Source organism: Cucumis melo, chromosome 8 (assembly GCF_025177605.1).
Source record: "Cucumis melo cultivar AY chromosome 8, USDA_Cmelo_AY_1.0, whole genome shotgun sequence".
Lineage (NCBI taxonomy): Eukaryota > Viridiplantae > Streptophyta > Magnoliopsida > Cucurbitales > Cucurbitaceae > Cucumis > Cucumis melo.
In genome coordinates this window covers 8,207,593-8,279,124 of record NC_066864.1, presented here as the reverse complement: position 1 = coordinate 8,279,124, position 71,532 = coordinate 8,207,593, and the positions used below count along the sequence as shown (strand labels likewise).

The 71,532-nt window shown below is 31.1% G+C and overlaps 8 protein-coding genes, 1 long non-coding RNA gene and 1 pseudogene across 12 annotated transcripts; 6 read left to right on the top strand and 4 right to left on the bottom strand.

Annotated features, from left to right (window-relative positions):
* The first annotated feature begins 6,057 nt into the window (after positions 1-6,057).
* Positions 6,058-7,525, top strand: LOC103500891 (zinc finger A20 and AN1 domain-containing stress-associated protein 4). Of its 2 annotated transcripts, none has more exons than XM_008464338.3 (2): positions 6,058-6,282; positions 6,608-7,525. In XM_008464338.3, exon 2 carries the CDS (start codon positions 6,726-6,728, stop codon positions 7,245-7,247), a length of 522 nt encoding a protein of 173 aa, XP_008462560.1. In that variant the 5' UTR covers positions 6,058-6,282; positions 6,608-6,725; the 3' UTR covers positions 7,248-7,525. The 2 variants fall into 2 exon arrangements, with proteins under 2 accessions (XP_008462560.1, XP_050945053.1); XM_051089096.1 differs by having other exon boundaries at positions 6,072-6,282; positions 6,668-7,525.
* A 7,796-nt stretch (positions 7,526-15,321) lies between these two features.
* On the top strand, positions 15,322-20,965 carry LOC103500892 (probable purple acid phosphatase 20). Its single transcript, XM_008464339.3, has 5 exons — positions 15,322-15,593; positions 18,697-18,988; positions 19,560-20,134; positions 20,242-20,330; positions 20,448-20,965. The coding sequence occupies exons 1-5, from the start codon at positions 15,414-15,416 to the stop codon at positions 20,632-20,634; spliced, it is 1,323 nt and encodes a 440-aa protein (XP_008462561.1). The 5' UTR covers positions 15,322-15,413; the 3' UTR covers positions 20,635-20,965.
* Positions 20,966-26,774: 5,809 nt separating this feature from the next.
* LOC103500893 (CEN-like protein 2) lies at positions 26,775-27,975 on the bottom strand. Its single transcript, XM_008464342.3, has 4 exons — positions 27,682-27,975; positions 27,547-27,608; positions 27,211-27,251; positions 26,775-27,120 (listed from the first exon to the last, which is right to left on the bottom strand). Exons 1-4 carry the CDS (start codon positions 27,904-27,906, stop codon positions 26,903-26,905), a joined length of 546 nt encoding a protein of 181 aa, XP_008462564.1. The 5' UTR covers positions 27,907-27,975; the 3' UTR covers positions 26,775-26,902.
* Positions 27,976-31,792: 3,817 nt separating this feature from the next.
* Positions 31,793-32,661, bottom strand: LOC103500894 (germin-like protein subfamily 3 member 2). The gene has a single exon (XM_008464343.3). The coding sequence runs from the start codon at positions 32,586-32,588 to the stop codon at positions 31,962-31,964; it is 627 nt and encodes a 208-aa protein (XP_008462565.1). The 5' UTR covers positions 32,589-32,661; the 3' UTR covers positions 31,793-31,961.
* A 3,401-nt stretch (positions 32,662-36,062) lies between these two features.
* LOC103500896 (F-box/LRR-repeat protein At1g67190) lies at positions 36,063-38,553 on the bottom strand. 2 transcript variants are annotated; one of them, XM_008464344.2, is made up of 2 exons: positions 38,174-38,553; positions 36,063-37,814 (listed from the first exon to the last, which is right to left on the bottom strand). In XM_008464344.2, exon 2 carries the CDS (start codon positions 37,674-37,676, stop codon positions 36,429-36,431), a length of 1,248 nt encoding a protein of 415 aa, XP_008462566.1. In that variant the 5' UTR covers positions 37,677-37,814; positions 38,174-38,553; the 3' UTR covers positions 36,063-36,428. The 2 variants fall into 2 exon arrangements, with proteins under 2 accessions (XP_008462566.1, XP_008462567.1); XM_008464345.3 differs by having other exon boundaries at positions 37,952-38,552.
* Positions 38,554-39,760: 1,207 nt separating this feature from the next.
* Positions 39,761-42,672, top strand: LOC103500897 (transmembrane 9 superfamily member 5-like). Its single transcript, XM_008464347.2, has 7 exons — positions 39,761-39,971; positions 40,325-40,368; positions 40,472-41,063; positions 41,148-41,258; positions 41,372-41,525; positions 41,621-42,111; positions 42,256-42,672. Exons 1-7 carry the CDS (start codon positions 39,763-39,765, stop codon positions 42,479-42,481), a joined length of 1,827 nt encoding a protein of 608 aa, XP_008462569.1. The 5' UTR covers positions 39,761-39,762; the 3' UTR covers positions 42,482-42,672.
* A 1,241-nt stretch (positions 42,673-43,913) lies between these two features.
* LOC103500899 (cell division protein FtsZ homolog 2-2, chloroplastic-like) lies at positions 43,914-49,823 on the top strand. Of its 2 annotated transcripts, none has more exons than XM_017047416.2 (8): positions 43,914-44,120; positions 44,498-45,167; positions 46,159-46,458; positions 46,758-46,848; positions 47,802-47,926; positions 48,927-49,019; positions 49,203-49,268; positions 49,366-49,823. In XM_017047416.2, exons 2-8 carry the CDS (start codon positions 44,535-44,537, stop codon positions 49,495-49,497), a joined length of 1,440 nt encoding a protein of 479 aa, XP_016902905.1. In that variant the 5' UTR covers positions 43,914-44,120; positions 44,498-44,534; the 3' UTR covers positions 49,498-49,823. The 2 variants fall into 2 exon arrangements, with proteins under 2 accessions (XP_016902905.1, XP_008462572.1); XM_008464350.3 differs by having other exon boundaries at positions 43,916-44,080.
* On the bottom strand, positions 47,072-47,803 carry LOC127150638 (uncharacterized). Its single transcript, XR_007823210.1, has 2 exons — positions 47,537-47,803; positions 47,072-47,311 (listed from the first exon to the last, which is right to left on the bottom strand). It is a non-coding gene; the product is annotated as an uncharacterized LOC127150638 (long non-coding RNA).
* A 1,866-nt stretch (positions 49,824-51,689) lies between the features above and the next one.
* LOC127150637 (protein BIC1-like) lies at positions 51,690-52,632 on the top strand. Its single transcript, XM_051089095.1, has one exon. It carries the CDS (start codon positions 52,033-52,035, stop codon positions 52,420-52,422), a length of 390 nt encoding a protein of 129 aa, XP_050945052.1. The 5' UTR covers positions 51,690-52,032; the 3' UTR covers positions 52,423-52,632.
* Positions 52,633-60,310: 7,678 nt separating this feature from the next.
* Positions 60,311-62,551, top strand: LOC103500898 (cytochrome b-c1 complex subunit 9, mitochondrial-like; annotated as a pseudogene).
* Positions 62,552-71,532: the final 8,981 nt, after the last annotated feature.

Below are 71,532 nucleotides of genomic sequence, written 5' to 3'. Positions count from 1 at the left end.
TTCAACCCTTCCTCAACTTTTTCTTAATCAATTTTTTTCTCTTTATAGTTTATATACTTATAGTTTTGTTAATTTTAATTTTTTTTATTTTAAAAACACAATTTTTTTATGAATTTTGTATAATTACATTATTAAAATTTTAATTTTTTCTTTTACTCTTGAATTAGATAATTTATTGTGATTACATAATTAAATTTGATTATCTTCGATCAACTCTACGTTCGAATTCATATCAATATATTTGTGAAATTAAAATTTTGATATGAATCTCATAAGTTGATTGAAGGTAATTAAATTTTGATATCAGTCTCAACCTCATTGTTTCCAGTACTTCGTATTTTTAATTGTTATTTTCATTAATTTATATGTTTACAGGTTACGTGTCACATTCATAAAAATTAATTTATTGAAACGTAACGTATACTTAAAAAATGTTAAAAATGAACGTCGTAGTTAAATAAATTAAGACAAATTGTTTTACAAAAACTATAACGATTTGGTAAATTAAATATACAAAATTTGTGTATTGAATTTAGAATATGAATTTTAAAAAATTTAGCTACTTAAAAAAGATTGAAAATGAACCTCGTAGCTAAAGAACTTAAGATTTACAAAAACTATGATAATTCGGTAAATTAAACCTACAAAATTTGTGTATTTGATTTAAAGTATGAATTTAAAAAAAAAAATTATTAACATGTAATTACTTAAAAAATGTTGAAAATGAACGTCGTATTTAAAGAAATTAAGGTAAATTGTTTTACGAAACTATGACGATTTAGTAATTAAATATACGAAATTTGTGTATCGAATTCATAGTATAAATTAAAAATATATGTATAAAAAAATTATAACCCTACCTAGATAACTCTTTTCCCAAATATATCTTATCATAACCCTATCCAAATAACCCTTCCTTCAAACACATTTATTGTAACTCTAATCCTCATAATCCAATCCTTCTCCAAATGGTCCTTTAAAACAGCTTCTGAGGATTAGTTTGGAATAACGTTTGTGGTCTTTGGAGAAAATTTTTACTGCATATTCTATTTGATATGATAACTTATTTAATAATTTTTCAAAATGTTAGTTTTATGGTGGTTTTTAAGTGATTTTGAGATTGTCAAAATCACGTTTTTAGTCAGGACTAAAATTAATGTTGTTTGGCAAACTAAAATTGAATTTATAAAAATATGTAATCATTTCAATTTCATTTAGAAGAATTCGGTGTCTTGGCGATGGTTTTTGTTAAATGATTTTAGATCCATATAGCAAACAACCAACATATTTACGGGACTTGTAACAAATTGAAAAAATCCATGAAAATAGTTGTTTTTTTATATTTTAGGTTTGACATTCTTTTCATTGTCTTTCTTTTATGCTTTTTTTTTTTTTTTTTGTTCTTTCTATCCTCCTTATTCTCTTACCAAATATATATAAGATCTATTTTTATATCGTCAACTTTGCATATAGGTCTTGGATAGTCAAATATAAACAATGATTCTAAAAAATAATATGTATACAAAGAATTATTTAACTATTTAAGTTAAAGTCACTTTCAAAACTTTAAATTTTTATATTTTATAATTTGTGTCGTTCATGTATTTTATAATCTATTAAATAATCTAAGTGAAAATATACATTTTCCATTATTCACACAAACTTTCGTCATATGTTTTTCCAAAAAAGAAACGTAAAAACTGCAAAATTTATTCTAATTTAGATTAATAGAAACTGTACTAAAAAAATAAATATATTACAATACTTAGCTTATGTTAATATACACAAAGTATTTTTCCTACTTATGAATATAATCACTAATCATCCGGGTGTTCATTTGTACAAAAAATTATCCAGTTGCCCATTCTTAAAACAAGATATCTACGCATGTGTATATGTATATTCCGTAAAGATATATTTTAGGATTATTTTTATATCTATATCAATATGACTAATTTATTTACGAATATAACAAAGTGAAAGAGAAACATTTAATTTACCATTATATCAAAATTGAATAAAAAATGTCAAACTATTTAAGAAATTGAGAAAAATAATGATTAGTATTATTGATAGATTATTAATGATAATATCGATGATTTAAAAAATCATAATTAAAAAATTTGAAAATATTTTTAGAGTTGTACGATTTAAAATAATTTCCATCCTTATGTGTTTATATTTAAATTTAAGCTTTTTTTTATTCTTAAAAAAGTTACAAGCTTTTTAATGATTTACACAGCTAAGCAAAAAGATATTTTATTTTTGGAGATTTAAAATCGAAGATATGGAAGTAATAACCAAAAAGGCATATCCTATTTTAGAGAGAAAAAGAAAAGGCAGTGCACAACTTCACATATCTTTTCTTATATAAAACCTAAGCCATTTTAGAAACCATCAAACTCCCAAGATATTTAAATGAAACCAAACATTCTTAATCCCTCATATCCCCATCCCACACCATACCCTCCTCTTAACCCCAACGACACCAACTCACATGTGCCATGGGTTCCACAACTTTAAATTTATATCCTTGTCCGTACGCCATCTAAAATAAATTAACATATTATTTGATGACGTATCAAAATACAACTTAAAATAAAACATATTAAGATTTTGTTAGAAATTTTCTTCCATGTTCTTCTAATCTCTCAAATTTATGGTTTGAATAATAAAAATAGACATATGAATTTCGTGAAAATATGATGGAAGATATTTATTGAAAAATGAAGAATAAAAAACCAAAGGGAAAGAAAGTTGGAATGTTGTCTTTCTATTTTGTTGGGTGTTTGGTTCAAAAAAAAAAAAAAGTGGAGGAAGAAAATGTAGTAAAGAAATGGATGGCACACACACGTAGGGTTGAGGTACGCCCAATCCATAAAGGCATAAACATCTATCTATCTATACATGCAATTACCATCTCATCCGCCTACTTGCCTACGCAGCAAACCAAATATCGGTTTTTCCTCGAACTTATCTACTCTTCTCCGCCCCCATTCATTTCATGCTTTTTCTTTTTCTTTTCCTTTGTTTTAGAAAATTAATTAAAAAGAACACGTGTGTTTGAGTTTGACACCTAATTCACATCTTCATTTTTTTTAATAAGATTTTTTCTTAAATCAATTAGGAAGAAAATTTGAGAATGAAAAAAAAAATAAATAAATTAAAACATATGTTTTGTTTGAAAACATAAAACAAACTTAATTACCAAACCTATATGATTCTAATAAACAAAATTGTAATAACTCAATTTAAAAATCAGAAGAAGAAAAACACAAAAAATTGTCAACAAAGAAGATCTATTTTTTAATTTTGGAAAAACTTTTTTTTTCAAAAGTAAAAAATCATACAAATCATCTACGGAAAAATTGTGGATATAGTAAATTTATTATAGAAAAAAAGAAAAATAGCAAACTATTAAATTATTTTGATTGCAAAACTAATTGCCATAATAATTTTTTCATTTTTTTGCCCGAATTTATCCCTCCACGGATGACAATTGTCCATATATAAATACAGTTTTTTTTGTTGAGATCAAAAAATCAAACAACTTATCACATATCAACGAATATTATATTTGTAAATACATTCACTTATGATAATTTTTAACTAAATCAAAAAAATATTATATTGTTCCAACAATCCCTAAGATATGACATTAGTTTCAACATATTATATTGTTCCAACAATCTCTAAAGATATATCATTAGTTTTAACATCCCCTAGTTATTAGGATACAAAATCAAGTAATTAACGAAAAATATCTTCAAAGATTCAATTTTTTATTTTTTAAATTATTGATGAAAAAATATACATGAAAATCCATAATACATATTTGATATTCTAACATTATTTTCTACTATTAGTTTTAATTCGAAATTATAACATTATTTTAAAATCTAAATTATGCACTTACAACATTAATTTAAAGAAAATATATATAATAATTTATCATACACGCAATAATTAATTTTTTGACATGAAAAGCTTATGTATAAAACATTCAAAATTGACATTTTATTTACGAAAGCTAATGAAATACATTTTTCGATAAAAATTTCAAATTTCAGTAAATAAAATGCAAATATTTGTGTATTTAATTTGCAATGCGAATTTAAAAAAAAAATACAAAGAGAAAGCGCAGCACGTAGACGTTCCACGTTCAAAATTGTCATCGTTTTCTAAATAGGTAATGGAACATGATTTACGATAGAAATGTCACATTTTGATAAATAAAAAACAATACTATTTTTACAAAAAAAAAAAAACAAAAATCCATTTGTATAATTTTTTTTTTTTAAAGGAAAAAATTTCATTCTTACCGAATTAAAAAAACATAAAAGAAATTATTGGTTCATCATCTTTCCACACAATCATTCTCCCAAACAAAAATTATAATCTGAATAATACTCCCACTTATTTATTCTCCAAACAAGAATTATAAATAATCACTTATAATCTGCTACTTATTCATTCCATAAACAAACATTGTTATAAATGTTTCATTTTCATAATCTCCATTTTTCTTATTCCTTTTCCACTTGTTGTTTTCCTTCCTCCAAATATCCTTACAACATTAGATATCATATGGATAAATATTTTTTAAATATTAGAGAATATTAAATATTTAATTTAAAATATCTACTAATGGAGGTTTAAAAGAGCCTTCATAAAACATTACAACCTAATCTCTATACTCATTCTTCATCTTTAGGTGCGGTTTCCTATATACAAGCTAGAATCATACGATTTGAGGAGTTATATTTACTCTAGTTGGACAAAGATAACATGCTTAATCTTTTCTTTAATTTTTGTATTCTTAATTATTTCAAGAAATTAAAAAGCACGATAGCACATTTAACTTGGGATTATATTCAAATCCCTTTTGTAGAAGCATTATTTGGCAGAAAAAATAAAGAGCGAATTACAACTATTATCAAAATTTTAAAAGACATATTACAATTATACCTTCAAATTTTTAATGGTTAGATTGAGTCATCCAACTCTTAACTTTTACAAATATTAATAGTCACTTAATCTTACAACAGCTCTAAAAATTTGGCATTCAAACTAACAAATCAAACTTTTACAATTATTACAAATTTCTAAAATTATATAAGTTGAATGTCTAATTTTAAATTTAAGAATTGTATAAATTTGAAGGTAGTCGTTGTAAGTTTTCAACAAGAGCTCAACTCAATTGATGTCTATGTGTACACGTGAAATAAGTCATAGATTCAAGTCCTCCGCCCCAAATTGTATTAAATTCTACAATTTTTCAAAAACTTTATATAAGTATTCCAAATCATATGGCAAATCAATATTTTTTATAATTTTTAAAAATATTTATCTTAATTTAAAAGTTATTTAAATTTCAAAGTCCAAATTACTAATTTTCACAAAACCAAAACTCGGTGACACCACTATTGCAAATGACATCTAAATCACCCACGATCTCTCTTTTGAAAAAATTATGTGAATTTCGGTGTTAATCTCGGACAAAACAACTGTATACTTGAACTTTCTCAATGAATCTCAAACATATTTAAACCAAAATCCGTTTTTTGATATGTTTAAGTTTTTTTTTAGTGCAAGAGGGGCAAGATTATCATGTTAACCATTTTTTTCCTGCAAAATTTGAAAAATTTCGAAATTTAAAAACTTAGAATCAATTTGAAAAATCTAGAAAGCATAAAGATTTAAAAAACTAATTTATAATTTGTCATAAACATAACCTAATTTGGAGAAATTTTGAAAGAAAAAAAAAGTTAGGAAACGTCGTCGTAAAATGTAACCTCAGAGTTATTTCTAACCATTACCCCCCCCCCCCCCAAGGGATGATAATGAGGGGATATTTTGTTGGGGGGGGTTAAAGTGGTAAATTACTAAAAGTAGTAAAGATATTCCACGGTCTTTATTACGTCATCATCGCCCTATATTGGGCTGTCTACTCTTCCATTTTGGCTGCTTCCAGCCTGGCTTCCCCCCTCTTTTTTATTTCTTACTATTTCTATTATTTTTCCCTTTTCTTTTTTCTTCTTAAATAATTTTAACGGAAAAAAAAAGGTCTCTAATTATTTTAATTTTGTCCCGTTTCCTTGTTTCTTCCCCCCACCCCCTCCCCTTCTCTCTCCTAATTTCATTTTCTTCCTCTTTATTATATCTCTGACCCCTTCCCTAGATTCTTCATTCTTAAGATTCTTCTTCCCTTTTCTTTCTCCATTCCCTTCCCCAAACACAAAAAACGAAACCCCCCCCCCCTCAATCCCCTTCGTTCTTCAGGTATAATTTCTTCGGACTCTCTTCTAGTTTTTTATCTATCGTTTTCCCTTATGATGTTCTCTCTTCGATTTTAAAAGTTTAGGTAATTTTTTCTAGTTTGTTCAATTCATTAAGTATCTGTTCATCTCTAGGGGGTGTAGAGAGATGAAATTAAATTTCTATGGTTTTATTGATGTCTAGTTCTTATTATGCTTTCATGATTCTCAGAATCTTCATCATCTGATTCCTTTCTCGCTCTTTGTTTTCTGCCGATTCTGTTTATCCGATCGTAGTCTCCGTTCCTGCAAACGAATGTTTGATTTAGATTTTCGATTGTTAATTTTAGGGTTTTAGATCTGTACAAACAAACAACATCATCGCAATACTGTGCGATCCCTTCTCGCAGAGCTAGAGATAACTCTTCGTTGTGAATCTAAAAACGCGAGGTTGTGAAGAAGAAAGACATGGCGGAAGAGCACAGATGCCAAGCACCTGAAGGTCACCGTCTCTGCGCCAATAACTGTGGATTCTTTGGTAGCCCAGCTACCATGGATCTCTGCTCCAAATGTTATAGAGATTTCCGTCTTAAAGAACAAGAACAAGCCTCCACAAAGTCCACCATCCAAGCCGCTCTCTCGGCCTCATCATCTCCTTCTCCTTCCTCTTCCCCAATCGATCCTCCCCCTGTTCCTCCTGTTGTCGCCTTGTCCCTGCCGGACACCACCACAGATCTGACCATCCCTCCCCTTGCGGCGGTCGGATCTGATGTCACAAACCCCAGCCCGAGCCCGAGCCCGAACCGTTGTTCATCGTGCCGTAAGAAGGTGGGTTTGACCGGGTTCAAATGCAGATGTGGAACCACGTTCTGTGGGGCTCATAGGTACCCGGAGAAACACGGCTGCACCTTCGACTTCAAGTCAATCGGAAGAGAGGAGATTGCTCGAGCAAACCCCGTCGTCAAAGCCGACAAACTAGAGAGGATTTGAACGATTTCTTAGGCCCTTATGACTACCATGGTGACGATTAAGAGCAAACTTCACGGTGGCCAATCATCCGATCACCTTCGCCGCCGTGCAATCTCTCTTTCAGCCGTCCGGTCCCCGTTCAACGTCGCACTCGCTGCCGCTACTGGTCTTTCTCTCTATCTCGCTACAATATAAAATTAAGTGTGGAAGATGGGTTTTGTTGTAAAAAAATGAATTTCGATTTTTTTCCCTTTTGGTTTCAGAATTGAAAGTATCAATCAATCTTTACTTCCATTGAATGGATGGTGTTCATCTTTCTTCTCTACTTAAACCCATTGAACTTCTATAATCTTCATACATATATTCGTCATTAAGATGATAAAACCTACGCTAAATTAGAAATATTCTGTGTTTGATCATTGTTATATTTAATTTTCTCGACGTTTATCATTAAGTTTTGGATGTTGCAAATGGTTTGGGGCTGCTTGTGCAATGTATTTACAATATGTGCGTTGGTTGATCGGTAGCCACACTTCTTTCCATGTCAATTTGCCATGGATTATTCTTTTTCTAATTGGTCCACCACATCATTTGTGAATGTGTCGGCCAAAAAACGAAGAGGATAATTGGGTTTGTGGGATGTCACCAATTTGCTACGTGTAGCTTTATTTGTTGTTTGAGTTGCCACATCATATGCTTGCATCGTCATCACAATGTATAGTATAGTGGAACGCTATTTGATAAATACTTCATTTTTTATGGATTGGATTACAACTACTTTTATTGATATTTTACTTGTATATGACAATATGCAAATCAACTTATTTTATTCCTCCCTATAATTATAAAGCAGAGACAAATCACAATTTTTTATGATGTTATTATATCCAAGTATATATGTATATTTTCCTTTTTCTAGAATGTTTTACAACAGTCATGATTTCAAAGTTATTTTCTTCCTTTGGACTCTCTAGTTTGTTAAATGGATGAACTAAATCTGGGAATGAGCTTTGTCTCACTTTTTAAATTAATTTCTTTTTGATTCGTTGGTGATGTCAAAATTAACAAAGAGATTTTACGTTTCCTTTGTCTCATGGTCTCACTCTCCTACTGTGGCTCTTTGATCTTCACTCTTATTCTCGTTCTTTGAAGCTCAATTTTGCTCTTTGTAATGCAAAGTAGAAGAGGGAGAGAAAGAAGATGATCGTAGCTGTTTGTGAAGACTTGCCGCTGAAGCAAATCAATTTAGACCTTGAAAATGGTTTTTAATTAAAATTTTCCACATAAAATTGACTTAATATGATGATAAGTTTCACATAGATTCTTACATGGATGATTATCATCCATGATTCGGTTGTTACATACATGCAATCTCTAAATATGACAAAAACGAAATGATATCAAGCACGAGAGTATCACTTCGCTACCCTACATGATTTTTTGAGATCAAAATATTAAAAGCCATCAAGTTTTTGAAACAAAATATAACGATTTCTACAATATTAATTTCTCATTAAAATTACTTGATCGATTTAAGCTTTATTCAAAATATGTTAGAGTAATTAATGTAACCATCTTTCTGCATAATGCAATGTTTGTTGAATACTGCTACCAATTATAATATATAGATACTAGGGTGAAATTTCACAAAAAAAAAATTCCTTTCTCACAAATTTGTTTATCGAGTTATATCATTCCAATTTTGTTTCAAGATATTGACGGTTTTCTTAAGATTTTCAAAATAATTCAAATGTGTGAACGAACTGTTTGGTTTTTGTGTTTGACAGCAACCCTTCCAGTTATTGGACTTAGCTTTCAGATTACAATGTATTTTTAAAGCTTAATTTTCAAATCCATCCGGTTAATGTTGGATGGATTCAATAATTGAAAGAATATATTTGTATTTTTAATATTTGAAGCATCAGGGTATCTTCTTAACAAAAAGTTAAAAATGGTTGGAAAAAGTGGATAGTTTATAAAGCTTAAAGTGTAAGCAAAGTTTAAAGAACATTAAACAAACAAAATGGTCAATTTAATTTCAACAGAATTAGTTTTGGTTGGAGAAAAGGCAAAGCAAAGGCCATGTTTGATGAAATCAGTGGCAAAACTTGTGGGCGGGCGGTCGAGTAACGTTTCAACTCTCTCATTGACCAATTTCGCTACACAAACTCACCCGTTCCCCCCTCCACCAAATTAAATAAATACTTCATTCTAATTAATCCATAATTCTTTTACTACATAAATGTAGCAAAACTTCCTAGGTAAATATTACTCAATATTCGAGATTTAAATGGTTTAAATTCTTCAAATGTGTCTATCTAAACTGTTATGATTATGATGTTGGTTCCATTCCCTGATTTATTAATTATATATTTAAATACGGTGGTTGAGACTTTTTGACTTGCTTTTATGATATCCCACTTTTATGGGAGATCTTTATTTTTTTCAGATTATTTGAAAGTTGGTTTTGCCATTATGGGTTGTTAGAATATATATTGTGACAAGAGGTAAGCACACTTTTGAGAATTAACGACATAAGGATGCTTGAAGCTAGGATTGCACGTGGATATTCATTAAGAGGGAGTTGTCCTTATTAATGTTATGCAATTGTCATTGTACAATACAATTCTAATTGTTGAAGTCAATCTCATTGATCTATGTTTAGAGTGTTGTATGCTCAGTCATAACATTGTAACGATCAATTACTACACGAGCAAAATAATCTCTTATCATGGATCTAAGACCCCCACATATAGATGTTGTGTCATTGAGTTGGGTTACCAAAGTTTGATGTGTTCTCTAAGTATGTTTTTTTCATAAACCTACTTTAATGAATAAATATATAAATGATAATTAGACGATTGAGTCTCTACAAGTTCTTTTACTGTGGAACTCTTATAAACCTAACTATGTAATTCAACTAGTTTTAATATATGTCATCAAACTAATCACGTATCTCTTAAGAATTTTAAAAAATGTATGTTAAAGGACAAAATAAGTAAAAAAAAGAATTATATTGATTTATGTCGATGATCTTCATTCTTAAAAGCATTCAAACAAACAAAAATGGCAAATAAAAATGACGTAGTAAAGTGATAAGGCATGTAAGAAAAGTTGGATTGCAAATGGTGTAGGTAGAGTGTTGAAAATCATAAGGTAAGAGGTTTAAATATATATCCTATTGCTAAATAGCAAGTTCCTTCCATTTCTGTTTTCTCATGGAATCTTTTTTAATGTGAACTTTTGAAAATAGCTTTTCGTGAACTCAACCGATTATGAAAGTGGCAAAAACTTTGGGACCCAATTTATTATATATTTTTGCAACCTATCTGATAAGTGTTTTGTCACGCAAACACGAAGATTTCTCTTAGCAACATTCTCATTTTTCATACATGTAATTTTCTGGTATATTTCTGGAAGAATATTACAATATACATGTACATTTATACACAAAAATAGTACCAAACAAGAAGGAAAAGATATTGGTGTTAAATACAAAGTAATTTTCTCCATAATAATAGGATCTAGATCTAATTTCGTTAATACCCTCCTTCAAATTCAAGATGGGAGAGTTGAGACCACCTTGAGTTTGTGAATTAGTTGGGTGAAACGAGGAGAATGCAGAGCTTTGGTGAAGATATCTGCAGGTTGATCGGTGGTAGAGATGGATTTGAGATGAAGAGTGTTGCTATGAAGGTGATGGCAAACAAAGTGACAACCATTCTCAATGTGCTTTGTTTGTTCATGGAATACATCATTGCATGCAATCTGAATAGCAGTTCGATTATCACAATGAAGAATAGTGGGTGATGTCTGGGGGCCCCCCATATCAGTAAGAAGCCAACGAAGCCATAGTAATTCTGAAGTGGCATCAGTTAGAGCACGATATTCAGACTCGGTGCTAGAACGGGAAACAACAGATTGTTTCTTGCTTCTCCAGGAGATAAGAGTGTCACCTAGATATAAGCAATAACCAGTTGTAGATCGTTGATCAGTTGGATCACCTGCCTAATCAGCATCAGAGAATCCAGAGAGAACCAGGGACGATTGGGAGGAGAACTGTAGACCATGACCCAGAGTGCCTTTAATGTAGCGAAGAATACGAAGGACGGCAGTGAAGTGAATTGTACGAGGAGCAGTCATGAACTGACTAGCAATGTGAACTGCATATGAAATATCTGGACGAGTCACAGTTAAGTAAATTAGGCTGCCAACAAGTTGCCGATATAAGGTGGGGTCCTCAAGAGGAACACCATCAAAAGGAGTGAGACGCACATTGGGATCCAAAGGTGTTGAGGATGTAGCAGAGTCACTAATACCAGATCGATTGATGAGGTCAGAAGCATATTTTGCTTGAGATAAATAGTAGCCACTGGGTAACGATGAGATCTCAAGACTAAGAAAGTAGCTGAGATTTCCTAAGCCTTTCATCTCAAAATGTTGACCGAGGTAATTTTTGCAAATCAGATATGGCTTGAGGGTCATCTCCTGTAATGATCATGTCATCAACATACAAAAGAAGGAGAATAATACCAGTAGACGTCTGATGAGTAAATAAGGCGGAATCATGAGTACTGGAGGTGAACCCAAGTTGGGTAATAGTAGAGCTAAATGTTGCAAACCAAGCTCGAGGAGCTTGTTTGAGACCATAGAGAGCACAGCGAAGGAGACATACTTTCTGCGGTGGTGGAGTAATGCCAGATGGTGGCTTCATATAAACTTCTTCAGATAGGGTTCCATTTAGGAACACATTTTTAACATCCATTTGAAGAAGGGACCATTGTTTAGCAGCGGCAATGGCTAACAGACTACGGACAGATGTCATTCGAGCTACTGGGGCAAACGTTTCTTCATAATCAATGCCATATTCCTGAAAATAACCTTTAGCAACAAGTCGTGCTTTGTATCGTTTAATAGAGCCATCATAGCTAAAGGTTTATCGTTCAATAAAACAAAATATCGATAGCCATTGACCGTGGAACATGGAGCAGGTCCCCAAATATCAGAGTGAATTAGGCCAAAATGTTTATCACATAAAGAAGCAGAATTAGGAAAGGACAAAGCATGTTGTTTGGCTAGTTTGCAATTTAAACAGTCAAGAGTACTAAACTTAGAAACATTATTCAAAAGACCATTAGAAGCTAAACTACGGAGTTTATCAGAGGATGTATGACCTAGACGAAGATGCCACTGACATATAGTGTCATCAGTGGCTGGAGCAGAAATGGCAGGGAACATAGGAGAGTGCTGAAGAGATGTGAGCTCAAATAATCGACCCACCTTCCGTTCCGTACCAATCACTTGTCCCGTCTGAGAGTCCTGAACCTGACAACCATGAGAAGAAAAGACAATAGTAAGTCCAACGTCACATAATTGGCCAACAGAGGCTAGTTTGAATGTAAGATTGGGGACATGGTAGGTGTTGGAAAGTTTTATGGTGGGTGTATTAACAGTGCCAATGTGAGAAATAGACATGTGATTACCATCAATAGAGTGAATTGGAGGAAGTGAGTGAATAGGAATATGAGAGAATAACAATGAAATGTTAGAAGTCATGTGATTACAACAAGCCGAGTCAAGGAGCCAAGAGGTACCTGGGGTGACAGCAAGAGCAGTAGAGTTGGAAGAGATCACCTGTTTTAGTAGATCATGAAGATCAGTTAACTGAAGGCTCGAAGGTGGAGTGATATCAGATGGTGTAGCAGCAACAACAACAGATGGAGAACCAGTTTTAGAGGAGAACTTGGGTTTCTGCGAGTGACCAGAGGGGCGAGGTGGACGAGTTGGACAATAATCCAAAATGTGACCTCGTTTGTGACAATATCTGCACTCAGTGGTAGGACAGTTAGCAAACTTATGGTCATGAAGTTTGCAATTCTTGCATAAACTGGTCCCATTAGGCCGTCGAAGATGAGTAATGGCAAGAGCGACGTCAGATGGCAGAGCGGAGACAATGCCAAGTCTTTTCTCCTCTAATAAGATTTCCTGAACAGCAGCGTCAAGAGAAGGCAGAGGGTCGATGTAACAAAGCAGCACGAACGAATTCATATTCTGGTCTGAGACCCATTAAGACTTTGATGAGACGAATATGATCAGGGCTAATTTTTGCCTGGTCTAACTAAGTCTAAATGGGCTGAAGAGTAGCTAGATATTCATTCACAGATTGACCCACTTCCTGATTTAGACTAATAAGTGTAGAATGCAACTGATAATAATGAGCAATACCTATAGACTGAAAATGTGTAGACAAAAAATCCCAAAGTTCTTTCGCAGTATCGAAAGCATCAAACTGAGTATGGATGGTTGGAATAGAAGTGTTACCTAACCAGGTGATCATTTGATGGTTTTTGATATCCCAGTCCTCAAATCTTTTAATGTATTTAATATCCTCTGTAGTCGTTTCATGGATCAATACATCAGAAGTGTTTACAGTATTACCAGTGTTTTTCATTGGAGGAGTGGGTTTGATAGGTTTGGTGATATCTCCCGTAACAATACGCCATAACTTCCGACCTATCAAAAAACTTCTCATTTGGTGTGCCCATGTAATATAATTTGTACCATCAAGAATGGTGTTAATGGGGCGAGTTACGTCGTTTTTCTCCATGGTAACTAAGATGCAGATCTATAATCACATAATGAAACACAACGGGAATGGTTCTGTAGACGGCGGACTTGGGAGCTTCACGCGGCAGTGAATCTGCAACAGACGGAGTTTGAATGGACTAAATAGATCTGAACGTGGTGGCAGATCTGAATGCGGCAGCCGATTTGAACGGATCTGAATGGACTGAGTTTGAACGGGGGCAGATTGGTGCAGACGACGCGTTGTGGTTGCGGCGAAGATCTGTAAAAGATTTGGGTGTTTTTCTGAAATTGAAGCTGGACGGGAATGGGCTTACAACGAACAGCGGCGAGGAAAATCGGGCTGTGCAAAAAACTGAAGTTGGATTGGAATGTGCTCACGACGAGCAGCGACGGCGAAAATCGAGCTGTGGCGAAAATCGGGCGGCGATGGATGGGCGCAGATGGATGAACAAATCGAGCAGGGGACTGATGCGCAGAGAGCTGTTTCGCCGATGGCCGCAGAAAACTGATGCAGGATACTGAAAAACGAGATGGAGGCGGCGGCGGCTAGGTTAGAAAAGGAGGCTATGATACCATGTAACTTTTTGGTATATTTCTTGAAGAATATTACAATATACATGTACATTTATACACAAAAATAGTACTAAACAAGGAAAAGATATTGGTGTTAAATACAAAGTAATTTTCTCCATAATTATAGCATCTAGATCTAATTTTGTTAATAATACATATAAACAAATTAAGTCAAGCTCTTTCATTTTTTTTAATCTTTATTTTATTGTATACATAGGACACTTAAGTATATTTTAGTTGGGAGAGAACATCAAGGTTGGGCTTTTGGTTAAAAAATCGTCATACATCATATATCAAATGTTGGAAATAACATTGAACTATTTAGACAAATGATTGCTTTCTTTGATATTACATTAAATCAAAAGTTGACGAAAAAAACTTAAGTTGATGAGTAAAGATAAATTTAAAATTACATCGAACACTTTCACATATTTCCATCTATTGTACTCAAAATAGGAATGACAATAACAACATCACATCCCTCTTTTCTATCTTTAATCATTTGTTACAAAATCAATTTCTATAGTTTTAGTTCAACAAAAGAATATTATTTTGGAATAAGAGAAAAAAAAAATTCAAAGTATTGATATTAAAAATTAAACTTTTCTTATTTTAGATGTAGAGGGTCAATCCCCTATTAAAAGAAGTTGTTAATTGAAACCAAATTAGTGAGGTACCTAAGTTATGATATACTCCTAATAATCAAACATTAAAATAGATTAATAACTAAAAGGAATACTTTGATCAAAATGAGCATAAAAATAAGTATAGAAACAATTTTCCAAAAATGACACGTGTACGAAAGTAGGGCCCCGTGGGTCACGTGCACTTTAGCAGATTTGTCCGTACACGTAATAGGTGATGGTCAGTTCAGGACTATGGCTAAAATCGATAATCTCAAAACCTTCCCCACCTTTTCATATAAAATCCGTTTTAGGGGCAAAGCTTAGACGTTACATACACAAATATTCCAATTTTTCCAAATACTCCAATTCCCAATTTCTCTGTTTCCATTTACTCTAACTAATGGCGGATTCCCATAGAAAAACTCCCTCCTTTCCACCGGCCTTAACTATCGCCCTCGCCCTCGCCATCGTCGCCTTTGCTTCTCTGTTCTCTGCTGTTTCATCTTATCACCGCCCGCCACCTCGCCGGAATCTCTTCGTTCCTCGCCGTCGAGATCTCGATTCCGATTCTCCAGAACAGGTATTTTTTTCTCTATCTCAGTTCATTCAATTCAAACCTCATTTCTCCGTTTCCTATCGGAAGAACCGGACAATATGCTTAACTTTAGATGATTCTGAAACAACTAAACCGTCAAAGTAGGGAAATTATCGCGGCCACTAAGAAGAAACTTTCATTTTCATTTTAACTTTTTTTTTTTTTTTTTTTGTATGAATTAAATTAAAAGTATTCCTTAGTTATCATTTTGGATGTGGTTTATTTACTTAAATAAATTTTAGACCAACTCTGTTTCTATTTATAAAAATTAAGAATTTTTGGTAAACACCAGTTTAGTCGTGGGTAATAAGACTATATATATATATATATATATATAAAGATGCATATGCATGAAAATGGGGGAGTATTAATGAATGATAAATGGTGTTACCTTATAAAACATTTCTAACAAAAAAAATGGTGACCTTATTAGCCGTTAATTTATTAAGAATGGTGTGGAATTCACTAAATAAATATTTAATAAAATAAAATAAAAAAACAAATTATTGAGGATTCAAATAATATATATGAATGAGTAGAATTTGTTTGTGTTACGTTAAAGTGAGTTGGAGAAATAGTATTTACTATTTAAGAGCATGGGGCCATCGGTTGATGGAAAAAGAGTTGAAGGATTTCCATTTCACACCATTTTTTCTTTCTTACCCATATCTTAGAATTAGTGTACCAACCAAACAGCCCCCCAACCCCCAAGTATCCAAATTAATAGATGCGAATTTTTAAGGTATCTCTAAATTCTTATATAGGTTCAATTCAATCTTAAATTGATTTCAAATTATCCAAAATTATATTATGGTTAAAAAATTGACATTAGTCTAGTATAAACATAAATTAGATAGGGATGAAACTATAATATAATGTTATCCAAAATTCATGTTTGGATTTGCACGTTTTGAACCCAACTTGTAATCCTCGACTCATTTTATTCTATCATTTTTTAATTTTAGCGAATTTCCACGCAATCCAAAATCCATAAAATTTCTAGTAATTTGATTATATCCCAACTCTCCAAACAAGTCTCTAATAGTATATTTCCATTCAAATTTCTGGTGACGAACAAATTGGATTCCAGGACATGTTAACGGATTTATATATTGATAAAATAACACCCTAACTATTTGGTTTTCCATTTGTATGAAATTATTTAATTTTAAAAATTGAAAACATTGGGTCTCAATTATTTGTTAGCTACATAATAGATTAAAGAAGGGTAGAGGTGAGGCAAATTGTGTTACATAATAAATTCTTTTGTTTGTCGTTGTGTGGGTTTGGATTATGCGATTGAAATGTGAAACCGTTGTCACATGAAACTATTTGTACTTACTTCCCTCTATTTTTATTCAATAGGAACAATGAAGAATTTGTCGTGTGTGCTAGCTACTTATAAAATTTGATGCATTTTTTTTTAGGAATTATGTTTTTATTACTTTATTTTATTTATGTATTTTTTTTTGAAAGAGAATCAAATTTTTGAGTTGGAAGTTAATAATATGATTATCACCTTTTAAAATTGCTCTTAAATAGTCTCTACCCAACACATTTAGTTCCCTTCAGCTCTAATATTTCAATTTTATTAAACAATATTTAATGAAATTATGACTCTAACAACTAAAATAATTGATCCTCTTCTTCCTTTTATTGTTTTTTTTTTTTTTTTTTAAATTTTTTTATGTTTATGGTTTATGATTTATTTTTAATCATATATGATTACAAATGTGGGGTGTGGAAATTCAAATTTTTATTAATATCTTAAAATTTTTCATTGAAATTTAAGGCTTTGTTTAATAACTATTTTGATTCTTTAATTTTTTTTTTTTGAAATTAAGTCTATTAACACTATTTCAACCTTTGATTTTTTTTTTGCTACATACCTTTTATCCACAAGCTAAAATTTGAAAATAAAGAAAAAACTTTTAGAAACATCTTAATTTGTATTTTTTTTTTTTTGGAATTTAGGTAAGAAGTCATAGTTGGAAACCTCTAAGTCAAAGAAAAAACAAACCCATAGATGGAAACCTCTAATTGAAAGAAAAAACAAGCCCATAGATGGAAAGCAGGCTAATTAAAAGAATATACTCCAACCAAATTACCATATTCTACGAAGGAATTAAAATATTACCGTACTCGACTTTTAAAAGGAAACAAAAAAGTCAACCAAGTGAGAATACTAACAAAAATGAGAATACTGTGGAAAAATTAAAAATAATCAATCCATATATCAAATTAATCGAATATTGTTTTCATAAGTAAGGTGGTGAGTGTGTGTAAGAATAACCCGAATAATCCACAACTCAGACTACCTAACCTATCTTATATAGGTTGGGATAGGTTAGTTTAAAATGTGGGTTGAGTTGAGTTGTGAATTTTGATTTTTTTGGGTTTTGTTTATTCTCAAGTTGGAGGGTTGAAGTTCGAATCAATCGAATTAATATATATATATGTATTTTTGAAACTTTGAATGTAACATTTTTTTTAAAACAATTTCAAACTTTGCAAACATTAGAATTTAGAATAAACAAAAATACATAAAGCTAAACTCAACTCAACACTTGGGTTGGATTGGAAGAGTTATTTGGGTTGCCAACTCAACCAATCCAAAAATATGGATTGAGTTGAGAATGTCTCCCAACCCAGTCCAACCCGTTTAGCTAGTGGTGAGATTCTCGACACATTGCTCGAGATAACGTCATTTTAAGTTTACCATTATTTTCTTTGATTATTTTTATATTAAATACCTGTTTAGGCTTCTCGAGTTTCGTAACGTTATCATTTGGATTTCAACATGAACAAAGAAAATGAAAGTACAAAAAGTGTACAGCAGCATACAAATTCAAAGCCCGAGCCCAGTTGTTTTCTATAACGACCATGGCTAGATATTGAAGAACTAAAAAAATAGGCAAGTACGTCAACTGAAATCCAAATAACACGACAGTCTTACATACCTTTAGTAGATGTCCATGAGTGATACATGTTTGAGAATTAAACATTACTATTGTGATTGCAAAATCTTGCCAAAATAATACGAAAACCAGAACCTTACATAACAAAGTAATCTTAAAAAACATTTCAGGTTCATATATCTCTTGTTGGTGTTGATAAAATGAGGATAACATGGATAACAGAGGACTCTGCAGCGGCTGTGGTGGAATATGGCACATCTCCTGGAGTTTACACCAATCTTGTAAATGGAACTACCTCCTCGTACAAATATGCATTTTATGAATCTGGTAATATTCATGATGTAACCATTGGTCCTCTCGATCCCAACACCACTTATTACTATAGGTGCAGCTCGAACTCGGCCCGGAATTTCAGTTTAAAAACCCCACCTGCTCAGCTCCCCATCAAATTTGTGGTCATTGGTATGTAAAGAAAGAAACTTCTGCTACACAAGGGAAACTTCTTAATGGCTTTGGATATTATACAAGTTTTTGTTAGTTCGGCTGTTTCTGTTATGCTGATAAGTTCCTTTACGTTTGCAAATTATGTTATTTGATAGGTTTAGAAATTAGAAGTTTGTGTACAAATGACCCAATTCTGGAGGCGTTTATGCAGAATGACTCATTCTAAAAAACGTATGAAAATTGACCTTTTGTTGACATTATAGAGCGCTAATGTTATGTATGACCCATCCATCGCGAAATAATTGAAAGTCTAATGCAATATCATTTCGATTGAGATTTTTTAAAGTCAACATTTGGCCGACCGGTGATTAAAAATGAATATCGCGTTAGAGCTTCGATCATCTTGCAATGGGTGAGACATCTCTAGCACGATAATGAATGCATTTATGAAGTAAGCAGACGTTTGGTTTTTCATTCATTTTCTAGGGTTGGGTCATTCTGCATTAACGTCGCTAGGATTGAGTCATTTGTAAGAAAATCTCTAGAAATTAAGCCTTGTGTTAATCGTATGATTAATGTTTTGTTATAGGTGATCTTGGGCAGACAGAATGGACCAAAACAACTCTCGAAAATGTAGCGAAATCAGACTATGATGTGCTCATACTTCCCGGTGACTTGTCGTATGCTGATTTCATTCAGTCTCTATGGGACTCGTTTGGCAGGCTTGTCGAGCCACTGGCCAGCCAAAGGCCATGGATGGTCACTAATGGCAACCATGAAGTAGAGCGCATACCAGTGATTCATTCCCACCCTTTCACAGCATACAATGCAAGATGGCACATGCCTTTCGAAGAGAGCTCATCAAATTCCAACCTATACTATTCATTCAACACGGCTGGTGTGCACGTTATCATGTTGGGATCCTATACCGATTTCGACAAGAGTTCAGCTCAGTATGAATGGCTCGTAGCGGACTTAAAGAAGGTTGATCGCGCAACGACCCCATGGATTGTGGTGCTTCTTCATGCTCCATGGTATAACTCCAACACTGCTCACCAGGGAGAGAAAGAGTCTGTTGACATGAAGGCAGCCATGGAAGATCTGCTCTATCAAGCTCGTGTAGACGTGGTGTTTTCTGGGCATGTTCATGCTTATGAGCGCTTCGTATGTTTCTCTAACAATCAGATCATTTTTATTTACGTTTAAAGCAAAGTTGATATATCTTTCCTTAATAACCTGAATAATCCTTTTCAATCATTTTATTATTGCAGACTCGTGTTTATAATGGGGAAGCAAACAATTGTGCACCAATATATATCACAATCGGCGACGGGGGCAACCGTGAAGGCCTTGCAAGCAAGTAATACTTCAAACTTGATTTTCAATATAAAACATTACGAGAGTTCAAACATACAACACTTTATTTAGATACTGTGTGTTAAACTACTACTAGACTCAAAAGTTTAATCTTATGCAGGTATATCGACCCGAAGCCAACGATTTCATTATTCAGGCAGGCAAGTTTTGGACATGGACGGTTTGAGGTGTTGAATGAGACACATGCACTCTGGACATGGCACAGGAACGATGACGGCAATGTAACTGTCGTTGGCGATTCATTCTGGTTTAAGAGCCTCTCTTCTGATCCAGCTTGTAGAATATGAGTATTCTTCTATAAATTCTATTATTAAGCAACTAATTAATATTGAAAAGGAAACAAAAGCAATCGTTTTTTCAGTTAAGGTTTACACATTCAAGGGAGATGTAAGAAATCATCTCTGTTGAATGAGTTTGTTTAGATTCTCATAGAGATGACCACATTTCATCCGCACTTTTGGCTTCGTCCTCGCCCACTATTGAAGTGAAGATCAGATACTGAAAAAGGCAAATTATAGAATAAATCTGCTTAGGCTGCTGAGGCACTATACTGCAGTCTTCTTTTCTTACACACGTCATTTGAAATAATATTTGGGGTACAGTTTATATTGATTTGAACTTGCCTTTGTAATATGATTTTTAGCATATAGTATCTTTTCAATACGTGTAACTCTTGAAACAAAAGCAACACTAACAATTCTAGAAATGTTTTATTTATTTATTTTTAAAGTATCTTTATAATTAAGTTAGTGTAAATATCATATATCTCTATATTTATCTTCAAGGATGTAAATATGTATCTCACGCACGAAATGCTCCAAAAATGTAGGCATCAAGGAATTCTCTAAGTTCCTTAATAATCTTGTAGAAATATCTAGAATAGTTTAGATGCTAAGAAGCATAGAAAATCACATTACACGAGCTCCATGAATCTCACACCAACCATACAAGAGTTATGTTTCCATTTGTAAGTTAAGTAAAAAGAAAGCAAAAGACGGAAAAAACGCATAGAGTTAAAGAATTAGACAAGCTTGTACGAAAAAAAAGTGAATGAGCGAGTTTTAAAAGAGTGAAAAAATATCTTCTCAAACGTCCATCGTCCTATAACCTTTATAAAAATTTCCAATAAAGGTTTAATATATAATTAAATAATAAAAATTATTATATATGATAAACATATTAAATATATTTATAAAATAAAACAAAATTTTAGATTAGGATAGGAATACTATTAATAGATATTTATATATTAAAGAATATCATGTTGAAATTTTAGTTAAAAAGAAAACATTAAAGAGAAGATGGAGCCAAATTGAGTAAAAGTGTATCTTTTTTTGTTACAAAAAGTGAAAAAGATATAAGCCTACGATCATAGGGGTAAGACTATTTTCCTTTTTTTATTCCTTTTGATGGGATAACATTTAACTCAAACCACTTTTCTTTTCTCCTTTTTCTATTTAAATTCTAAACCAATAGGTGATCTTATTTAAATTTTTTAACTTCCATAAATTCAAAATATGTATAGATCATCGGTGTGTCCAAGTAAAATATAATGAATAATTTAAAACGATACATGTATATAAATTAAGAGTCTAAATTGATACAATTATTAGTTTAGGGTTTAGAATGATGCAACCCACGAAGTTATGGTACAAATCTCAAAATTTGTGATAAAATTTTAACTTTTTTTTTTTAATAATTGAAACAAAGATGAAAAAATGGGCTAAAATTTTAGTAGAAAACAGGAAGAGGTATCTTTTTTCTTAAAGGGTATTGAAACTATAAAAAATAGCTTAGGCAACTTTATGCTACCATAGAGTAATTAATATTGTACTTTGAATCATGAATTTCTATTGTCAATTGCATCTCACATAAATTAGTTGGAGAGATTTTCATTTTCCATCTATAAAATTAGGAAAAGAAGAAAAGAAAATAGAGTCTACATATAGGTATTAAATGAAACAATAATTGGAAGGACAATTTTAGTATTTTAACAAAGAATCAAATATTCAAATAAATAGTATTCTCTAACCCCTCCCTTTTGTTTGTTTTTTTTAAGCTTGAATTTTGAGATGCAAATGTTAAATTATTAAACGTATAAAAATCGCGTGTGTGGATATATTGTATGTATGCATGTGACGATAACGAACGAACTAAACTTCTATTTGTATTATTGAAATCAAACTCAAAACTAAAATCATAACATTTTGAAATTTAGTATCTAATAAAATCTAAACCTAAAATCTAGAGACCCAAAAAAGTAATGTACCATTTCTAAAAATTCTTGATGATACAAGATTTGAACCATTATATTTTCACAAGGTTTTGATAGTATATATTTTATGTTAGTTGAATTATGTTATTCACCTATAACATTTGACTAGTGTGTTCTCTATTCAATAAAATTAAGATCAAATAAATGTTGATCCAAATGATTGTATTAACAATCTTTAAGGTGAAAGGTCACGGTCGTATGGTCATGGAGTTTTAATTTAACTTATTATCATTCACTCAATTATATACATCGAAAAACTTGATAGGATATAAAATCTTTAGAGAGACAAGTAATTACTGCATGGTAAGTTGTAATTTTTTTTATGGTAAGTTTTGTTTTTTAATTTCTTGAGGGGCAAATAATTTGTTTAGTTCTTAAAATCTACCTAACACATGTTTTAACCTTTGTCGTTAACGTTTATATCATATAATATAACAAGAAATTTAAATTAATTGTTTTTAACCAATAAATTACTTGACCTAGTTGACAACATGAACATAAATATAGTTGACACAAACAAACTATATCAATAATAATGAGGTAAGATGTTTGAATTTTTCATACTTCGTTTGTTTTTTTTTTTTTTAATATATCAAATCACTTACATACCACAAATTACTTGTAAAAAAAATTGTCCACGAAAGATATGAACTAATGACGAAAAATATATTTCTAATGGTTTATTCATTCAAAATCCAATGACCATTATATACGAGGGACGTTGACATTATAAAAACTAATCGAAAAATTTAACAAGAACTGGAAGATGGACAAATGAGAGGTAGTAAAGTGTAAAGGGAAGAACAATAAAGGGAAGGCGGCAAAAGAGGATTGAAAGAAAGAGTCATAGAAGTGGTTGATAGAGAAAGTTGAAAAAGAGTATCAAATTGACAAAGCATACAGTGAAAAGGGACAAGAGATAATATTGAGGGGATGGAAGAGGGGAGAGATGGATGGGATAGGAATTGACATATATATCATTATTATGCCTTTTTACTCTTATAAATATGTGGAAATTATAAAATAAAACACAAAACATGTAAGTGTGGTTAATAATATGACACGTTCAAAAGTACTTATTCTTGTTGGTTGCAAATAATGATCTAAGAATGTATATCAATTAGTTTTTGCCCTCTAATATTAACTTATCGCTTATGTACTCTTTTTAACATCCCCTAATCCTTCCATTATTATGGGCAGCTCTTTCCCACACACATATTTAACTAAGGATCCAATGGAAATGGAAATGGAAATCTAAATGAGTAGATCAAAACAAAAACAAATAGAAATAGAGTACTGCATAAACATGCAACTACAATACCTATATTAAAGCCCTAGATCACGGCCTAATAAAACAAAACCTAAAAGTTAGAAAAGATAAAAGAATTGTGGCTAAAATCCTTAGCTAGCTTTAAATCTCACGGATCTGTCGTGGTTGTGCTAGTCAAGGTTATGGTGAGCAAATACCATATCGAGTATGTATCTTGTACCCCTAGTTTAGGAAATCCCCTTGGTTTGAAATCATGGACTAATTAACCTTTGTATATATATATATATATATATATACACGGTCAATAATTCCAACAAATGTAATTTCTCTTTCTCATTCGAAAAATCTAACCTAAAGTTTTACTACCCTCTTTTCTCCATCTCTCACTTAAAAATTCAAGCTCTCGTGTAGTGTATACTAGATTGTGTGCAAGCTAGTGTAAATTGTCTTTGTGCAATAATTTGTGTATCAACAATCATATGAGATGAATAAAAATTAGATAGGGTAACCAATACCTAACCTATTGTAACACTTAGAGAATTGGGAATCTAGATTTTGTATACCTAAGGATCTTGGCATGCCTTCTCATTCCTGCCTATCTAGTCATGTCACCATACCTAATTTTGAAGTTTTTATATACATGTGCCAACCAAAACAAGAAATTGTACATTATTCATATTATTGGTAACTCCTATTATTATTATTATTATTATTATTTGAAACGTCTCAAAAAAGAAACCATTCCTCTCATTTCAAACAGGTCCATTCATTTATGTACTTTTTGGTTGTCATCCTACGAACTAAAAAAATTTATTTCCTAAAGGAAGTTTGCATGATATTTATACATGTTGCATTATTAATATATTATGATCAAATATTATCATATAGTTGCTTGCTTAAAAAATGATTATAACATATAGTTACTCATCGGAATCAATGCTGCAAATTAGTAAAGACATAAGAAGAAATGATATAGAAAAAATCAAAACAAGTATATAGCGCTTGTACTACTACCGATGTTATGCTAAATACAAATCAATTTTATAGTTTGATAATTTACAAATTACATGTTAGTTAAGTTATCTTCCTTTTAACGATTTTTAGTTATTCCTTATGCATACATGTAAATGAGAAAATTTTGATAGAAAAATATAGCATCTTGAAATTTATTAAGATTAATAAGTGGATTGTTTTTATTCCAAAAGTAAGTTATGAATATTGTAGTTACTAGTCATTTATGTTGGACTAAATACATCAATAGATATATCAACATATCTACAAATATATTTATTATTCGATAATAAGATACAATCTTATCTCAACGCATAGATATAATTACACCGTTTAGTTTGTAAGTGACTTCTAATAACATGAATAATTTAGGAGATTCTTTTCATCAAATTTTTAGAATTAAATTGGTAATTGAACGTAACATACTCCAAATCTTTTTTTTTTTTAATTTTAATACGTATGTCATGTTAGAGAATAGTGTATGTGTGTGTATATAATGAGTTGTATTATTTTATATATATATATAAAGAAAAAAGGGGGTGAAATTGAATAGTAAAAATAGGAAGTATAATAATGGTATGGGGGAGAGGGAGTGTGTGTTTGAGTTAAGTGTTATATCAAAGAGTACAAAGAGATTCTCTTAATTGCACGATTCAAACCAAACCGCACCTTTTTCTTCTCATGTCTTATCCTTTTTTGCCTGATAAAGTTTCCCTCCTTCAACCATTTCTAAACTATTTTTATTATTTATTATTCTTAAAAAAGAAATATATAAATCTATAAAAACAGCTTTTTCTTCTCTTCCTTTCATGTATATATATATAGATATACATATATATATTAAACAAAATATCTGTTATAAAATACTTCTTCTTTTGGATCTTAAAACCTTTCTTCCTTGGAGGAAGAAAAAACACGTGTCCAAATTTTGTCTACATATTATTACCTTTTTCAATTCCTTTACTTCATATTTTTTGCAAGGAGAAGATAATTGTAAAGCTAAAGTTATTATTCTTAATCCGACCGTTAAAAGAAAGTAGGCTCAAGAGTTACATTAAAACATCTTAGTTAGATTGATACATTTGTAGCTTCTTTGCATATAATCATCAAAATTCATCATACTTTTAAGGTACAACATCGTGACATCTCGAAAAAAAAAATCACATATGAAAAATTCAAGAAATTAAATAGGAGTTAATTACATTGGTTTAAAGTTTTCTATTGCTTTTATATTTTTAAATTAATTTAATATTTTATCTAACACATTAGAAATGTGATTTACATACATAAAACTAAAATTAACTTTAGCATATTTTTAGAGCAATGATTAGGTGTATTCTAAAATGTATTTATCTACGTATTCTCCATCTCTCTATCATACCAAAACAAGATTAAAACTTATTTTTCAAAATAGTATTATTTTTTAATTTTTATATGGTGAAGAGATAATGAATCACTTAGGTGCATTCTTTATGAAAATTTGATCTTCATCTCAATCATGGTTGTCGAATTAAAAATGAAAATTAATCTTATAACGTTGGTTATTATAGAAAATTCCAAACTTCACATAATTTAAATAAATAAATAAATGGCAAACCTAACCTAAATAAGATAACATATTATATTAGAAAATTTGTTGTAGCTTTAACTAATTGTACTACACATAATAAAAAACTAAACTCTATATAATAACGTATATAACTGGTTAATATAAAGAGTATAATCATTGTCTTGAATTAATAAGAGTTAGAATTACGTAAATTAGTGATAACTATATCAAATAAATTGTATTAAATGTATCCATAGAACATTAAAAAAAAAAAAAAAAAAAAAAAAAAAAAAAAAAAAAAAAAAAAAAAAAAACAGCCAATAACAAATATTTTATCCTTTGTAAACATAATCCATAAAATTAGAATGATACATATAAATGCATGTGGCATTAATTAATTAAGTGATTAAAAGATGATGATGAGGAGGAGGAGGAGGAGGATTTTGATATTTATCGCCTCCTTGCAGCAGTTTCTCTTTGAGCATTGAAATAGACAGCAGCAACAGGAAGACCCAAATCATTCTCACAAGAAAATCTTCGAGTGTTGAAACGATCCCTTGATGAAGGAGGATTCACAGAACGACGACGCTTTTGTTTGAACAGAATAAACACAAACCTGTGAATTCCTATTGTTGGCTTTGGAATTTCATAGCTCATTTCTTCTTTTCCTGTCTCATATATACATCCCAAGCATTTTTAATTAAATTAATTTAAAAACAAACACATTTATTTATTTTTTAAAAGATAGTAACCTATACCAAAAGTAGCATCAGTAGTTCCTGGAATGTCAGTCACCAACCTGAAAAGCAAAAAAAAAAAAAAAAAAAAAAGAAGATCCAAATAAAGCCCAAAAATTAGGTAATTACCATTTCCAATTTGTTGATCAAAATTGGGTTCAGTGGTATGGGTTTTCAATTTTGCATCTTTAAAATAAAAAATAAATATATATTTCAAAAATACCATTGAGAAAATGATACAAGACAGGCTCTTAAATAGAAAGAAATTACTATTTTGGAAATGGGTTTTCTCAAAGTTCACATTTTTTCAACAATAGAGAGCTCAACATTTAGAAATGAATGGAAGTTTTTATATACCAGTGAAGGTGTTCCCTCAAGTAAGGATCACTAGGGCCAGGAACATCAGGGTCAACCATAACCTAACCAAAAAGATTAAAAAATTATCAATCTTTCTTAAGAAAAAAAAAAGGTAAAAAAAAGTTAATGATTTACCAGAGTGAACAATGATCTCATATCTTCTCCCTGAATATGAACCCTAGGTTTGAGGGAAAGAGAAGAAGGGAAGAATTCATGGCCATTGAGGACTTGTTTGTTATTGGTGAAAGTGACAGACATTTTAATGGTTGGACTGAAGGGATCAACAACATCTCCAATTACTCTTCCAAGAACAAGAGGATTCTGCAGCTCACCTGATCCTATTTTTGATCTAATTGCCATAATTAATTTCAATCTTTTTTCTTCTTCTTTCAGATTAGAAGTAAAGCACACACACCCACACACTTTCTTTCTTTCTTACAGGACCCCTTTATTTATAACTTCCTCAAGCCTTAACTAAACTACAAATATAAAGTTATAAAGTTACTTTTTTCGTACAACTTTGGCGGTCCCAATTATATAATATTACACAATATTATGAATATATTTTCTTAAGGAGGTACTAGAAGATAGAGGGGATCAGCAAGGGAGATGACTAATAAGTAAATATCCATATTACTAACATAATCTAAAATTAATCTAAACACATATTACACACTTTTTAAAGTTCAACTATGTGATATTAAAATGAAAATTGCAATGACATCAAATAATCGTTTTTAAAATTAAATACACTCAAAAAATAAAAGGCTTCCTAGTACTTACGTAGTACGAATAGAAACAAAGTCTTAAAAGAATTGATGCATGTGTGGAATAGGATTATACTATCACCACTTACTCAATTTGTAGTCCCCTTTCAAGACTTGAGATTATGTCCTCTTTCCACTTCAAAATTTATTAATGTGGGACAATATTTGTTACTTGCTATTTAGATCAAGCCAAATAAGTTATTTCCAACAGAAACCTTTATTTTTTTTAATTACAATAAAAATAGAAGAATTCAACTCACCAACATTTTTATCTTAAATACTTTCCAACCACATTTCTGTGAAAATAGAAAAAAAATAGTCACTTCTAATAATATTGATTTTAGAAGGTGTGCCTTGGACACATAAAATCTGATAAAATAATTTGTGAATAAAAGATAACAAGTTCAATTATTGTGTATGAGAAAGTTATTGTTAATTTTAAAATGTCTCTTTCTTAATCAAGTTTCAATCGGTACTCGATCTATTTATTTAAAACAAATATGGAAGGAAAATTAAACTTTTAAAGATAAAAAATATTTGTCACTTTTTTTTTTTCTTTTTTGTTAGTATGTTCTTAAGGAAAGGGGAAATTTACGGAACCAAATTTTAAGTTTGAATTTTTATATTTACATAGATGTTGTCCATGGATGCATGCCTTTTTAAAAGAAATATATATCTTTATATACATAAATCTTTTTTTACTATTTTGTTATAAATGATATTCATATATGTCTTCTTTCATTTTTTACATAAAACCTATTTGTCCATTTCAACCTTATTTTATGAAAAACTTTTTAAATATATATTTTCGATAAATGCCTTACGATGATGGACATTGTAACTGACCCCTCCCACCATAATGTAACGCCCCAAAATTTAGGAATTTAATATTATTATCTTAAGTACGATTTTGAGATTTTTGGGTGTTATTTAAATGTTGAAGATTTTATCGTATGGAGATTTAGTTCTATTGGAAAGTTTAAAATATCAAAATTTGTTAAGTTGGAATTTATGTTTGTGTTGGCTAGGTATGTTTGGGGGTATTTTGGACTTAAGGACTTAACAATTGAATTGTGAGAATAATGTATTGATTTATGGAAAAGAAAAAGTTTAGTTTGTTAAATTCAAGATGCTTGGTTGGTTGAGGGGAGAGACTATGTGTTTTATTTGTGAAAAGATAAAAAGAAGAGAAAAAGGGAAATTTGGTGAGATTTAGATGAGGAGAGAGGTGGTTGGGTTGTTTTGGAAATACAATTGGGTTTTTTTTGTATAAATGAGCCTTGGAACTCGTGCACAAGAAAAACAAAAAAAGGGAAAAAGGAAGAGGAAGAAACACTAGCCGCCGCGTTTCGCCGCTCTCCGTCGCCTCCGTCGTGCAGTCGATCTGCTGTCCGCCCAAGTTCTTCCGTCAGCCGCGTCGCCCAGCCGCTCGCTCAGCCGCGTCTCCAGCCGCTCACGTGGAGCCCCGCCGTCCGTCTTTCTTTCACTTGGTCTGGACTCCTCCGCCTGGGAGCCATCGCGGCCGTCTATTCTTCGTCAAAGTTCGTCGCTCCTCGTCACAGGTCAAGCGGTTGGTAGCGTCGGTCGCCGTCGAGGCCAGCCCCGTCATGACGTCGCTCCTATCCAAACCAGAAGACCCGAGCCACATTGCCCAGCCGTTCCGCGCCTCCAGCCGTCCGCGTGCCGCGTGAAGCCGAGCCGCCAGCTGCCAGCCGTACGCGCATCTCCGTTAGCCGCGCACGAAGAAACCGAGCCGCCCTCCAACCGAGCACGCGTGCGAGCCGTGCGCCATCCCTGAGTCGAATTCTCTACTCCAACCGAGCCGCTACCTTTTTGAGCCGCCAAGACTATTTTGGTTCGTTCCCCACCTAGTTTTGGTAAGTTGAATGGGTTTTTGGCATACCCAGCCAAGACTTAAAATTTTTAAACCTAAATAATTTAATTTGGATTAAATTAAATTATTTCTCTTAAAAGAACAGCTTAGACCAACTAATTCTTGGAGCGTGGGACTTCTCCAGTTAGGAGCTCAAGTCGCAACTTCGACCTAAGGTAAGTTACTTCATTAGAATGTCTGGAGTTTTGATCGATTGGTGATCAAGTTATGAGAAGTTTGTGTTCTAACCAGTAGGACGTCGTTACTGGGAAAGCGTGACCTTGCTGTTAGGACTCGTTGAGCAAATCTCCAGGTAAGAGATTCTCCTTCTAGCTCTACGACTAGAATTAAGAGATCGCCTACATTCTTAGTTATGCACATTGAGGACTAGACTGCATAACATATGTCAATTAAGGAGGATATGATGTGACTGATGATGTGATTTGATATGATGATACGGTATGACATGATGTTGTGGCTTGTTATGATAATATGTTTTGACATGATGATGTTATGTGATATGATGATAGGATGCTATGTTATGTGTATGTTGTGGTTAGGGTGCATGTTAGCTTATCCTATTAGAGTCGTACCTGCATGAGTGTCCTCCGAGATCACCACCTATTTAGGACTGCGTAATCCGATGGGACCGCCAGTCTGACATTGATATAGACATGATTCGAGTGATTCGACGGGATCCTCGCAGCCCGATTGTCTTAGTGTTTCCTCCGGGTACGCTACAGACTAGTTTGTCCTAGGTGTTCTTTTGGGTCACCGAAGATTAGATTTTGTTCCTACGAGATCACATATTTCACGTGTTCGAGAACGTGCCAGTTCTTGGGTACCATTTTCAGGACTCTAATAGAAAGTTAATAGGCACATAGTGGGATTAGTAGTGGGTCCTTTACTGAGTATTTTATACTCACTCTTTGCATTTCATATTTTCCAGGTAGGGGCAGAGGTAAGGACAAGGACAAACTGGCGAGCGACCAGAAGTGACCATGGTGAGTCATAGGGATCTCTGCTTCCGCTTTATATCCGAGTTTAAACCTTGAATGTTTGCCTTTTAATTATTCTTTATTTGTTATTTCATTTCTTTAAAATTAGATAGGGTCCGAGTTAGGATTTTAATATTTGTTTATGTATCGCAAATTACTTTTGATTAGGTTTTTAAATAATTAAATTTTTGAGGTTTTGTTTCGTTTTATCCAAACTTTACAAACTTTATTTGTATTTTGAAATTTTAACGGTTTCAACTTAGTATAAGGAGTTGGGTCGTTACACATAATCATTTTTTTTCTTTTATATTTTCGTTTAAGTTTGTATAGTGTTGATTTAGGCTAGTCTTTTAGAGGATATGCGTTATTAGACGTCGTTATAAATAAACTTGAGTTTAAAAAGTATACTTTTGTTCAAGTACAATCAAAATCCACGTTAATTAGATAAGACTCTTGTGATATTATTCTCGAATTGAAACTAAAGTATTACATTACCAACGTAACCTTACAATTCGTCTTAAAAAGTTCGAGTACCTTAGCAGCGTTAATTAAAATTTAAATCACTAAATATACGAAAGTTCAATTTTAAAATAATAGTTGGTGGCTTATATATACTCAACTAACTAATACCTTTCATTGATCAGTATCCAATTCGCTCGCACAACATGCAACAACACCTAATCCATCAACAAAAACAAAAAATCGAAATCAAAACTCATCACAACATAAAATGTAAGAATAAATTATATATATATATATATATATATATAAAAATGTCTAAGAATCAAACATTCTCTTCATCCTCCTAATTTCCTTAGAACTCAACCCAAAAGCCTTCTCCAAAAGCTCTTCTTTAATCCCAGACCCAAAAATGGCCGCAGCCATTTTCTGAGTTCCCGGATTCTGACTATTGAAACACCCAAAAACCGTCGCTCTTCTCTTCCCAACGTTCATCTGAAAATGAACCACCCCTCTCGGTATCACCATCACTTCCCCTTCTTCAATTACCTTCGCGTAAACCCTGTTCCCCGAGTCAACAAAACCCGCATAAACCTTCCCCTGAACCACGTACACCATTTCTGCCGCCCGTGGGTGCACGTGCGGCGGATTTATTGCTCCTTCTTTTAGATCGACGCGAACCAACGACATTCCCAGCGTGTTCAATCCTGGGAAATTGATTGGGTTTGCCGCTACGGTTGCAAATCCAGTTTCCGAGAAGGGTCCGGCAGATTTTGCGCCGGAGAAGACGAAGTCGTCGGCTGTGACGGCGGTTGAGTTCTTGCATAATTGATTAGGAAAAGATTTGGGATTTGGGATGCAGAAATCTTGAAGTGGGTCGGGATCGGAGGCCATGGCGATTGTGAGAATTAATAAAATGGGTATGAGGACGATTTTGAGACACATTTTGATTTGAACTTCTGTGAGTGATCAATTTTTTTTTTTGTGAAGTTTGATGAGTCCAATAATCTTGGGGTGTTTGAAGGGTTTATATGGAAGGATGGAAGAGAGCTTTCCCTTTCTATTCTCTTCTATTATATCACTAAAATAAATTCATGAAATATTAAAAAGTAATAATAAGTAAACATAATAGGAAGAATTAATATGTTAATTTGTTTTATTTTTTTTTATTTATACTTTGAGCTATTCAAATATTATATTGAAATTTTCTACATTTTTTTGCCATCTAAAGATAAAATCTAATACATGTTTATTATTACTAATACCATCAATTATATATGTTTATAATGATAAAAGTTGATAGATGTTCTATAAGTTCTTTTTTCGTTGGTTTGATTTTTTTTTTATATATGTCAAAACTTTTCTATTATTTATTATTTATTATTTTTATCTATAATTTTTATTCTTGTTCATGCAATTACATTGTGGTTGATTTTTCTTTTCAATATAGTTATTAACTTTTTAAATAACTTTGAAGATATATTCATATGTTAATCTTCTTTTAACATTATTATTTAACAATTTCAATAAAAGTCAACTTCATTAAATGACTGAATTTAAGATTTAATAGAATAAGTATCGAGTATATACATCCTTAATTATTATTACTCTTGCATCATGATGATATTTTTATCACCCATGCACCTAATTAAGAACTTTTTTAAAATCTCAACCAACACCCACCTTCAATTCATTACTTTCTTGTTCTCCACCACCACCCCCTTTCTCATTTTTTCCAATAAATAAATAAATAAGCACACAAACACACCTGAAATCTCAATTTTAAGTAAAAGATGATAAATATTATACAATAGGGAAGCAAATTAAAACTTTGAGAAAATGATATATCAAGTGTTCATGCATAGGGTATGATATATTTATTTATGATCAATCGTTTGATTATTTCATATAGTAAAGTTTTAATGTAGGCATAATATTACTTGTGAAAATGGGCAATATATATGAATGCCATGATTGTATATCATGGAATGGTGGTGCATGCTTGTTTGCTCACAAATAACATTAGCTGCCAACCACTATATATATTTTTACTTGAGGCTTAAGGAAGAAGGATGGTGCATGAATGATTAATTATGTGCCCATTTGTAATGTGGGGGTTATTATTACTTAGCATTATTCTTTTGATTTCCCTTTTATAATTACTTCTCATATAATTTATATATTACACAGTGATCAAAATTATTTGGACATGTTACATATACACACAAATTAACTACACACATGATGAAGAAAGATTAAAAAGTAACATTTGATTTAATGAAGTCCAAATCATACTGATTATATTATTCTAACAAACAAAAGTAATTAAATAAATAAAACAAGATTGATTGAAAAGTAACTATAACTACACTAATACGGTGAGTCAAAATGAGAGTTAGCTCAATAGTTCAATTAGTGTAAAGAAATTTGAATAAAAAATATGATTTATTTTTTCATTTGCTTCAAGAATAGACTATGTGTGTCTATCATGACACAAATAGTTGTCTATTATAGATAGATTGTCGTTTTGCTATATTTTATAAATATTTTGATTAAATTTTGCTATATTTGAAAATATATGAATGTAACTTTTTTTTTTCTATTAAAAATAGGAAGGTGGAAAATATAATTAGAAATCTTAAGTGAGATGAACTGGAGCATTTGTTAACTTTTTCTTCACTACGCCTCATTTTTTCCTTTCATCGAAAATTGTCTATAAGCTCATAAATTAATAGAATTGCACCAAAGACTTTATTTCGTAGTAGTCCTAATCTCCTTACAATAAAGGGTCTTTTTTCCCTCCTTTTTGAGTTCTAACATTAGGTGGAAATTTTCCAATTCAATCCCCTAGCTATTTTAGTCAAGAGTATACATTATATCTCAAATGAGATATGCTCACATCCATATAAAATGACAAAATTCACACTACAACACACCCGAAAGATTGCTAGTTTACTTTAAACCAATTAATTTCAAAGTCATAATTTTGCCTTAAAAAAGAGAAGCTTTTTCACTCATATAGAGGAAAATATAAATTTAAACTTTGAACAAATTCTCTAAATTGCGATTATGAACTAACAATTATATCAATTTAAATCTTCCATTGTGTTTTATTCAAACATACTTATGAAAATTGAAAGTTTAAATTGATATATTTATGTAAATTTAGAGTTTAATTTGATACAATTATTAGTTTAAAGTTTAAAAATAAACAAAAAAAAATACAAGAAAGTGTCAATTGAACTTTGCACAATGAGGGATTAACTTTCTTATTACTTTACAAACATTTTTTTTCACCTAGAAGATGCTTTTGCAAACAAACAAGAAATAATCTGAATGGATCCTAAATCTCTATCTCAACGTGATGTAATAAATCATTGAAAAATATTAACCCCAAAAGCAACCTAAAATGAAAGAGACCGCCACCTCAAAATTCTGACTCTATCCTCTAGGACAGATTGATGCACGTTGGGAGCACATCAAAATATAGTTGGCAATTGGCATACACCAAAACTTGCAAATTAATTATCAACTATAAAGTAACAAAGTAATGAAAAGCGAACCTGATTTAATAACCAAATAACAAATAGCAACCTCAATACTACAATTTCAATTATAGATCGATAACATGAAATAAAATTTCAGAGCTTTCTATATCTCCTAATTCTCATAGAGAATACTAGAAACAGATAATGTCAAAGCACCCAGCCCTTACAAATTCGCTTGCTCCCGTTACCTTCCTCACACTTTTACGATACTCGTGTGTAATCGGGGTATATCACAAAAGAATACAAATGGCTTAAATGAGCTAAACACCAAGAAACAGAATGAGAGAATATTGGGTGGATGCATCTTTTTTAACATTACCGACCTGCAAAACAACTAACAGCTGTGGCTTGTAATCAATTTTGAAAACAAACAAAATTGGCTGCCCTTGTGGCCCTTAAATACAATCAGTCAAAAGAATATGTATGTAAATTAAAAAAAAAGCTGGCCATGGAGCTATCTTACAGGCAAATAATACAAGCTGGCTTTACTAGATGTGGCCTATGGTAAATAAGAGGTTTTGATTCAATACTTCCAAGTTATACATACAATGCAAGAGCTATGCCTATCTGTAAAACTCAACAGATGGCCATTCGTTCATAAACTATACGAAATCTATAATCTGAAGAAACAAATATTTTGATGGCATTGTCATTTAAGCAAAAAAAACAAAAAACAAAAAACAAAACTGTGCAAAGCTTCCATGCCAATGCTCCTAACATATCAGAGGATAGATTTATCAAAGTGTTAACCTTGCAGCTTGGAAGATTAGAGTCCCTCGACAGTGCTCCTGCCTCAGATTTGATTGAAAATACCATTACAGATTATGCTCGTGCTCAAATAAAACAGCCGAAAAAGGGTTATAAAAACAAGTAATTAAAACATATTTCCTGATTTGGAATTTGTATAAATGAAAAGCACGTGGAATGCTATTTGCTTAAAGTATATATGGAAAAGAAAAAAGAGTTCAGGGGACTTGGAAAAATATACAAGCAGAGAAGATAGATACAGAATCCTAGCAAGTCTCTAGAAATGAACCTGTGGAAAAAGAAAAGAGAAGTTCGTCATTTGTCAACAAGGACTGCAATTGACAATTGCTCAAAGTAATGAATGCTTGTAAAGAAAGGGAAATGTTTTCAGAATTATGAACGGTGGAACAAGTAGAATCGTCAGAATCCTTATGGGGCAGATATAATCTCATACAATTCTCAAATAGACTTGGAGACCTCCACAAACTTTCTATTCATATTCAAACTGAACCTCCACGTGCATATACTTTCTCATCAACTGGACGACGGAAAAGGTAAAGTTCGCTAACGTTTGGCATTCCTCATGGCTTTTGACCTCAGAAACAACCCCACATATGATCAACTTTTTCAAATTGGGGCACCTTCCTAGAAGTTTTCCCATCCACTCAGAGAAAAATTCACTAACTATACTCCATCCAAGTTCAAGCACTACCACATTCAACAAATGAGATGACCCCTGCAAGCTATGCTGAAGGATTCCATCTTTCAAATCATAACAAAGTGATAGATGGCTTAACCTAGGAAAACACATACAAATAGTCTCTAAATCCACTACCTCGTCGTCATCATCAAATACAACACCCCAAAGCCGAAGCTTCCTTAACTTTGATGATTTTGAGATCATGTGGTAGAATTTTGGCCACATAATTGTAAAGTTGCAGACGTCTACAACCTCAAGATTTTCCATATTCTCGCCAATATCAAGATGGATAACACTTACATCATCAATTCTTAGAACTCTCAAAGCTCCCTTGCTAACCACTTCAAACAGCTCAAGAGTGCAATCTTTTAAATGCATTACTTCAAGGGTGTCAGCCTCCAATATAAACTTGTCCAAACTGATTGCTTCGACATATATATCTTTCAATGAAGAACTGCTAACTTCCATATCAGACATTGCAATATCAGGACTGATCAGAGCCAATTTCTCAAGTTTAGGACAAGTAGTCAAAAGAAGGGTCAAATCCAATGTAGAGACACTGACATGACTCAGTGAAAGTGACTTTAAGCAAGGGAACTTCTGATAACTGGGTTCTACACCTGTTATAGAATTATGAGCCAATGCTAGCACTTCAAGCTTCTGTCGACCACACTTCTCGATAATATTGAAGATTGGGGTTGTCTTCACTTTATAGTGCAGTTGGCGCAAAGTATCCCTAGTATACATGAGCCAAGCCATCACAGGTGCCGCAGAGAATTCATCAACTTCTTCCATTGAAATTGCCAAATGTTGCAGCGCAGTCGTCTGAAATATTGTTTGAGTTATAAGAATTTCTAATCTGCTGGTTGAGAGTTCATGATAGACAGGCCAATCCTGAGAATCGAACGAGAGGGTGTGGAGGTGATTGCGCCAAGCCTCTCTCCATTTCTTGCAAGTTACCGAAGCGATCACTGCATCTCGGGCACCTCTGAGCTGGGAAAGTATGTTACCGATCACTTCAACAGGAAGATGCTCCATCCCCAAAATAGGAAGCACAAGATGAAGCAACTACTTCCAGAAATTTACACAGAACATCAAATTCCAGCACCCAAAACCATGAGTATACACACCGAATAACAGGATTTAAAGCCGCCTAGTGTCCATCATCTGTACTATCTGCAGCAGTTATTAAGAAGCAAAAAACAAATAAAAAAAGGGTTTTCAATCAAAACGCAAAAGTAACTCAATACAAATTCCCAACAGAAAACCTGGATCTGAAACACACACAAAAAAAAAAAAAAAAAAAAACTCACATCTAAAGTAGTAACGAAATCTAGAATCTGGGGTTTTACTGAAACGACATTGCTCACTCGAAATCCCCAGAATATCCAAATTTGTATTGGAAATCGATCGTCAACAAACAGAACAGACTAATTAATCAACCGTTTGAACCAATCTAATTCTCTATACAAGTAATCGAAACGTTAATCTATCAATCTGAAAACGTAATAATCACAATAGACGACTTGGCTTACTCGATACTGAGAGGAAAATGATCCAGATCGAACTTGAACACCGGCGGCCATAGCAACTCGCTGCCCAAATGAAAACCTAGATGAAAAACAGGGGAAAAGAATTGAGGAATTTTGGAAGTTAGAGAAATTGAAAAATGGAAGAAAGATAAGATCGGAATCGGAGCTATGAATTCCACGGCTTGAGAAAAAGGAAGAGATAGAAAAAATGAAAATTAAAAACAAAGAAAAAGAATTATTAGATTAGACTATAATAATGAAAATAACGAAAGTGGAGACTGAGAAGGGTTTTGCGTTTGCGTGAGTAAGGGTGTTTTCAACATTGACCCCAATGCTCCACACCCTACGCCCCCTTCCTCTTTCTTCCAAACCCTATAATGAAATACATAAATGACTTCTTGTGTTCATGAATATATTCAGTATAAGCAAGGCCGTAATTTACGAGTTTGTTCATAATTACCCTTGAATTCAAATATTTGTTTCACCCTTGTAGTTCCATATTTTCATTATTTACTATCAATTATTTTAACCAACAATTTGTTTATGATTCAACCATAAACAAACTCCTTCAAGACAAGAGTCAACTCCTTATTCAAGACCTAAAATCGATACTTAAAAAAGCACAAAATTTGCTTATCCATAAAGAAAATTGTGAATTTTGTTATGTAAAATTATGTTCCCAACTCATGTTTAGTCAACTTCCTAAAGGAGTAACCTATTGAGTCGATGACTTGAGGTGTTCTCACCCGTGCAAACAAAAAAATTGATCACGAGTTCATAAATCACTTTGGATTAAGATCAAGTCATACATGGTTATCCTATAAAATATTGGTCTCATTAATTAATTGATTTTCAAACATATATGAATTTTTTGTAGTCTGATATAATATAAACTCCTTGTATAGGATACCATCTTACTCACATTAAACAATTTGAACCAAATCATTAGAAAATATTATAAAGTGGGTCGTGTTGCTAGTAAAATAAAACATTCAATCAACTTATTCATATACTAGAGCTATTGAATATGATTCATGTCATATGTTAACTATGTAGTGTTCAAAACTTCATACGATAAGTTTGGATTTTTACATGAATTAATATTTCACCATTAATAATTAAATTAATCAAGTAATTAGAAAGTTATAAGGCACAAATCCCAAAAGAAACATCTATTATAGAGGTCACAAAGTCAAATATTTCACCCAATATGCGATTTAATGAAAACATAATGTGGAAGCTAAGAGATTTATCAACGAGACTTTAGAGATTTTGTTATGTTTGTAATTTTTTTAAAATGTTTTATATTTAATTATTATTTCTAAAATTACTAACTATTATAATTAACTATATTATTATTAGCTCAGAATTTAAATTAATTCAACCTCGAAGCTTAACATTTTTTTTACACATATTTTAATACAACAAATACGAGTGATAATATTTGAACTCTAAAACATATTATAAGAAAATTTAGGGAAAAAAGTTTAAAATTGTGGAAATTGATAAATTAGGGGGGGAAAAAACAGAGTTCTTCTCTATATAATGGTGCATGAGTACAATTAAATTTTCCCTCCATTTTTGAATATTGCATGCTTGCTACTTCATTAATGGCGCCAAGTCGTAAACTGACGTTCTTGATTCTTGTTTTGATCTTTTTTCTGCCACTCCCATTCTCGGCCAGGATTTTCAAACCTTCTGACCGGAAAAAACAAGATTCTTCTTCAAAGGGTCGAGGATATGCGAAGGGAGACCGGATTCCTCTGTTCGCCAACAAAGTTTATGGTGCTGATCAACGATGGTAATCGCTATTAATTTCCAATTACTTCGATCCTCTTTTTTCATTTCTTGCACTTATCAAGTTACTTTTGGAAATTTTTCAATCTCCGTATCTGTTTTCTTCTCTCTAATCGGCCTAATCTTGCGATCACTAACCATATTTGGTTTCTGAGACTGAGAAATTAGTTCTTGATAAAATCTAATATGTGTGATTCGTAATCCAAAGTGACAGTTCAAATTCGAGTATGGATTTACAATTTCAACTATGAACAAAAATTACATTTGCAAAATTGGTGAAGATTGAGAGATTAAAGAATGTGAGGAGTTATAGGTCTTTAATTTGTTGTTAATTATTTCCCCTTTTTCGATTTGCAGCGACGCCTTTCCATATTTTTCACTTCCATTTTGCCCTCCTGGAGGTGAAGATTATTATATTGTTCTCTTCATTTGAACTCTTTGATATTATACATTATGTTACATAATTTATGTTTGATTTGTTGTGTGGATTTCAATTGACTACAGAAAAAGTATCCAAAAGGAGATCCCTGAATGAAATTCTTGCAGGCGATTGCTTAATGAACACCCAATATGAGTTGAAATTTGGCGTTTCGGAGCCGGAGGTGTTTCTTTGCGAGAAGTACTTGACAGAAGATGATCTCAGAATATTTAAGTTCGCCATTGCAAATGAATTTGTATACCAAATGTACTTCGACAATATCTGGTTTGAGAGTAAGGTGGGGGAAGTCATTGAAATACCAGGATTAGGGCAGAAACTTTATCTCTTCAATCGCATTGAATTCAATGTTGATTTCATGGAGGATAAAGTTCTGAGTATTAGTGTTGTAAATAGTCTTGATTCTTCTGCTGATATAACCATACTTACTGATCCCCTAGTCGAATTTTCCTACTCTGTCTTTTGGAATGAAATAAAACCCATTGACAATTCGAGTTACTTTATACCTGGGGACAGAGAGAAAGCCTCGTGGGTTTTGGAAGATAATCGACGCTTGTTTTGGTCTTCACTATGGCTTTGGAGTATCCTGGCCTTTTGGTGGATCATTTTGCCTCTTGTAGTTGCTGCGCCGTATCTGTTTAAGTATTTCTTGAAGAATAGGTAACAGACCTTCTCTTTGTTCTTGTAATTAGGGTTAATTATATTCAAGATTCGTTAATCGTCCATATTTTTTATTCTTCTTAGACAACCTCATGGAAATATTCATCGTTTCAATGGTAAAGCATGCTCCTGTCCGAAGTACACATCCTTACTCGGTGCTATACTCGGCGTTGGAACTCAACATCTAATGCTCATGTAAGAGTTAAAGTTGTATTTTACAAGCATACGTTTGATAAGAATTTGAAAACTATAAACCAATGGTTATCATATAATTAATAATCTAATCATTAAACCAATTCTGTGTGCAGAATAGCAATGCTTCTTGTTTCTGAATACGATGGTATCTACCCTTGCAACCATGAAAGAATCTCGATTGATCTTGTTTTGATGTATTGTATAACATCAGTAGTATCTGCATCTATAGCCAGATCATTTCATGAGAAATTTTCCCCAATTGGATCGGTATATATATATTCTCCAAAGCTTATAATTTCACCAACACCATTTTACATCTTTCCATTCATGCTCTTCATTTAATGAAAATCTCTTTCCTGCAGAAAGAATGTGTTTTTCAAACTGGCGCACTCTACTTTTTTCCAGTGTTCATAGCTGTTATCCTAGGAAAGATATTTGGGATTAGTACTCCAATTGTTGACAGTGTGATCTGTTATCTTTTAGTAGCAGGATTTGGCAGTGCCATTATGATATACATATGTTGTATTGCACCAAGAAACATCTATAGGCCAGAGCGTAACGCTGCAACTTGTCACACCAGAAAATTACTCCTATACAACAGATCATCACCTCCGGCTCCCACTTTATGGTACATGAAGACACCTGCTCAGATGATGCTTGAGGGCCTTGGAATTTTCTTGCCAATCTCCCCTCTAATGGATGATATCTATGCAAGCTTGTGGGGTTTGAAAATCTGCAGCTCATTCCTCACCTTATTTGCTGCTTTCTTAATGGTCGTCTTAACTACCTTCATCAGTGGAATGGCACTTACCAGTGTTCAACTACTCAAAAATGATTACAATTGGTGGTGGAGGTAATCCATTCTTTTGGTTAACCTTTTTTTTCCTGACCTTCTTTTTAACTTTTAAACAGAAAGAAAGAAGGTTGTATTAATTATTGTTGAATTAAACTTATTTTAACTGTTTTTCTAATTTATATAAATGCTTGTTATTGTTAGATCCATATTGCGTGGAGGTTCGCCCGCTATCTACATGTTTGGTTATGGTATATACTTCATTTCAAAAATAAGGAGTGAGAATGATAGGGGGTTTGTTCTTCCTTTGGTGTACAACTGTTGCATTTGCTATTCATTCTTTCTGGTCTTTGGAACTGTTGGCTTTGGAGCTTCGCTAGTTGCCTTTAAATTCTACATGATGGGATGCGACACTAAGAAACGATCCTAATTGTCAGCCATTGTGTCGTTCCTTTCTAATTCCTTTTCAAAACTCGCACTCTTTGCTTTGCTATTGTATATGATTGGTTCATCATTTGTCTTTTGTGTTCAGTGAATAAGATAGCAAATAAAAGTTCACTTGATTCAAATCTTGTATAATTTCTTTTTTGATAAATGGCAAATTTCATCCTATATTCGAGAAAAAATGAGTTAGAATTTATTTATTGTGGTTTATTATTAAATTTTACTTATCAGATATCGATAAAACTCTAATAAGTAATTTCTCTATAGATAAGAGACTTCATCGACTTACTTAGATAATTTATAAATTTGTATTGAACTATAGAGACTAAATTATAACTTTTAAAATTACATGAGTAGAAACTAAAATTTAACTTGTTCACAGGAGACTAAAATTCTAATATAACATTTTTTTTTAGAATACATTTAAAAATCTTGAGCTATTATGTTACTTCAAACAAATTTGATTAAACCATTCCTATATATGTAATAAATAAGCAAAATACGGATAAGAAAACTTACCTGAACCTTTGTGTGTTGGTAAGGTTATTATTTTAAAGAGGAAAGACAACTTGCAAAAGGAGAAAAGAAAAACACTAGTTGGTGCTTGCCACAAAACTTTCAATACTTAAGTCAATATTTGTCAAAAGAGGGAGAAAGAACTTACTTTTTTTTTTTGTTGGGTTTTTGTGCTCTATTTTTAATGGACTTCAAGGGTCTTTCTTATCCATTTGAATTCCATTTCATTTTTTTTTATTTATAAATTGTACATTCAAGGTTGAATTTAGGTCACTCGTGTGGGCTTTACTAGGCTCGACCTCAGTCTAATTGCATTTCTCCCTATCTGTTAACAACTCTCGAAACCACCTCTTGTCACTCTTGAGCTTGTGGTTTGAGATTAGATAATTCTCCTAGTTTTTACTAAAGCAGGATTACCCATATAGTATTTTGCAAAAATTAGAGACTGTATGTACCCAACACCTAATCTAATATTTTAAAATAAAAGAAAATTTTGTCATAAACAATGTTCATATGAAATGTTTTTCTTCGATGTTCAAATCACATTGGGATCTGTCCATTTTCTTTTCAAGTAGATATGTATTAAAAACTAGAGAGCAAAATTGGAACATATAAATCCTTTCTTCATATCTCCTTATATGTGGCATATATGGTATAAACGATAATACTATACCTATTTATATGGTAGTAAATTAGTAAGGTTAGAATGAAGTTTTATCAATAAATTTTTTATAAATTTAATCTTCCATATTACGAGTTTATATGTAAAAAGTTCATCAACCTTGAAATAACTTTCAATTTTGTTTTAAATATACTTTTGAGCTTTCAAATTTTGAAATGCAATATTTTCCTTGAAGTATTAATCAATTTTAAAGTTTAGAGAATTATAACATTTATAGATATTTAAAAGATTTTGGATTGTTCTGTCCTGATTGGACTGTTAGCGGGGGTTTAGTTGAACCGAATTGCTTGTTTGCCCTTGTTCGACATTCAAGATTACTACCTCTCTTGTTTCTCTTCGGCCGAAAGCTCTCGACCCAATTTGGATTTTGCTCTCCGACGATTTTTGGTACTATTCACAAGCATTTTCAGCTCCCCTTTTCGAAAATGTAGATGCCCCTTTTCCCTTTTCCATATCTTGCTTTGAAGTTCTATATCTTTTTTTCTGCTCGAGTTTGTTTTCCCTAGTGGCTTACTGTATTGGGTTTAATTGTCTTCTGCTGTTGAATTTGGTTGATAATGTGTAATGGGTTTCGAATTTTCTTCCACACTTTTGAGTCTTGCATTTCAGAGTTCATTTTATAGTTTCTGGGAAATTTTGATTTCTAGAATTTAAGCTTTTGTTTCTTATCGATTTAACATTTCCCTTGGATTGCCCTTTTTTTACTAGTCGTCTCAATTTGTGTTTCTTTGATAGGGACACATTTAATCGAACAGTTTGAAAATTCTAGACCTGTTATGTATCTGAGTTTCCTTTCATTTTCAGCTGCATTGTATAAGGGTGGGAGATTCAGTGTTGGATAATGGCAAGTTATGCGTCGATGAATTTCACTCTTACTCGAAACCCGGTTGGAATGTTGTCTGCTCTTGGAGGCAGAGTTTCTATGGAGCATCACTCGGGGAAAAGCTTTATGAAAATGCCCGAGGATAGGAATGGGTTTGTGGGTATCAATCAAAAATCTAATTTGGCTAAGTCTTCCTCAAATTCTCACAGTGTCAGCCCATATCAGAACAGGGATTCATTTATGGATTTACACCCTGAAATTTCATTGCTAAGAGGTGAGGGAAGCAATTCAGTTAATAGCCCAAGAAAGGAAAATTTGGGCGGAATTACCTCCGAGAACTTGGAAGATGCATCCAGTAGTAATTACAACGAGGCAAGGATTAAAGTTATTGGTGTGGGGGGTGGTGGGTCAAATGCAGTTAATCGCATGATTGAAAGTTCGATGCAAGGTGTGGAGTTTTGGATTGTTAATACAGATGTTCAAGCGATGAAAATGTCCCCTGTCTATCCTGAGAACCGTCTACAAATCGGTCGAGAACTTACGAGAGGTCTTGGTGCTGGTGGGAATCCTGAGATTGGCATGAGTGCTGCAAACGAAAGTAAAGAAGCTATAGAAGAGGCGCTTTATGGATCTGACATGGTTTTTGTCACGGTAAGTCCAGCTGTTTTAGCCCTGGAAAGTACTGCTTCTACAGCTTCACTGTTTATTTCCTCCAGCACTGTTTTAGCAGACACAATTTTCACTTCCTTGACATCATGATTTTTTTTAATATATAGTTTAAAGGACAAGTTAAAGCAACTTTCCTAACCCAAAAGCTTAACCTTATTAATTGTATATTATCTAACACTCCCTCCCGCTTGTAGACTTGAAATATGTGAAAGGTTCAACAAGTGGAAATTAATTTTAAATTAGGAGAAATAATATTGTGGAGACTTGCGCCTAGGACATCCTAAAACAATCTTAAATCACTCGTTAATCCAAAAGTTTAAGCCCGTAGGTGAAGGTAGATTTAATTATATATCATCTAATACACTTTGTTATCGGCTAGCTTACTTGAGCATTGCTTAGCCAATAATTCTACATCTCTCTGGTGGATGTCATACTTGACATAGGAACGGTTGTAGCGTTGGAATATCAAGGAACGAGAACTATGGATTTCTTCTTATAGCTTCTGTCTGCATGCTATTCTTTTATTCGTTTTTTTTTTTAATTTTTAATTTTTTCTGATTCATCGTCTCCAGTTGACATCCTGCAGTTTTGTACTATATTTTGACTTCAGGATAATACTTTCTAGAAAGTTGAAGAGCTTGAGTTACTTAAGCATTATTCTCTTCTTAACTATCTTCACTTGTTACTTAAGCATTATTCTCTTGAAGATCAGACATTAGTTTTTTCATATCAATCTTCACCAAAAAGAAACGTGAAAATTTAGATATAAAAAATACAAAAGGAAACAAAAACAAAAAGACCCATGTAATGTCTAATCTTGAAGAGAATGGTGCTTAAGAAGGATATATGCTACTTGGTTCATAGCTTTGATTTTGGTTCATCTCCAATATTCTTTGACTATAATGCTTTACCACATATGCTAGACTGAGACATAGCTTCTTTTCTAACTTTGAATTGCCGTCCATGCTTGTAGTCTGGGATGGGTGGAGGAACTGGAACTGGAGGGGCTCCTGTTATTGCAGGCATTGCAAAATCAATGGGCATATTGACAGTCGGTATTGTTACTACACCTTTCTCATTTGAAGGACGAAGAAGAGCAGTTCAAGCGCAGGAAGGAATTGCAAATTTAAGAGACAAAGTTGATACACTGATAGTTATCCCGAATGACAAGTTACTTACAGCAGTTTCACAGTCTACCCCTGTAACAGAAGCATTTAATTTGGCTGATGACATTCTTCGGCAAGGTGTTCGTGGTATCTCTGACATCATCACGGTATATATATAAAGACCTCAAGAACTTTAAACTATAGATTCTCTGTGCTTTTAAAAAGCTTTCTTAAGGAGTTTATTTTTTCTATTTAGTGGTTTTGACTGTTGAGAGTATGAAAACAGAAAACCTATACTTTTCAAATATTTTGTCAAAATTGCATGGTGAATATTTGCCAAGAGCTTATAATGGATATTTAGTTCTACCTTTTGTCATAACTTTACAGTTCGAGTTTAAGTACAGGAACTCGTTTATAAAAGCGTTTTGAGATCTAACTTGGTTTGTTACTACATTACAATAATCAGATACCAGGGCTGGTAAACGTAGATTTCGCTGATGTCCGTGCTATAATGGCAAATGCTGGTTCTTCGTTGATGGGAATAGGAACTGCCACTGGTAACTCTAAGATGCATGCATATGTTTTAAGGATTTAATTTTGGAATAAAGTTTAAAGTTTGGTCTATTTATTTATTTGTCTCAACTCTGAGCTACCAAATTTTTTATTTTTATCAACCGTCTCTAGTTTTAAAACTTATGCAATTGCTTCATTATTTTTTAATTCTCATCAGAGAAATGAAATGTTATTTGGATACTCCAAATTACCACTGTTTCTTCCAAATTATCAGACAAGGCTAATAGAAACATTTTATTGATAAATAAAATGTGAAAGGCACTGGGCTGGAAATACCAACAGAAGAACAAGAGTTCCTACTATTGGTAGGAATCATGTAAAAATCATAACTATAAAAGTCCTATTTAAGTAAGACCAAAGCGAAGCTATAAAATAGCGTTCTGCCACATCATCCACCGTCTTTCTCACATTTGGAAAGATTCTGCTGTTTTCTTCCAACCAAAGCACCTGAAGAATGCATCAAATGGCATTCACGTTTGAATGGAGTGGCCTTGGATATAGTAAAAAAGAAATCTTGAGTAGAATTTGAGAAGACTATATTGTAATATCTTTGTAATTTGTGTTTGGATTGTCTGGAGGGATGAATTATGAAAACTTAGATTTATACTGTATATGATTTACAAAAACTAATACGTAAGATAAAAGATAGATTCATAAGTATGAGCTATGTACCCTGTTTGACAAGCAAGCTTGTATCTTGGGATATACCAGCCTGAAATAAGCCAATCTTTCCCTGCCATTTGAAATCTGAAGGAAACCAAGTCTCTGTTCTTACAATTCAATGATTTTTTTTTTTACTTTTACTTTGTCTGGAGGTGGCGCAGTGGATTTAGCCTAATGAAATGTCAATTTCCCTCCCCTTTTTCTCCAAACTCTAAAATATTTGATGAGCTGCTCTAATATAAACCAATTCTACCTCTTGTTGACATTGGTGCAGGGAAGACAAGGGCAAGAGATGCTGCTTTAAATGCTATCCAATCGCCTCTGTTAGATATTGGCATAGAAAGAGCCACTGGAATTGTGTGGAACATAACTGGTGGAAGTGATTTGACTTTATATGAGGTGTGGCTCTCTCTGTTCCTCTCACCTGCCTTTCACAACCTATTTATGTATCATTTTCTCACTGCTCTCAAAATTTAAATCACTTATCGTAATTCATAATTTATATACCTGATGTACGACATAGGTTTGAGTTACCATGTTTATGCGATTGATACAATTCCCTATGAACGGAAACTAGATGTAGTGGCTGGTGTTCATTTTGAAGTTTGATTTTACAACTGTCCTCTGGTTACCATTATGGAGTTAGAATTCTTATCCCAAGTCACACAAAGCCCCCCTACTTATCTATTCATGCAATAATTCGTACCCACAAGTCTTTGAATAGTAGTCTCTACAATCACCATGTTAAAATTAGTCCACGGAGGTGAATTGTAAAATAAACAAGGAAGTCTCTTTATATCAAATCTTCAGTATTCTCACTTCTTGAATTCCCAAAACCAAAGAAACTTGTGAAATTTAGAATCGAAGGTTAAAAAATTAAGACCAAGCAGTTCAAAGTTAGAATTGGAAGGTTAAAAATAGTAAAAAAAGAAAAAAGGAATATCATTGGCAACGAAGCAAATGACGTCTTTAGTTCTTTTAGAAACAAGTTTCTAACGAAGTGCTTCATTGGGACCAAGAGTTGATCACCACAATCTAAAATTGGTCACCCGATGCTAGAGAGGAGAAGCTTAGGTTCTAATTAGATAAATTTTTAATAGATGCGTTAATCTTTGAGAATCCAAAAACTCGTTGTTTACAAGTTTCCATGATAAAGGTGGAAAATTAGCTTCTTTCCCCTACAAATATATCGATTACTTATTAAACACAAAATTGAAAATTCCAGAATCTATTAGACATTTTTTAAAGTTTATAGACCTTATTACACTTTTATAGTTCATGGAGCTTTTAGACAAAAATTTGAAAGTCGAGGTACTAAACTTATAATTATACCATTTTTCAAGGGAAAAAAAAACTTATAATTGTACCAAAATTCAACATTACTTTTGGATAATCACAGGTGAATGCTGCAGCGGAGGTTATATATGACCTTGTGGATCCAACCGCTAATCTAATATTTGGAGCAGTGATAGATCCTTCACTCAGTGGTCAAGTAAGTTACAAGAGTCACCATAATTCATTTGAAGTTGAATTTGGATTTGGTAGTCAGGTCATGGATACATTTGGGGACCAATTTTTATGTTGTCCTACTGTCCAAGAAGATCGAACCATATGAATTTTCCATCTTCATGGATATTGACCAAGAATCCATTGAATTGATGTCTTTCACTTTCAGGTCAGTATAACTCTAATTGCTACTGGATTTAAGCGCCAAGAAGAAAGCGAAGGAAGGCCCCTTCAGGTATTGTTGCGCTGCAAAAAACTGTATAGTTTGGTATTGAGATACATGAAATTGCGCTAAAGCTGAAGACAAATCTGTACCGTCCCTCTTTTTACAGGCCAGTCAACTATCCCAGGGAGACAACAATTTTGGAATCAACCGTAGACCTTCCTCTTTGACTGAAGGTAGTTCGTTCGAAATCCCAGAATTCTTGAAGAAGAAAGGCCGCTCACGCTATCCTAGAGCCTAATAACCTTAATTAAGTTGGAACATTTGTTCGTCACCACGACCTTCCTTCCTACGTACATATAATATGCTGCTATAGGTGGTAGTATCTGTATACCCTCCTTCGGTTTCGTTACTCTGTATATTTGTTGAGTAATAAATAGCTCATATATTGCTTATCTGTAGTTACAATATGAAATATATGTTTCTAGCTAAAGAGCTTGAGTTAGTTGTGATCTTTTGATAAAGTTGCTCGACAGTAGTTGTTTCAGCAAAATACTCTAATGGCTGAAGTCAATATGAAGTAGTGTTCTTGGAATTGCCTTAATTCCTTGTTTTAAGTTGATTAAATGTACTCCTTCACTAGTTTCAGTTCAAGTATCTTAATTATGCATTCTGAGTTTTAGTTTGTAAAGTTTGCTGCTCTCTCGATCCATCCAACTGAATACTATGTTGGAATTATGAACAGGATCCTTGGTTATAACCATTCTTTGCTCACAGGACATTCAAGTCAAAGATGAATAAATGAAACCTTTTAAAATTACAATAGGGTAGAAGATCAAATTTTTAATTGCTAGGAAAGAAAGTTATACCAATTATTATTGACTTAAGCTCGTTTAGACAACTAATTAGATAATAGTGAGGTTTGTGTCTAGTTGACTGTTTTCAATTTAAAGTTTGGATCTAGGATACAGAAAGACTTAGTCAAATTACAAAAGAGAATTGTGAAAATTTGAAATTATATGAATTGAAATGTTTATTTCACAGACAATAATCTTTTTAGCTCAAATGAATAAAAAAGTGTTGGGAACATATTATATATACACCCATACATACATTGTATAAGTGATTTGAGCTTCAAATCTTCTCTCTCTGTAAATAGTAACAATAATTTTTTTATTTGTGGAAGGGAAGGGTCATGTTGGCCGCCAAAATTAGTGTCATTGCTGTCATGTACTCATTTTCTATATTTGTATGATGTGAATTGCATGTGATTTTTTTTTCTATTAATAAACCTATGGCTATGCGAATAGTATGTGTATACCTACCTATATATTGTTTTTTTTTTATTAGTTTTTATCAATTAATAATGTCCTTTGCAATAATAATAATAATAATAATAATAATGATACTGTACACTTATTTCTACCATTTACCTATGCTATTCTTCTCAATAACCAATGGGTGTTTGGTGTTGTTAACGGTATGTAATTAGTCTGCTCTTATAGATTATATATTATATGTTTGTGTTGCCTACTATTTTAGTTTATGTAACTAATATTAAACGGGATAATAAAAGAATTTCAAACATTATTATTAATGTAATTAATTGCTAACCATAATATTATGTGTGTTTGTTTAATTAAAGAGTTGAAAATGTGTTTTTTAAGCCTTGAAGTCTATGCAACATGGAGGGGTAATTATTTTTATATGAAGATTTCTCTATAAAACCATAATATATGTATACATATATAAATAATTCTAAGCACCAACAACATGATCTAATTTAGATTAAATTACAAGTATAGGTGATTAAATCTTTAGGTTGATTAAAACTTAAAAAACCAGTAATAGAGATCGTTGACTTTTTAATTTCATAGACCCTAACGTATTTGAAGTTTGTAAAAATTAATTTAGATATAAGTAAGAAATTTTAGTTTTTTATTTATTGATCTTTGTGAATATTGAGCCCTCAATATTTGAAAAATATCACAATATAAATATACCAATTTGACATCAAATAAAAAGTATATTTTAAATTTCATAAACATATTCGATACAAAATTGAAAATTGACAATCTATATATTATCGTACCTTACTGTAAGATTTATTACATATTTAAAGTTTATAGAGCGAATAGACAAAATTAAACCTCAAACTTGGTAAACTTAAACTTTTTAAATTTTTTCTTAAAATATTTACCACTAGTAAGAGTTAATAAGGATGTTTATCTAAACAAATTAAACACTCACTGAAATATAAGAAAATGAAGCTGAAAATCCAATATACATCTAAATTTCTGTCAATTTTGTGATGAGAAAATATCATGGATTGAAGTCTCCATCTCATAAAGAATACAAGGAGATCAACTAGAGAGTAATTGCTATATAATTATACCCCTTCTTGTCTTGTGATTGAAAAAAAAAGTTTCATGAAGAGCGCCATATATATATATAAGTTTAAAACTTGGATTTGCAATAACTTAATGCAACTCCAACATCAACCTCACAAATATTGAAGGAAAAAAATCGTATGTTTTGAAATAAAAGAGAGAGAGAGATAAAGAGATGATTTTGCCACACAAGTGGAATCCAAGCTGAGAAAAGACACGTTCATTTGTCACTTACCATACAAATCAAGATCATATGTTTTCTCTATGACGTGCATACTAACTTTTCCACCCATTCTCTTTGCCCTCTTTTACTCTTAATTCTTCATTCTTGTTCTTTCTTCTCTTCAACATCATCTACAACACACAACGAACCCTAATTTCTTCATTATTCATATCAAAGTTTCAGTCTTTACCAAACCCCATCCCAAATAATATATCCCACCCCCATGACTCTCCCTTCTCCCAACCCCAACTCCTCATTATTCCTTCCTCATCATGATCATCCTCATCTCCAAGAATCAGATCAAACTCTATCTGAACATGATCCACAGAAGGGTCTTGAGGAGGGTGAGAGTAGTCGGGAGCGGTTGAAGCGCCACCGTATGGCCGTGGCGGGGCACGTTTGGATTCCGGACAAGTGGGGAAAAGAGGAGTTTTTGAAGGATTGGATCGACGGCTCCGCATTCGAAGCCTCTTTGTTTCCTTCTGGGATTGTGTCAGCTCGCTGTGCTTTGGCTCGTGATGCTAAGAGATTGTCACCGAATAATAACACTGCCACCGCCACCGCCACTGCGGCTGCAGGAGCTTTGAGAATATTAAACAGTAGTACTTGTTAAACGTATTATGATCAATATTAAGTTGGTATGATGTTGTGTTTTGATTTTGTTAATAATGTGGTGATTGGGTTGTGTATATTGAAATAATCTCTCTCTCTCTTTCTCTTTCTCGATCGGATCCACTTGTGATCTCTCTCTTGAAGAGATCTATATGATCATCTTAATTATTGAAAAGTTTGAATTAATGATTATTATTATTATTAAAATATATATCTATTTGTTGGAATGATTATTATTATTACTATTTTATCAAAGGTTGTTTAATTGTTGTGTTCTTTTTAATCAATACCAATTAACAAGTCCTTGCCTTAATTTGTTTTCTGTGATTTGTTCTTTGAGAATCTTCTCATCATTTTTCTCCCTCATTACCACTAATTTAATTCGAATCCAAACCCTTCAATTTTCTTTCCTTAATTGTTTAATATGTGCTCTATACTTAACTCCATGTGTTTTTCTTTTTCTAAGAAAAATTATTTGGAGCATCTCGACTTGTTGCATCTATATATTCATATTCACTCAGATATTCAATTATAAGTTCTTATACAAGTTCTTATGTGACAAATCATTTTTTAAATATAATTAATTTCTTTTAGTATTTTTCTTTGCATAAAAATGATTCTATTTTTTTTAAGGTTGATGATACTCTATATATGAGAGAAACATGTGGAACAACTCTTACCTTAGGATAAATATGGTTTCCTATAGTGTCTTTTCTTTTGTTTTTTTTTTTGTTTTTTTTTTTATTTTGTGTTATATCTAACCTAAGTTTTTGTTTAAATAATGATTTAGTTCTTAAGAATGTTTTAGTCTATATATATTTTCAAATTTTCAATAATTTAGTATTGTAACTATTTAATTAGTTTCTAACTTGTAACAAATTTAAGTTTTAAACTTTCAATCATGCAAAATTTCATCACGATGAAGTATCAACTTTTGTTATATAAATTTACTAATGTGTATGAAAATTTTTTGTTGTTTGATCACTTTCATTGGCTACATGTGTACCCCTTAGCTTTTTTTCAAAATAAAAAATTCTATAATTTTTTTTTTTCAAAACGTAGCTCATTTAAGTTATTACAAATTAAATCACACTTTTTTTAGGCTAAATTATTAGCATTTATAGTTTTAGAAACTAAATTATTATTTGTACAACTTTTTTTTTACCTTATTTATAAGCAAATGAAATTATCTTTTGATAAACATTAAAAAGAAATATAGATGGCAAATTTGAGTTTAACTCAACAGTACATAGTTTATATGATCCTTCATCTTAAAAGTTAGAAGTTTGATCCCTCATTTTCATAATTATTATACTAAAAACACGTGTTTGTTAATGAATAATGACCCTATTATATAAATATTTTGATACCATGTTAGAATATGTGTTAAGTATTCATGATATAATATTTTTACTAATACAAGCATATATAACTCAATAAATGAGACACATTTTGTTCAAAAAGACTATTCACATCAACTCTTATTTCATATCATGTTAAAATCATATGATGTCGATCAATATATCTAAACTAAATAGAAAATTTAAACTAATATTAATGATATGTCTCCATGGGTAACATGGATCATAATTATTTCAAATAGCAGAAGAGAAATTTCTTTTCATGTTTCACTTTTATATATATATATATATCATATATATTCACTATATGAAGAGAAGAGAAAAGGTAATGTCTCAAATTTACAGAAAAGGAAATGGTTGAAACTTAGAGAGAGAGAAGGTTAATGAAATTCAGTGTTTAATATTGGATGTTATATATTGCATGTGGTAGCTTTGAAAAATATAGTATATGGCCAATCTCTTGTCTTTTCCTTCTATTATTTTGTCTCTCACATAGCTTTCACAACCCTAAATTAATTAATTTTCCTTTTTAACTAATGGTTTGAATTTAACTTTTTTTTTTATAGAAAGAAACTTATAATGGCACAAAATAATGAACTATATTGTGAAGAACAAAGATCAACTTATCAAAAAGAAGGTAAAACCACTAAGGATAACATGTTACTATTCATTAATGTTAGATTTCGTATAAATTATCTTTATCTATTAGTTTAAGTTTTTGATTGATTGATAATTTAACGCATAGCGTCAAAATAAGGTGGTCTAAATGATCTGTGTTCAAATATATAAATACAAATTTTATATTATAACACATCGTCTAACCAGTAAAAATACTTAATAACTTATCAGATAAATACTTAAAAATTTTAATTAGGTAAAATAACCTTTTCTTTCTTTTCATTACTTTCGGTGAAAATTTTTAAAAAAATGAAGATAAAGAAACCTCGTTTGATAATCATTTAATTTAGGATCTCTTTGGTAATAATTTATTGTGATTTTTTGTTTTTGATTTTTTTCGAAACTAATCCTATTTTTTAATAGTTCCTTGTAATGGATTTTATATTTCTTAAATAAAAAAGTTTAATTTTTAACTGAATTTCAGAAGGTAATATCCCGTTTTTAAAAAATGACCTTAGTTTAAGTTTGTAAATGGTTACTAAAATGATATGTAACGCCCCAAATATTAATTACGTGGGAATCGAAATTAATTAAATATTTGTTGGATGAATATTTAATTAATGAGAGGTTTTGGCATGGGGTGTTTGTTGAGTTTTGATTAAATGGTATGTTATGAGCATTAAGTGAAGTTGTGGATTTTTAGTGTTGTTGAAGTTGAATTAAATTAAATAATTATGGATGTTATTTAATTAAATTGTGGGGTGAAAAGTTTGTTGGAGATTTAATAATTATATGTATATGTGAATATATATATATATATATATATATATATATATATAATTATTATATTAAAGGAAAAGATAATTATATTTGTTGAAATATAATTATTTAAGGAAAAGGTAATTGTATTTTTGGAAAAGATAAATAATAATTAATTATTGTGGAAGATAATTAATTACATTGGAGAAAGATAAATAATAATTAATTATTGTGGAAGATAATTAACTATTTTTTAGAAAGATAAATAATAATTAATTATTATGAAAGATAATTAATTATTTTAAATAAAGAAAAATAAAAATTAATTATTGTGAAAGATAATTAATTATTGTTTGATTCTGGAGAGAAGTTGTTATGATTGGGTAAGTAAGAAAAAAGAAGAAATTAAATTTATTTAAAAGAATAATTGATAATCATATATTGAAATATAATTATTTGGAAAAAGAAATGTAACATCCAAATTTTATGGAGTTTAAATTATTTAGGTGTTATATTAAAGATTGGAACTAGATTTAATGGTTGGGTTAAGATAATTTATGTTGAAAGTTTGATTTATTGAAAAAGATTTAATTGATTAAATTAATTGAGAATTTAAGTTAATTTGAGATTTTGGAGGGAAAAGTTGGTTTTGGTGGAATTGGATTTAATTAAGTATATATATTATTAATAATTTAAAAAAGTGAAGTTAATTATATGATGGAATATAATTATATTTGTTTAGAAATGAAGATAATTCATGAGGAGAGAGATGGTTGATTTGATTGGACGAAAAAGATATATATTTATTCAGAAGAGAGAATAATTGTTTAAATAAATATATATGCTTATTATAGATTTTGGTAAGAGAAAAATAATAATAATAAATAAGTATTATTATTATTAATGGTTATAAATGCATAAGACATTTAAGGAATTTATCGAGGAAATATAATGAAAATAAAGATATATGTATATTTTTTGTATTATATATATATATATATACACTAAAAGGAAAAGAAAATAATAATAGTAATAATAATATTTATTTGAGTTTATAAATAGCATTGGAATGTTTAAGTTGGAAAGAAAAGGAAAAAAAAAAAAGTTCTTCATCTTATTCTCTTAAATAACTTTTTTTTCGTTGGCTCACCAGTTTTAATTGTGATTGGTATCTTTGGCAAAGTTTAAAGATGTAAAGTGATCAAGGATAAGAGAACTTTTCAAACTCCATGAGTAACTTTGGCAAGCTAATGAAATTAAATTAAATATTTTGTTAATTTAATTTTGGATCTATTTTGAGTTTCTTTAAAGCTTCAATTGGTTAATTTTTTAAGATTTAAAGATTTTTCCCAATCAATGTTGAATTGGTTTCAACTCCAACTTTTTTAGAAAGTTAATTAATTCGGGAGAATTTTGGATGTTAGCCGATTGCTAATTTTATTAATTAAGATACTGGGTTTTTCTTTTATGATTAGGATCAAATTAATTGGAGAATTTTTAGTGTCAGTTAGGAATACTTTGTTTGGCTAAAATCTCAAGGTAAGAGATTCTCTTACTAGACCTTCGAACTGAATTTAAGAGACCGCATGTAATTATGATTATGCATTGATGGTAGCTAAAATGCATAACTTGATGTTATTGATAATGACTGTCATTATATTGATGTTGATGATAATAACTAATATTATGTTTATGAATGGTTTACATTGGTGATGATGCATGGTATATTAATCACATGATTAAGAACGTTAAGATTAATATTCATGTCTTGTTTGTGATGTTTATGATGTTTATGATATGCTACATGCTATGGATAGACGTTTTGTTAACTTTGTCTATTAGAGTCGGGATCACCACCTTTTTTATGATTGTAAAGTTTGACGTGATTACCAGTCCATTATGACATTGACATTGACATGATTGCGAGTGATTCGACGGGGTCACTCACAGCCCGATTGTCTTAGTGTTTCCTTCAGGTACACGAAAGACTAGTTTGTCCTAAGTGTTCCTTTGGGTTCACCGAAGACCAGATATGTTCATACGGGATCACAGATTGCACGTGTTCGGAAATGTGCCAAACGTGTCAGTTCAGGAGTACTTCTTTACAGGACTAGTTAATAGACACCTAGCGGGACTAGTAGTAGGTCCCTTATGAGTATAGACACTCTTTCTATGTTTAATATTTCAGGCGAAGGTAAAGGTAGAGGAAAGCTGACGAGCGACAGAAAAGGATCCCTGACATGTCATATGGGGACTCAGTTTTACTTCCACGTATATGTATCAGTGTTTTAGTATTCAATTTTTAATGAAAATTTAGTCTAATTCCTTTTTTTCAAGAAAGTGTCTATTATTATTGTTTCTTTTTAATAATGACATCAGCTTAGTATAAAGAGTTGGGTCGTTACCAGACCTTAGTTTCAGAAGTTTTAGAAAAATAATGAAATTAGCTATTCTCAATTATTTTTTGCTACATCTTTAAAGGTGTTTTCTAAGTGAAAGTTAAAGTTTTGAAACTAAAAAATATATATGCTTCTGCCAAGTTGTGTTTTGTAATTTGGTGATGAATATTCCAAAATCTTTCTATAGGAAACAAAAGGTTTAAAAAAAAAAAAAAAAAAAAATCAAAAGCTAAATTGGTTAATTAGATCTACGTTATGTATACTCTAATTTGGAGGGGACATTAAATCAAAGCTTCACTCTTAGAACCTCTTATTTACAAATCTTTTAGTTGTGCAAATCAAATTTGTCATTAACTTTAGAAAAAAAACAAAGAATAAATCATTTAGAAAAAATAATTGATAAAACGTTTGACGTATCGACATTATTTAAATAATAATGGTTTTTTTTTCTTAAAAATATTTCTTCCCCTCTAATTAATCTAAATATGCCCTAAGTATCAAAACTATATATTATAAACTCACATTTGTCATATCTTAAGGGTAAATTAAAATTGTGTGCCCTGCTTAATTGCTTCTTCGATATATATACGATGAGAGTCTTAAATCAAATTGAAGTTTAATTTTATACATTAGAATTGATAGTGGTCCACCTCCTAGAAAACAAGAATCTCTTCAAATGGACATAACATTAATTCTTCACATCATATACTTAATTTTAATTTTATTTTGGATATTGTATGAAGTCTTTTCACTTTATTTATTGTTGGCTATATTCTAAATTTATTTCTTTCTAAAATAAACTTTCATCAACGACTAGTTTTGATTGGCCCATGCACCTCCTAATTTTAGTAACAATTTAGTATATATATTTGCAAATGTTCAGCATCCAAAAACCAAGTTTAGAAAACTAAAAACAGCTGATAGATTTAAAAATTTTCTATTTTGCTTTTGAAATTTGATAAAAATCATATTCAAATTAAACGTACGGCTTAGAAAATATATCAGATATGAAAAAGGTATCATCTAATTTTCAAAAACTAAAAAAGTTAAAAAGAAACACCATTTGATATAAAAGATCTAAACTTTTCCAAAAGAGAGTACAAATATAAAATAGTGAAAAGAAAAAAAAAGAACATGTTAAATTGTAAATTTAGTCCCTATCACTTGGAAAAAGTTCCTATGGTTCGAGAATGGTCTCACAAGTTGTCATTGTGGGCCCTTACTCATGTCGCCTCCTAATTTCTCTAGGACTTGGAAATGTCAATAGACTTTACCTGAAACAACCCTCTTCTCTCTTCCTAGAATTATTCACGAAGTTGTATTAAATTATAATAACTAATTTTCTACTCTCTTAAATTCATTAAATCTAAATCCTCACCTTCTCCCATTTGTAATTTAACCCTAAAAAAACAGTTTTATTTTTGGACATAATATTAATTAATTCTTCACGTCGTATACTTAATTTTATTTTGTATATTGTATGTAGTCTTTTTACTTCATTTATTAGTGCTTATATTCCAAATTTATTTTTTGCACCTCACAATTTAATATCTTCCATAATTTAAATTTTACATTAACGCAACATTCAAAAAAAGTCTTCAATTTTAATTCACATTAAATTAATAATTTAACATTAAATTTAGAAGAACAAAATATTTTTTTTATTAAGTTTCAATTAAGAAAAAACATTCAAAATCATTAAAATAGAGCTTATTTGATACTACTTCTAATTGTCTAATTTTTAAAAAATATATTTATATCCTTTTTCCCAAATGTTGAGCATCCAAAACTAAGTTTAGAAAACTAAAACAAATAGATTTAAAAGTTTCTGTTTTGCTTTTGAAATTTGATAAAATTAGATTCAAACTGAATGTGTATAACTTAGAAAATATAAAAGGTATGAAAAAAGTATCATTTAAAAGAATTAAGAAACATTGTCTAATACAAAATACTTAAACCTTTACAAATATAAAATAGTGAAAAAAAAAACAAAGTTAAATTGTAAATTTAGTCCCTATAACTTGAAAAAGAATTCTTAAAGGTCTTACAAGTTGTCATTGTAGGCCTTCTACGTGATTTTGAGGTTTGGTCTTACTTCTCAAATAGTTGAATGAGAGTTTCTCACGTTTATGTGTTGATGGGCCTATTACACCATGTTACCTAAGTTATTCTTATGAGATTATTGTTTATAATGTTTATCATATATGTATGATTACATAGAGCTTGAGAAAGTCATAGTAGTTTGTTATACTGCAACAAATTGATCCCGATTCAATTATATTCCTATTGGTATATATTTATTAGCTTAACCGGTAGGTCCAAAACTTGAAGTTCTTACCTTTTTTTCCTTTTGAATTGTGTTGACGTTACCAGCCATGTAATGTCCATAGACCTTGCATAAGGCAACCATGGACGTAGAATTTATTCATGAAGTTTTATTAAATTATAACAACTAATTTTCTACTTTAAAATCATAAACACTAAATCCTCACCTTTCTCCCATTTGTAATTTAACCTAAAAAAAAAAGTTTCAAAACTATTTTAATTTTATAATGATATTTCTTTTAGTTTTTCATATAGGGAAGAGTATTGTGAACCAAACCAAACGGCTTGACCGTGATAGATCCAATTGAACCCACCGATGAACAACCGTTTCAATCGCTCAAAATCTCAACATCCTTGTAGAAGGGAAGGACTATGAATCGAGTTACGTTGATCAGGAGAAAGAAGATGAATCCAATACATCTCGCTAATGGATTATGCAGCTCGTAGGAGCGGAGGAGGTCTCCTTGAAGGTCTTTAATTATAGAGTTATTATGCGCCGGAACTCCGTTTATGTCACCTTCATTATCGCCGATGCTTTTGTTGGCGAGCAGGAGAGGATCGCTACCCATCTGCATATTATGTATCGGATCTGTTTCTCTCATTCATTTGGTTCGTTTCAAACTTAGAAGAATAGTGCAACTTCAATGGGTAATTTTGATGGTTCTGTTGTGTTAATTGATTCTCTTGACATTAGCGGTGCTGGCATGTAGGAGTAGGAACCATTCTTTTGTATAAAAGTTGGAAACTGTATAGAACTGGGTTGATTTTGTTTCATTGTCATGTTTATTAATACAATTCCCTTTTGGGAAGAAAGGAAAAAAAGTGAGCGCTGAAATTTTACACTTTAGTCACCCGTAGCTCCTGGTTAGAATTCTATAGTAGATCTTGTGGTTATGTATCGACATATTCTTGAAATTTATCCTAGAATCTTATATTGAATCCATCATATAAGTTGTGTAAAAGTTTTAGGGGGAGCATCCAAAAGCTTGGAATTTCGTTCTCGTTTCATTTCATTGTTTTGTACCATTTGTCAGAATGTTCATTCCCTTATTCACTTTAAAATGACAATTAGTTTCTATAACCCATTTACTTAGACTATATGGGTTATATAGAAGCGTGAACCAACCTCTAATATGATTCCAACAATCAGTGAGTCGTCCTATCTCTATCATGTTACAAGACGTAAACGATATAGATACTGTATGATACAATCTGTAAAATGAGTGATTCTGTTTTTGTCTGTCTTTGAGTCAGACTGTACAGTCTTGTCTATTGTCTAATGCATATCTACCATTGGATGACTTGATTTTTCTTTTTTTAACGGCTTTCAATTACGTTCATGGTTGATAATATCCATTGCATGTTGCTATCGCTAGTGAGATACTTAAAAGATCTATTCTTGGTGTTCTTGTTCAACCACTCACTATATGTATAAACTTAAGTGAGGGTAGTATGTCTTTTCTTGTTAGTTAGTGAGTATTTTGGTACTACCTTCAACTTTTAATTAACTATAGCTTAAATTGCCTTTTTGGTCCATGGGCCCTCCATTTTAGTCCCATATACCTTCCATTGCCCAATTTTAGTCATAAGGCTTAAATTTAGTCTTTGAAGGCTACATAGTTTCTTGTTCATCTTTTTCCAATTGTTTCATCTCTATCGCCATCCCCTTCATGAATTATGAAAATTAATTTACATACTGTCTTTTCCTACATGAAAATTAATATGTATATTTTTTATTATTTAACCAAATTTGACAATAATTAACTTGGTAAGACTAAACTTAAGATCTATTAAAAGCACATAGAATGGATTGAACCAATTCCGATAATAATTAATTTTGAAGGACTAAATTTTAGATTTATTATTGAAAGTATGAGGAATGGATTTAAAAGTATAGGGACAAACTCAAAGTATATGGACCAAAATGACATTTTAGAAGAGAATTTTATGCTACACACTCGTATCCTTGTACTCAATAGTTGGTACTGCAAATTTTGAGCTTCCTTCTTTCTCAATTTGGTTTTTCTGATGCAGGCTGTTGATTATGGCGTTCACAAGCTCTGGGAACACAACAATGTTGGGGTATGCGATACTGACACAATCTTCTTTGTTTTGGTTTGCTTCATTTAGAATAAGTTGTTTTGGCTCATTATTTTTGTAATTAGGCTTTGATTTCTCTCTTTGCAATATAAATTGAAGTTATTTTAGAACTCCTTGCTTAGTATCTTTGGAAACTTTGGACATTGGATCTGCATATATTTGAGATTTATCAAGTAAAATCGAGGCTTCTGTGAAGCTGTGCATGCAACTATAGAACTGAACTTTGCATCAGTGTTATTAGTTAATCAAATATATTAAGGTTGCAACTTTAAGGTTTTAATGCGCAACCATTTACCACGAGAGTTTCTGGATACTTGTTTTGAATTTTGATTGTGTTACCCCTTCTGCAGAAACGATACGAGGATATTTCGGTTTTGGGGCAAAGACAATCAGAATAAATGATATTCTTCCAATGATTTTTGTCCCACCTTCTGTCATAAGCGCTTTGTGGGTAACCTTTAATGGCTGCTTAATTGAACAAGATCTTGTTCTAGACATAGAGGTTGTTTGCTCATTCATTTTGTGAGAAAGAGTCGAAAATGAAATCAGACATGAAAATGATTTCTTATGATATGGTTTTTATACTTACCACTAGCAACTTTTCTACTGATATATTTTCTTAAGGGGGAAAGCACTGGCAAACACTTACCACAGTTTTTGTCTAGTAGTGTATATCATCACTTTGGTTTGATATATCTCTCCTCAAATTAGACAAGGAAGAGCACTGTTTTTAGTAAAATCATGAATCTTCAAGTTGTTGTCTTTGTGTTCTTTCAGCCCCTAATAAATGCCCACCTTAAGTTCTGCCCCAAATCCATCCACAGAAAACATTCTAAACCCTAGGCCCAAAGTTTGGAATCCAGATTTGGATATGATGATGGCTCGTCTTAAATTGTTTAACAGTAAAAAACTAATTTTCAAAATAACAATTTTCACGTGTTTTGTTATTGCATATTTCTTAAGGATTTTTCAAGAAGTCACTAAAAGTAGAATTTTGAAATTTAGCTTTTGAGCTCCTACAATCAAACTATCGAAGAAAGCTAAGTAGGTGCACGTTGTTGGTGTTGATATTAAATTTTAACTTTTTCGATTCTTTTTCAATCATCCTTTTATATCTTCAAGATATCTCTCATTTGGATGAGATTTTTGATTCATTTTTGTACCTTTCTAAATTTGTGTTTTCCACAAATGTGTTCTTTGTTCATTGGTTTCGTATCTTCACCTTCCTTCTATTTTCCACAAAGCCTTTCAATAATTTCGAAGTAATAAAATCCTTAGATAACAATATTTGGTTAGCCGAAAAATCTATAATCAAAATTCACATGCCTCAAAAATCTTGCCGCTACAGTTTCACAAGTGACATTTAGAGAATTTGGATCCCGGTTCAGTCATCTCATAAACCCATCAATCAGAACATTATAAACCACAACACTAGGCCTACGCTACCAATCAATTTGTGATGAAATCAAACGCATGAACAGTCTTATAAAATTTTCTAGCTCCACATTGAGCATTAATGGCCACGAGAGGAGGCCAAAGATGAATGTAAGATATAGACTTAAAAAAGTCTTAAAATATTAACTATCAAATCATGAAAATTCAGGGGAGGGTGCTGACGGGGATAAGCGTCAGTGAGGGTCCAGGTGGAAGAAAGGAAAGGTGACACATGGCAAATAATAAGCCAATGAATAAAGATAGTGAGGATTGAACGGTAAGACTTGGCGATTACGGAGTCAAAACCCAAACAAAAGAAAGTCGTCGAGGCGGTGCCGTCGAACCACTGAGAGACAAGTGTCAGAGTCCACCATGCCACGTCTGCAAAAGTAGGCCCCCTCAACGGAACAATATCTCACTTCAAGACAAACAAAAAATCTCAAACATTCTGTTTTTCTCTTTTCTGACTTCAAACCAACAATCACTCTAAAAGTAGTTCAAAAGAGCAACCTTTTTTCCTATTCCTTTTTCCTTTTTGTTATTATTGTTTTTTCTCCTCAACTTCTAGTTTGATTTTTTTTATTTGGTTTATAAATTTCTAAATGCTGTATTTAAACTTTTGTTTTCAATCTATAATTAAATTTCTTTCGAGAAAAAAAATAAAATGAACAAACTATTTATAAATCTTTTTTTTATTTTTAAGGATCGATTGGTTCACCGTTTACTTTTTAAGTTGGTGTAAACAACTTAATTTCGAGAACTTGCATATTTTTGGAATAACTTTCTCTACCAATTTTTTTTAATACTTTTATCATATTTACCAATGAACCCAATTTTTCTTTCTATCTCTACTTTTTACCTTTACTAAATAGCTTTATCGTACTTTCTTAATCTATTTGTTACAATTATTAAAAAACTCAATCTTACAAATCTATCGTCCAAATCACTAACCTCAACATATTAATCCCATACTTATTAACTTTACTTATTGTGGGACAAATGTCCCCTTAGGTGTTAATGTTCGCTTTCGATTATTTAAATATGATGTGAAGGTTTTAAATTAATTTGAGCAGTAATGAAAAGTTAATGGTAACTCATTTTTCTAATTAACTAATATAAATTTGACACAAATGATTAAAATGAACATTAATCAAGACTCAACAGTAATCAAAATATAACATCTTAATTAAAATCTAAAACCAAATGAAAACTACATTCAAAATTTAAGGACAATGATGCAAAACATTTCAAAACTTATAGAGGAAATGAAAAATAAACTAATAGAAATCATACTTAAAGATTTAGGGACCACCAAGTTGAGATCTATAGAGGAAGAAAATGAGAAAGGAATAATAATGGGATCGAATGGAAAATGGCAATTGCTCCATTGTCATGCAATGATGGCCAAATACTAAGGGTTGGTGAATAGTCTTATTCATATCTACTTTCTTTTTCCAGAAGTTTATAGATGCTTTTCACTTTGTCCCTAAGTTCCTATTAAAAAAAAAATATGTAATATAATACATAGTCTATAACTATCGTCAACATAATTCAACTAATTAAAACATTTACCATCAACTTAAGATAATTTATAACTTATGTCACACATTAAATTTGTATATCCTTTTCTCACAACATTACGTTACAAAAAAAAAATCAAAACTTAATTATCACTCAACGCTTATCCTTATGAGATTGTGTGAATCTTTACTCTTATTTCTACCCTTTTGTGAATAATGTGAATGAAAGAATAAATAAATAAATAAAACCCTATAAATTAAAGTTGATAGCAATTTGTTAGAAACAAAAGAATAATATTAAAATGCTTGATTTTGTTTTATAGAAAAATATATAGGAAAAGTGTTGAAGGCGTAGGCAAAAAGGCAACTCTCCCACAAGCACTAACTCATATGTATGTATGTGTGTGTGTGTGTGTGTGTGAAAGGGTGAAAAATAAAATAAGTAAAGTCGGTTTGTATGGAGGGAGTGGACGGAGCATGCCACCATATTACTTCATTAAGGGGCGGCATGATATTTTTTGTTGCATCTATACAACATATATTTCACCCCATTAACATCTAAATGTGCTTAGATATTTTGAAAGATAAGATCTTGTACGTACGTGTTCGTAGTTGTTATAGATATTATGTGTCTTATGAGCTTTCGCCTTTGACCCCACTTCTCTCAATTTTATTTTGCTTTGTATGTTGATCCACATAAAAGATTCTCGAATTAGTATGATGTTTGAACCTATCATACTCTGATATCTGAATTAGTAAAGATATTGTATTCAACTAATTAGTACATAAAATAAGGTTGAAACTTCCTTTTAAAGATTACCTACTCTTGTTATTTTACTTTTAAAGTTGTCGAACGAGACTATCTGTATATATTTTTTCTCTGCTAATCACTTGTAGACATACAACGTTGGCAATGTCAAGGAAAGTTGGCTCTCAAGGCTAGTAGAGAGACACCAAACTAAGTGTAGTTTCATTATTATTTAATTAGTATACATTCATCGGTTCAACTGGACGATCCAAAATTTAAAAGAGATGATTTTTGTTTGTTTTAGAAAGTGTTTTTTTTTCCCTATGTCCTTTCAATGATTTTTTTATCCATGAGTTTTGAACCTTGTTTAGTGTCACACTCCACCATAAATATATATTATATTTAATACTCAAATGAGTAAATATATATACATTAAAAAAAAAAAAAGGAATTGGGAAGAATATTTTAAGGTTTCCCATTTAAAGAGAGCAAGATATTTTTAGTTTGGGCAGTGATATTTTAATATATAATTTAGATCTACATATGTGTCAATTTGTATACATGCTAAAAATAGAAGGTGTGATGTGAATTTCCTCATAATTTTCTTAATAATGCAATTCTAAAGTGTAGGACCTGGGAACACATCTCTTCGATTTTTTTTTTAATTAAAATATGAGATTCTTACAATTCCTGTTACAAAATATATATTACTGTGTGTAATATGAAATTAAATTCGAGATTGAAAAAGATTGTGGGGGTGAAAGCCAAAGGTATATATATATATACTCATTATTATTATTATTTAAAAATACTTTAAAGCAAAGAGAAGTACTAATTAGGGTAAAATACGTTCATATTTTAGAATTATATTGATGCATTCCAGCTCCTATCCAATAAAGTATATGCATACAATGAAAATAAATAAATAATAATCTCAAAATTTCTCATCATTTTTACTTTATTGTTTTTAGTTACCTTCTTTACTTCCAAAATTTCTAATGACTTAAGTCATTTTGAAGCAAAAATGTGTAAACCATTGGAATATATAATTAAGTTTAATTTATATACAATTGATGATATTTTCATAGTTGGATTAATTTGATTAATTAATAATATGAAATATTAGGTTCAAGGTTACGTTTCCTTGATTAATTTGGTGGATTAAATGGATAATAGTTAAGAATCTGAAATTTAAAGCAAGCTCTAATCAAATTTTATATGGATAAGGTTTCTTTAATTTGGATCAAACCAAATTAGCTACCCTCTATGACCCACTCCCACTTTAGCATCCATATTTATTTGAGTTAAACCCTCAACTAAATATATGTTTTTAAAAATATAGAAAAGTTATTATAAACCGTAAAATTATTGAATGAAACTGAGTCTATCATGTTTCAACTTAGGAAGAACACAAGATTGAGCTACAAAATTATAAGAGTAATTAACGTCGTGTGAGAACCAACCAAACATCAACAATATTTTTCGTTCATAAAATATTAACGAAAAATTTATTGGAAGCATGAAATGATATTCGACCTAGTCAAATGGATGCAAAACATAATGTATAACGTGGAAATTTAATTAGTTCACATTGTACGAAGAGAAAATTATTTTTTTCTTTTCTTTTCTTTTCCTTTTTTTCTTTTTTTTTTTTAAAAATTGACCTTTTCTCTCATAAATAGGCCTAATTTATCACATACCTTAATTTTTTATGGACTACTTTGCTACTTGTTTTTCCTTAATTTTAAAATTTATCAAATGGTAGAAATGTATTTAAAAAATATATATCAAAACATAAATGAACCAAATTAGACTAAATTGAATAGAAAAGATTAGAGAGACTATAATATATATATATTCATTTGGCCCAATTTAAAAGGAAAAGTAGTAGGCTAAGCTACTTTAGCATAAAATTATAAAAATAACCAAAATGGGGAATCTAATTAAGTTTTATAATGTTTGAATTCACACTCCCTTAAAAACTAATATATAATTATTACAATATTAAATAAATAAAGACCATACCCACAACAAATTTCCTAACAATTTCTAGGAACACATCTCTACCTTTGGTAATTCTTCAACTTTTTGGAATTCACATTGTTTATTGTTTGTTTTTATAATTTCTTCAACAACACTAACCCCTAAACTATAGGCTGGTTACCAATAAAACCATAAATCTCAAATCCTAAAGTTGTCTCCAGTACTTCAATTATAAAATTTGTTGAACTAAGTATACATATTCAAAATTATAATATTTTCAATTTAACGCATCCAGGAACAAACAATTCTACAAATTTAGATAATTTTGTGATGCTAAACAAACAAATAAACATACTTAATTTATTAATAGTATGTTAGCTATATACATAGAATAACAAGAGAATAATCTCTAAAATTAAAAAGTTGATATATCTTTAAATTTAGGAATACGTAAACAACGTAAAGATGATAAATAAATAAAAAAACTTGGATGGTAGTATGGTAAGAAGTCGTCCAAATTGGTAAATAGGGTTAATAATGAAACTGTGAAATTAAGATAGAAGAGAAAATGTTGTGCCTTTCCACTAGTAAAAGCAATGTAGAAACATTTGGAGATATAAAAAGAAGAGAAAAGAAAAGAAAGGATTGTGTTTAAATTAAAAGCATGCGTGTTGAAAAAACTCCATCACTTAACCCCAAGTAAAACTTCTTAACTTCCCATTCTCTCAATGATGCATTCCCCTTTTCTCTCTCAATTTATTTAAACATACAAACTCTATACTCTCCATCAAGTGGGATCTCCATCATTTTATGTTACTTTTTCAAATGTAAAACCCAACTTTGTTTTTGGTTATTAATTACCTTCTTTTAATAATAATAATAATAATAAATATTATAGTAATAATAATGCCCATTTCTTTTTGTCTCCATTACCATTTCTATATCTATAATTTCTACATTAGTTCATTGCAAACCTTAAAAATTGTCTTCACCATATATTGAAATCGTTTTTCAAAATCGTGTATCATTTTGTTATGTTTTAATTTTTTTAGACGTTAGATAAATAAAATAGACGATTTTTTAAAGATAATTTCAAGTGAGAGTGTAGATATATTTTACTTAAAATATAATTAAAAATACATATTGATTAACCTACCAAGTTTAAAATTTAAATTGGATTTAATCATTAACTTAGTTCCAAACATTCAGGAACCGTTTGGAGGAAGGGTTGGATCATGGGGGGTTAGTTTTGATAAACCTAGTTTTATGATAAGATATGTTTGAGGGAAGAGTTTAAAAATATAGTTTTATAGAAAAGTTGAAGAGATAGAATTATGAGGAGTTGAAAAAGGTTTTGATAACCGTTTTTCCAAATACGAGTTAAGTTACTATAACTCAAGCGAAACTGTGGTTCAAAATCCAAAAAGAAAAAAGAGGTAAGTAAATAAATAAAAAAAAAAAAAAAGAGAGAGAGAATATTAAATTGAAATAGTGATGTATGTATCAAAATTTTGTTTTCCCAAGTTGACCAAATAGTTTAGAAGTAATTACAAAAATGCCAATATAGCCATCTTTTCCCTGACAACATCATTTTCAATGGTCCACTATAAATATGGCTTTAGGCCATGTTTTTTGGCTCATTAAAATCACTTCCTTTCCATTCTTTTTTTTTTTTTTCTTTTTTTAATTTTTAAATATACTTTTTTTTTCTTTTTTGCATTTAATTAAATAAAAGCTACGAGAAACCCTAACAAAAAACAACGTCAGGATGACTTCTCTATAGCATAAGACTTAACCAATTATATATATACTTTTTTAGAACAGGAATAAAAACCACTTTCCAATTTCCGTCTATTTCTAAGTTTAGTATTGTTTGCTCTCCGCCAAAATTTCTATAAAATTCAATTGATTTTTATTAATTAAATGGGTAACTTTGAAACAGACCAAAAAGAAATTCAATAATTGGTGTTCCATTAATTAATTACCCTAAACTCAACTCCTATTATTGATTTTGAGTTTAGAAGTTTGATTTTTTTTTTTTATAGATGTATAAAAATAAATATATTAAAATGTTGTCTTGTTGATTTTGTTTTTATTTTTATTTGAGAGATGAAAGAAAATACCTAACAAATTGAAGAAAAATGAGATTGCACCACACACACACCTCTTAACTTAAACAATATTGCTCATATTTCATGACCAAATGCACTACTGAAAAGCATGAGAGAGTTAGATATATCTATGTTCTTTCTCCCATTCACAAAATAAATTTAAATTAAAGATTATTATAAATTTAGTGTTGCATGTTAATTCATGAATTTTAAAACTGTGACTTATATATATATTTCAACTTTTACGTTTATGAAATTCTTAATATATTTGATTTATCAAATTTAAAAATTAAATTTCTTGAAATTTTGAATAAATGTTATTTAATTAAAGATGAAAATAAATAGAAAACTAATATTAAAAAAAAAAATTGAAGTTGATAAAAGAAATTCCAACATAAAAGGGAACACGTCTCTCTTTGCGAAAGAGCTTATTTATTTCCCCCCTCCTCCCTCATGGTTGGGTTAGGAATAATTAGAATTTGGCGTCAACACCCACTTTTTCATGGACCAATTATTCTTAATGTGCTATTTATCAGCTTTATATTATATTTTCTTTCGTATGGTTTTAGATTAAAGACGTGATAATAACATGCCAATCTAAATAACTCATAATTATTTTAATATTTGGATTGGGTTGAGTTCTTTTTTTTTCTTTCGAGTTGGATTGGATTTCGAGTAGGAGTTTGAGAAATTCGGTTCAATGCTTTCGGCCAACTTGAATTAATGATATTATATATATTTATATTAAGTTTTATAGTATGATGTTTGACATGTCTTTAGATTTTAAAAGTTTGGTTCATATTCGACTCTTCTAATTTTAGATGTTTTAAATTTTGTTTAGAGTTATTATATTAATGTTGCATTTTATGAATGTTTTTAGGTGTGTGAATTTATAGATATAGTGTTATAATGATTTTGAAAACTAACAAATATTAGGAATGCAAAAAAGTTATACAATTCGATAACCCAATTCAACCCCACACATATTTTTAGGATTGGGATGGATTGAAAATGCTTCTCAGATCATTCGGACTAGTCTCCCGATATCCCTCCATAACTCAACCTAAACCTAAACCCATTTACATCCCTAGTTTGGATTGATTAAAGAAAAGAAAAATATTTTTTTAAAAATTATTTTTATTTAAACTATTTTGGTAGGACCTATTTAAAATACATTTTAGAGTTTGAAAATGTATTCCTATGTTATTTGACTTTTTAAATTTATTTCTTTTGGTTCAATACATTTTTAAGGTATATTTATAACAGTTCTTAATAAATTCAATATTTTACTTCACATATTCTTAGAATGATTTTTTTTACTTATAATTAATTTTTTCAAAACTAATATATCCTTTAAAGGAAGAATTGTCTCACAGCCCTTGATCAAAACATAAATAAAATACTAAAAATACAAAACGATAAAGTAACAAAACATCTAAACTCAAGGAGTAAAAAGCTCACAAAGAACTCAAAGAAAAAAGTTCTAATTAAGGCAGTCCACTTAAATTCCTACCTGGGATGCTTTTAATCACTTAAGTACCATATAAGAATGTTAGTTCGATTATCCAGACTTATGATTTGAGATTAGCAGAAAAAGTACTTATTCTACCACACAAATGTGAGATAAGCATATAGAATTATTGTTAGTAGACCAAAGACACATTAGATTGAGTCAACCATATGGAGAGAATGATGGGATGATAAAAAGGAAAGTGGTGAGAACAAGTTGATTGGATGTTTGATTTGATGGGCC

Bases quoted from the DNA above. Each gene is read 5' to 3' on its own strand.
- LOC103500891 (XM_008464338.3), top strand. From the start codon at position 6,726: ATGGCGGAAGAGCACAGATGCCAAGCACCTGAAGGTCACCGTCTCTGC.
- LOC103500892 (XM_008464339.3), top strand. From the start codon at position 15,414: ATGGCGGATTCCCATAGAAAAACTCCCTCCTTTCCACCGGCCTTAACT. The intron at 15,594-18,696 runs GTATTTTTTTCT...AAAACATTTCAG, and splicing joins ATTCCGATTCTCCAGAACAG to GTTCATATATCTCTTGTTGG. The intron at 18,989-19,559 runs GTATGTAAAGAA...GTTTTGTTATAG, and splicing joins CATCAAATTTGTGGTCATTG to GTGATCTTGGGCAGACAGAA.
- LOC103500893 (XM_008464342.3), bottom strand. From the start codon at position 27,906: ATGGCAATTAGATCAAAAATAGGATCAGGTGAGCTGCAGAATCCTCTT. The intron at 27,609-27,681 runs GTAAATCATTAA...CTTTTTGGTTAG, and splicing joins TGAGATCATTGTTCACTCTG to GTTATGGTTGACCCTGATGT. The intron at 27,252-27,546 runs GTATATAAAAAC...TTTGCTTTTCAG, and splicing joins TTGAGGGAACACCTTCACTG to GTTGGTGACTGACATTCCAG.
- LOC103500894 (XM_008464343.3), bottom strand. From the start codon at position 32,588: ATGTGTCTCAAAATCGTCCTCATACCCATTTTATTAATTCTCACAATC.
- LOC103500896 (XM_008464344.2), bottom strand. From the start codon at position 37,676: ATGGAGCATCTTCCTGTTGAAGTGATCGGTAACATACTTTCCCAGCTC.
- LOC103500897 (XM_008464347.2), top strand. From the start codon at position 39,763: ATGCTTGCTACTTCATTAATGGCGCCAAGTCGTAAACTGACGTTCTTG. The intron at 41,064-41,147 runs GTAACAGACCTT...TATTCTTCTTAG, and splicing joins AAGTATTTCTTGAAGAATAG to ACAACCTCATGGAAATATTC. The intron at 41,259-41,371 runs GTAAGAGTTAAA...TTCTGTGTGCAG, and splicing joins ACTCAACATCTAATGCTCAT to AATAGCAATGCTTCTTGTTT.
- LOC103500899 (XM_017047416.2), top strand. From the start codon at position 44,535: ATGGCAAGTTATGCGTCGATGAATTTCACTCTTACTCGAAACCCGGTT. The intron at 45,168-46,158 runs GTAAGTCCAGCT...CCATGCTTGTAG, and splicing joins CTGACATGGTTTTTGTCACG to TCTGGGATGGGTGGAGGAAC. The intron at 46,459-46,757 runs GTATATATATAA...TACAATAATCAG, and splicing joins GTATCTCTGACATCATCACG to ATACCAGGGCTGGTAAACGT.
- LOC127150637 (XM_051089095.1), top strand. From the start codon at position 52,033: ATGACTCTCCCTTCTCCCAACCCCAACTCCTCATTATTCCTTCCTCAT.